Raw genomic sequence first — 72,089 nt, forward strand, 5'->3', positions numbered from 1 at the left:
GTGCCTCATTTACCTCATTGCCTCCTTCACATATACTTACTTAATTTTTATTTCTTGTGTGTTTCAATTACATTGGTACACTTGTAATATTCCATATTTTGTATATTTATAAACATTTATACACATTTAGCAGAAATGTATAGCTTAACAAATTAATCCATGTAGGGCAAAAATCTGTTTTTATGGTAAGTTAATCTGTGTAAAATAAACTTTAAGCTTAAGTGTAACCCTATTTCAAATAATAATAATAATATGAGATGGACCTAAAGAAAATCGGTAAGGATGCAAAAGAGTTAAATTGATCTTGCCCAGGACAGGTGGAAGGGATGGCTTGTGTTGCTGCAGCCATAAACCTTCGGGTTTAGCTGGAGAGTTAGTTAGAATGAATTAAAATTTTTGAATGTTTCGGCATGTATGGCTATTTTGCACTCTTCAAAATATAGGAGGAAATAATCTTATATAAACCCTGGTTTGATGTTAAAAAAGGTGTTGAAAGTTTAAAAATGCAAGGTTTAAAGAGACCTGCACAGGATTAACAAACACATTAAAAAGGTAAGGAGAGACTAAAACGTCCTCAGAAACAGTCTAAGATTGACTGATTGATTGAAATTAAAATTGTGGGTGCGTCAACACTTAGGCTGCATTGCACCCGTCACATTATACGGGGTCCAGTCCCTTAAATGTCGTAGGACTAAAATATTCTTACTTGGGTTAAAAGCTGAGACTGTAGAACACACGTAAGGCTCAACAAAACCCTACAGAGAGGATTATACTAGCCGTAGCTCCAGACGCCAGAGCCTCGCTAGTCTGCAGTCTGCAAAATTCAGTCCAGGGTGTATGTGGAAGTGATATTGACATTTGGGCGTACTATGTGGAATAGTCACGCCTTACACCCCAAACAGTGTAAGAGACGCGCTCTTCTCACAAAGCTAACATCATTTGTTAAGAGAGTATCAACGTCTCCTAGCATGAATGATAAACAGGTGGGAAGTTTAAAAGTGTTAGAAGCAAATAAATACTCTTAAGAGCAGGGCAAAACAAGATCTGAATTCAGGAACCTTTGAGCGGAAGATGTCTGTCTGTCATCATATCGTTGCGAACTGTTACCTGTTCAGCTACTAGGAGCGCTGAGGTTGTTTGCTTAATATGGCGTCCATTATAGAGCCCTTTGGGCTGATTCTTTCTGTTCTAAACATTCTGTGACCAGTGAACGGAGATTGTGTTTCCACTCAAGACAATATGGTCGTGTCCGAATTCCTAAACTCACCATTTAAATTGTTTCCTATATGCTTGAACCGACTCAACAAAGTCTTCTTTGTCTCTTCCGCCATCTTAAGCGAAAAGTACTTACAGTGCTACAAGCAGTGATGTGCCGTAGACTATACGTTTACGTCTACATGCGTTGTCTACACGTAATCTACTCGTAGATTACATTGAGTTGTAGTTTACATAAACTACGTAGACAATCTAAAGTGCATTAAAATTAATTTTCAAAGGTTTCATGAAAGGAAAGTGACATTTTCAACTATATTGGTTCTTAACGAAATGAAAAGAATCCTATTTATAACAAATTTCTCTACTCCTCTATTATCAACTATGGAAGAAGATAAATAGTATGCAGAAAACTACAACAGATGGCAGTCATGAGGCAAAAGTGGTCTTTTCCCATAAAACACTAGAATATTTCCTATATTAGGTTTCTTCCTAGGTGAGAAATTGTTAGAATTTGGAAGGAAGAGTATGAACAGTTCTCCTCACACATCAGCAACTGATACGTAGTATAATTTTCTTCTAATTCCACGCCGCCCATTGCTAATTTATCACCTTTCGGCATGTTGTTTACATAGATTACGTAATCTACGCGTATAAAATAGTCTACTTGTAGAATATATACTATCGTTGTTTACGCGTAGACGCACATCACTGACTACAAGTCACGAAAGCTTGAAACTGAAATACACCTGCAGAGAAACTTCACGGTACTCAATGGAACCATCTGAGCAGTGGTAGAGATTAGGGGGGGCAACTGCCCGCACTCCCAACTTTTTGCGACTTTTGCCCCCGCACTCTGCTAAACCTTATCTGCCATGGGAAAGTAAACTGTCCTTCCACCTCCTCCTACAGTTGGCATCTTGTTTTGGAACCCAATCATCCCCACTTTCAACTGCGGAATGAAATCTTCAAAAATTAAATCAAACTCTGATGAATGGTAATTAATTGCAGATATATTGTATGTGCCTCCACCTTATCACAAGAATGCTGCAGCTGGGAACAATTCACAATCAGTCACCTGATACTAAAGTGATGTATTCCTGAAGGAACAAGAAACCTTCCATAAATCTGAAATAACTTTCTTGCTTCTTCTACGTCCGTAAGGTTCCGCTAATGTTCAGACGAGTGTAGTCTTTTCAGCGAGTTTAAAGAATGTTCCCCATGTCTTTTCTCACAGAATGTTCGCTCCTTAGGAAAATTGCACGTTTTTAGCCCAGCTTTATTGCACTTTTGCATGCGGGCAATTCGACGTTTGTCAGCTGGTGAAGGGAGGGGAGGACCGGAACTTAGTCACGCAATGTCGCTTCCACAAATCGTTAAATAAACATGGGACGAATCATTTTCTGCTGACCGAATTTCTAGCTGGGTTCTTCACGATTGCTTTTCTCTATCTTGATTGTTGCGTAATGTATGTATACCATTAGGTTAACCACGCCCACAGGGACAGTCAAGGATTTTCTTATATTCTTTCTCTTTTTTCTAGAATTTCGCCTTCCTTCCTATGTCATGCAATTGATTTCTTCTTTCTTCCTCCTTCTCTCGTTGTATTCCTCTTTGATTACTTCTCTCTCCTTTTTATCTTCCGTGTTCTCCTATCTTGCCATTTCTTCTCACCTTATCTTCTCCCTTTCTCTCTCTCAAATTTTTGTTTCATTACTTTGTCTCCTCTGTTTTATGTACCTTTTTCTTATTGCCCCTCCTTCATTTTCTACCTTCTTTTATTTCATCCATTCTTCCCTTATGTCTCTCTCTCTTACTCTTATTTATTTTTTCTCTCTATGTCACTCGCTTTTATTCCCGTTAATTTTTCTCATTCCAATTCTCTCTCTCTCTCTCTACGTCTCTTAAAGCATTTCTATTCCCGGCCAACCTCCATGACGAAGTGGTTAGCACAGCGCCAGGGGTCCCTGGCTTGAATCCCCGCCTGAACATGGTGTTCTATGATAGTGTCCCTTCATTATTTTCATCATACCATCACTCATCCTTAACGTCGCGGTTAGCCAAAAGTAGCAGTCAAATAATCCAATCAATCAAAGACTTCTATTTTAGTTAACGCGCATTACACATGTCCCATACAGTATATCCAACATGTTCTAACTTTGCCACCTCCCCTACTTTTCACTTCTAAAACTTTTCTGCGAAAGCCTTGCGTGACAATGATGAAATGTTCCACAGCTGGAAGCAAATTGTGATATTTTACATCAACACTGAAATAGCTACTTCCTACATTATCCATCGTCCAGTTAGTAAACAAACTTTGTCTTGTGGGTGGTGTAGGACAAAATAAAGACTATTCATTACTGATAACGTAGTGAATATTTAAATTCTCAGAGGACGTAATGGAATTATATTTTTTGCCATTTAGCTATGAGTCGTAATCTGTGTTAACACACATTATATGTAATTAGTCATCACGTGCACGTATTCGTAAACAGGGTGTTCTAAGTGACCCCATTAAAGGTCTTTGTTGTTTTGTTCTCGACACTGTGCATCTAAACATTGATTACAATAATATATTTAATAATATATTAATATAATTACGTTCAGGTAGTGAATTACTGTAATATATGGGAGAGTTTGATGAATACAAATTAATAAAGTCAGTTCTGTTATGTTTTCGTTCGTCCTTTTCTGTGGCTTTCGTTTGTATATGGAATTTACTAACTCAGCTCAATTAGCGAGGATCAGTATTACATTTACTGATTGTTGCTCCAACGTTAAGCACCTGTTATAAATAGATATCTGTTTATTGAGATTTGCCTTTCAGTTTCTGATGGGTAAATGCAAGGCTAGGACTGCATTGGTAGCAAATGACGTCATTTGAGGTGTATACAACTCAGGGGAATAAATATTGCAATGTGTCCATGCTAATGAAATGCCCACAGTGTCATAGGGCATCATGAAATTTGTAGGATGTATTTCGAACTGGAGTTTATTTCCATATCTCCATGATACTAATGGTATCTATCTTTCGTACACAATGAATTCATTATGAGGGGATCTCTCCTCTGTCAATCGTCATGATATTTAATGAGCTTCGTCATATCTGCAAACAGGCTATGGCGGAATTTTGTTGGAAATAATTGTAGCTCGGAATATCATGTAGCATTAGCAGAATTGGTACTTGTGTATTGATCATGTTTCACATTGGTGTACAACTGTTTTTTTTTATGTTTTGTTACTTGTGAATGTTTTCATAGGGGTGGTGAACGTACTTGTTTCTCTGAAGGGTTTGTTTTGTCGAAGCTCTTTTATCGTATTTGTAAAACTTATTCTCCCTGCGTTATTCCTATTTCCCTTACTTTCTTCTTCTTTGTTTTCCGTTTATGTTTCTTCGTCCTCTTCTTCTTGAGGCGCTACAACTTCATGAAGGTTTTGAACTTTTCAACAACATACCTCCATTTTTTCCTGCCCTCGATTCTCTTCATCCAATTCCTTACTTTCATGTTTTTTCAAATATTTAATAATTTCATATTCCCATCGTTACTCTAGGCTGCCTAATACTTGTGTTGGACGTGGTTTCTATTTATACGAGTATATTTCTTTTAGTAATCTTTTATCAGACATTATATTATAATCATACATTATAAGATGCCCAAACCATCTTATTCTCGTGTATTCATATTTACAAAATCTGTTCTTACTTTTTGGCATTTCTACACTCCATCTAATCTCTCGCTAAAGCCTTCATTTTTCTGTAGCCTTGGCAATTCACGTCTCTAGTGATTTGTTTGATGTACTCCATCCTGAGCCTGCCAATGTGTTTTTTTCCACATATTGTACCCTCAATTTCATTTCATTTCATTTCTTTATTAGTCCACCACAGGACCAAAGTCTCATTTATGCTGATCATAATGTACACAAATTACTATTACCATTTTCACCACTTCTTCATGTTTCAGTATATGCAGTGCCATGATTAGTCTTCTCTGGACGATCGATTTCCATAGGCTTCTCCTGCTTTGTACAGTCAGTGGCAATAAAAATGAGACACCAAGATCCTGAAATACTGATATCTCTGCAGTGCGTTAAGTGTGTTGCCTAATTCTAAGGCAATGAACCGACTTCAATGTAAAATTTCATTAGTGCGTTCTGCTACCGGCGTAGATTTTGATAACACACACTACTTATTGCAGTATTTGAGGATCTAGCTGTCCCATTTTTATTGCCGTAACTGTATGTGTCTCATGGCATCTACCTTTGTTGTTTGTTTGTTTCAGTTGGTGTTTTAAGTCCACTTTATGCACACCAAGGCTAATCGGGACTGGACCTACAGTTTAATGTGGGATCCGAACCACTATGTGCCTCCACCGGGTATCGAACCCGCGACCCCTTGATTACAAGGCGACAATGCGACGACTGCGCCACTGGGGAAGCTTAGGTTTGTTGTTTCTCTCCATTTCATCTTCAACATTGTCCAGTCTTACCGTTAAGCTTATGAAGCTCATGGAGTTTTGTTTCCAGACGTATATTTTTTGTATTTCGTTTTTACTTCGCTTTTCTGCCTCATTATGATGTTTAACAAACATGTATCATACATGGTAAACAATGCATTTAGATAATTAGGTTTTCTTATAAGAAATGCGAGGAATCTAACTAATGTTGACAGCATTTCTCTCTTGTATAACGCATTAGTTAGAAGTAAGCTTGAATATGGTTCTAATGTTTGGTTTACATATTATAAATTCCAGGAGATGGTAATGGAAATAATTCAAAAACGATTTTTAAGATATTTGTATTACAAAATGTATAATGTACGGTACCATCATATTATAATAACTTATCATACAATGACCTACTTAATAAGTTCAATTATGAAAGTCTTATTAATAGAAGGGAAATAACACAACAAATATTTCTGTACGAAACAATGACTGGCATCATAGATAACCCTACTTTTCTCCAAAAGATATGTTTCAAAGCAAAAAAATGTGGCTTAAGGCTGCGACAATTTATGTCTTATGATATTCCTAAAACAGAAAAATTAAACAATTCACCATTATTTAGAATGTCCTTTGCGTACAACAAAATATCTATATTGCAATCTAATCTTGATTTTAGTATCTCAATCAATGAATACTAATGAATATTAAGACAAGTGGTTACAACATAAATTATCAGATTTAGTGTTATTCTTAGCAATATATCACTGCATATGAATAAAAATGACATTTTTTTGCCTTGTTTTGTATTGTTTTGGGCGAAGCACTTGTAAATTGCTAATTGGGTATAATATTATTCTATAGTATAACTTAGTGATTTATATTACATTATATTTGTGTATGTGTTCTACCTGTGTTATGTCTCACTTTATGGTATTATGTGTTTCTCTTGTTTTTGGTTAACCTTCTGTAAAAGGAGATAATTTATCTGTAGAAGGAAAATATAAATTTGGTAATGGTGAAGATGAAGATGGATGATGGTATGATTTAACACAAATAACATCCATACCCAGGACGGGATTCGAACAAGGGACAACTGGGGTCTTATCTAGCTGCGATAATTATTCCGCCATGTAGGTCGACAGGATGAATGATTTTAAGAACATGTACGCCACTGGTTCATCTTTGCATATGACAGTTACGTAAATCATGGGGATGAAAATGTGAATCATCGGTGAAGGATGAAACTCGGTGCATTTAGAGGTTCCTGTTATTGCGCTCTTTGTGATCGTTCATCAGGCAGGGTACACATACTAAGAGAACTAAATGCATCATATCGATTGATGCACCAGGATTAATCGATTGATGCACTAAAGTGTGCTTTATGGCTTCTTCAAAGAATCAGATTCACATTCGATGCATTTGGGTGCATTTTTCTGTCGTGAAAGAAACACAAAATTGCATCATTTGTTTCAAGTGTGGATTTATTTTAGTCGAGATGCACTTCTATGTATCAGTTGATGCGTTTTGATGCACCAGAATGCATCTTCTTTGATGATGCACTTAAACGTTTCGTTTGAGCTACATAAACTTTGTAGCTCAGACCAAACGTTCGAGTGCATGCAGGAAGGTGCATCAAGGAACATCAACTGATGCATTGAAGTGCATCTCGACTGAAATAAATCATCACTTGAATCAAATGATGTACGTTGGTGTTTCTTTCACAACATACAAAAATGCACCGAAATGCATCAAATGTGAATCTGATTCTTTGAAGAAGCCATAAAACACACTTTAGTGCATCAATCGTTGTATTCTGGTGCATCAATCGATATGATGCATTTAGTTTTCTGTGTGCACTGGGAAATAACTCTAGATTTTACTCAAGGGAAACGGATGAGCGAATTGGAACAAAGTCTAGCTTAAGTATACAGATCCAACGTAGAATAAAGTTTCGTGCAATGCTTTCTCCAGATTCCCTAAACTCTATATAATGGCACTTTTCAGCAATATTCCTGGAAACTTTTGCGAGTGTAGCAAACAGAGAAGTTAAAAAAAGGAAATTTATGTATTTTAGAAGGAGTCCATTGTCTGCTTCTTCCTACGGTGAATGTGGCTGAGGATATTCTTCTCCCTTTGGTTTATGGATGGATTTTTCAGATGTTTGTCTTTCGAAGGCCGGTGCCAAGTTTTACTCCGTGGCTGGAGCCTGTAGAAGGATCTGGTCGATATGTTACCAGCTAGGAAGGAGGCAGTGTTGCCAACGCTAAATTAATGCCTCCAATGTTGGACACCGAAGTTGAAGTGTGGTATTTGATACTCACTTGATCAAATTAGGCTAAAGTGTAAAATCGGATCTGACCCACTAGAATTTATCTTATTCTGTAATCGGTTAGTATATTCTGCGACTAACGGAAGCGAATTTCAATACTCATAACACAATCGAGCACACATGTGTGAGGTTTTGATCTGTCTGGCAAAGCTTTTGGGAACCTACTTGTGATCTTATAGTACAATAGAAAAGTAAACATTTTACACTAATGATGTAACACCTTTTAATTTTGAACAAAATATTGTCATAGAAGAGTGATAACTTTCAATCCGTGTAATGGGAGATATTGTTTAAAAAATACTTCATAATTCTAAACATAATTATGTGCACATTATAACATATCATGAAGGCATATGAAAGAATTTGAAGGCCTTGCCTACACATAAATGTGATCAGCACCAGGCTCCGGTGGCATTTGTCTGAAAGACACATTTGTCAGTCACACATTTGTTAGAAGCTGGTTGTTATGTAGTCGCTTTTCTGCCACTCTTGGCTAATCGCGACGACTAGGATGAGTCATGATTAAGGATATTTGATGACTAAACACTCATAAAGATAACCTTTACCTTGGCTGTGACTCGATCCCTAGAACGTCGTTGGCGAGATAGATAGCAGATCACTTAAAACGTTCAGCAATTGAGTCGGCTCGTGCCTTTAGATGTTCATTTACCGCATATAGTGAGTGAGTTGTTTTATGTTGGTAATATCCGATACACTCTAGTTATTATAATGAATAAAAAAGCACTTGAGCATTATAAATTTCCGAAGCTTACGATAATATAAATCATAAGCGCTATCACTTATTAGAGTTTCGGCTGAATTTTGCTCATTCCTTATTATTGATTGATTGAGGCCAACTTTCCTCACAAATATGTCCCACACATTTAATGAAAATTTCAAAAAGGAATTTAGTGCTATTCATCTTGTCAAGTACTTTTCACTCTGTTCTTACAAAACTACTCCATGTACCGAACACTCGTGATTAATATACAGGGTGATTTCTTTAAAACTCATGGTTTTCTTTGTTGTGTAAAATTTGTAAATGAAGTATTATTTCCATGCGGTTTGTGGCAAATGAATAAGGAAGGATGGGAGATTTATTGGAGTATGTTTACCGGTTTATATGCATCCCGGGTAATATCGCCCACGCCTCAACAAAAACAGCAAATATTCACCAGTGTACCTTTCGCGTCTATATGGTCTCAGGGTTTGGATGCAGTGCGGAGGTTTAAGTTTCCTCCTGTAGATAGCACCGTTGTCATTGTCAACAATAACCAGGAAACTGAGCTGTTATATTGTTGTGCTGGAAAGTTGTGTGCTTTTGCATAATTGTTGCATCACGTAGCTATAGTGGGTCCAATCTTCTTCAATGAAACAGTAAACACAGAGCATTACAGGGCAATATTCATGGAATTTGTTGAAAGTTTGGACGACATTGAACTCACACAGGGTTATTTTCAACAGGATGGTGCTACATGCCATACATCGCATGACAGTATGGCACTGATTGAACGTTTCTTTGCGAATAGGGTTATTTCAAAGGGATTGTGGCCTCCGAGGTCTCCAGACTTAACTTCACTTGACTTCTTTCTGTGGAGCATCCTAAAGGGACGCGTGTACACAAACAACCCTACATGCCTGGAAATGTTGAAGCAGAACATTATCCCTGAAATTGCGAACATTAGCGCAGAAACACTATGTCAGACAGCCCTTAACATGGAACGGCGTGTTCGACTTTGTTTACAGGAAGGAGGTCGACACTTTCAGAACCTTCTTTAAAGGTGAGATGTTATGTCATATGTCTGTGCCATAATTTTTATGTTTTATTTATGTTTGAGTGAATACAAAAAAAAAGAACTCATTTTCATTTTCATTAATTCAGTTTAGCAAAAATCCAATACTTCAATGTTATTGTAGGGTACACTGGTGAATATTTGCTGTTTTTGTTGAGGCGTGGGCGATATTACCCGGGATGCATATAAACCGGTAAACATACTCCAATAAATATCCCATCCTTCCTTATTCATTTGCCACAAACCGCATGGAAATAATACTTCATTTACAAATTTTACACAACAAAGAAAACCATGAGTTTTAAAAAAATCACCCAATATCCATCCAAAAGAAATTCAATAAAAGCTTCACCTCATGTTTCTTACTAGTACTAAAGCATATATATTGTATCGTGCCTTGTTCAAATATGCCGATATTAGTTAATAAATTGTTGATACTTGAAACGAAATACAAATAATTCAATGGGTAATTGTAAAATTACATGTAAGAAGTCTATAATTTATGTTAGGACTTGACAATTTTTTGCTTTTATTAGGAACAATATACTTTGTAGAGATGCGCGACATCTACTGGTAATTAAATTCATTGCAATCTCAGAGAGATTGAGAGAGAGAGAGAGAGAGTCGATTTGTCAAATATTTATTTAAGACTATATTTTATATTTTATGAAAATTTAAGGAAAGGTGTTGAGCAGATCCAATTTTTGGAAAAAATTGATATCAGCAATTACATACTGCACAATGCTGCAAATCCAGTAAAAGCGGAAGTACCTTAAATATAAATAAACTCGTTAGTAACACAGAAAACTGGGAACCAAGTCCTATCCCTGTCATACAATCCAGCAATTTTGAGTTAAATTTCTAACTGATTTCTTTTCTTCACCACTAGAGATTTTGCGCTTGTTTTAAGTACACTTTAAGCACAGAAATGTTAAAAGAGACTGGTTCTACAGTTTACAGCGTGATCCGAACCACCATGCGCCTCCACCGAGTATGAAACATGGGATATCTGTGTTACAAGGTGACGTGTTCCAGGGGTTGCAGGAGATTATATTCCCCCATCGATCTAGTTTATTTAAAAAGAAAAGGTAAGGTAAGAGTACTGCCGATTAGAAACGTTTACGGTCGTATACCCACCTTACAAAATTTCTGTGCACACCACTTCTGATAACCGTTCTAATTCCCTCGTGTCAACTTATTTATTAAGTATTTTCCTAGCACTGGTCGGGTATCATTGGAACGATAATGTGTCAACCATTGAAGTAACTAATGTAAAAAGTATAGTCAAGTGCTCCCTTATGCTTTGCACCATGAAGGCGTATAGGAAGTGTGGAATTAGGGCCCTACACTTTCTTTATCAGAGCCGAAGGTGAGGGTGATGTGATCAGCACAACACTCCTGGTCGCCTTTACCCCCACAGGTTCCTTGACGGAGCCGCTTGATCGATGTCGTCCTAATTGCGAACACTTGCTGCCTGAACAGGAATAACACTATATTACCTTTAAAAGATGTGTCCTAATTGCGAATACGTTTCTTCTGCATTTGTTGAGATTATTCATTGTCTTTCCGGCTTCAGTTGGAACATAGAAAATTCGACATGAATAAAGTCGTTGCCGAAGTATATATATTGAATTGAATTGAATTGAAAAGTCTTTTTATTTACTACAGAGCGAGATTCAGCCTTGGGTTGCTCTACCACCTAACTCTGGTGAATAAAAGTTACAATACATACATTTATAATACTGAATAATACTGAAATCAAATAACATAACATGAATGAATATGACATAAATGAAAAATAATAAAATTATAAGAGAATACAATGACAGATACATTAACACACACACACACACACGTGTACATACGCAATTTCCAGATCGATACTAAAATAGCATGCACACAGGTTGAAATATTCTTTGTGTCAGATAAGTGTTTGCAAAATACATGGTTTTACTTTACTTGATTCCTGTTGCTTAGCCGTACGAGCTAATGCTCAATTTTTGTCTTTGCAATAAAAATAATACGACTTGTTCTTTGAAGTTTTTGGGTGTTGTAGCAAAATAAACATAATCGGGGAGAGCATTCCAAACCTTTGCAGACCAGAGGGAGAAGGAGCCTTCGAAACTGACAGCAGAGTGGCGGGGAATGTCGATTTTTCGCCGACCTCTAGTATTGTATGGATGTATGGAATTTCTAAATGCCAGTTTCTCGTGGAGATAGCTAGGTGTTTGCAATTTTAATACTTTATATATTGTAGAACACTGATGCAGGAGGCGTCGCCTAGACATGTTAAGGATTTTGTATGTATTGAGCAAGGGTTGGATGTTCTGATTTCTCCTGATCGAGAGAACGTAACGAATGCAAGAATTCTGTATTTTTTGTATTCTGTTCGATATTTTACGTTGTAAATTCGTGCCGTACACCACATCACAGTAATCGAAAATAGGATATATTAGAGTTTCGATGAGATATAATTTAGTTTCTCTAGTGAAAAAGTCTCTCCTCCTGTAGAGTGATCTCATTATTGTTAGTGCTTTTGTGCATTGCGCTGAGATATGCCCTGCCCAGGAAAATTTGGGATCAAAAGTAAGGCCTAGATTTTTAACGGTTGGTGCATAAATTATGTTTTGGTTTTTAATTTTGATGTTAATCGTATCATAATTTACTTTTTCAAGATAATAGCTAGAGCCTAAAATTGTGTATACGCATTTATTCTGGTTAATTGCGAGCCCATTTGCAGTGAGTCAATTGTTAAGGGCATGTAAATCATTGTTTAGATTATCTATCTTGTTTAACAAATCCGATGGTGATGACGATATCATCAACTGCGTGTCATCCGCGTAACAATGTATATTACAATGGCTGATGGTCTTTGATATATCAGCGACGTATAGGGTGTATAAAAGGGGGGCCAGAATGGAACCTTGCGGGACTCCTCCATTTAATGTTATCGGTGATGATCCGGTGTCGGCAGGGTAAAAAACCCTTTGTCTTCTTTCGTGTAGATATGATTGGAACCAGTTTATTACAGGCTTCGAAAAACTGTAGTATTTCATTTTTGCTAGGAGAAGGTTATGATTGACAAGATCGAAAGCTTTAGAAAGGTCTAATAATACTAGTATAGTTAGTTTTTTATCGTTAATCGAACGTAAAATATTGTCCGTGACAGATAATAATGCCGTGGTTGTACTATGAGAAGTACGGAAACCTGATTGAGAATCAGGTAAGATTTTATATTTTGCAATGTACTCTTTTAATTGTACAGATACTATCTTTTCTGTGACTTTTGAAAATATTGATAGAATGCTGATTGGTCTTAAATCGCTTAGAGAGGTTAACGTCTGCTTTTTGGGGAGCGGAATAACTCGAGCTTCTTTCCATGCATTTGGAAATTGGCTGGTTTTCAGAGAAAAATTTATGGTATGCGTGAGTGCCGTAAGTATGAAGGGAAGGGCCAGTTTAAGCATTTTGCACGTAATGTTGTCCACTCCTGCAGCATTTGATCGAATGCTGTACACTGCCTTTTCGACCTCAGAATCTTGAACCTGGCGAAAGGATAATTCTTTTGCATTGTTTTGAAAGCAGTTATCTAAGAAATACTTGCACTCCTTTGCAATAATGGCGTTGTCTCGAAGAACACTGTCGTAGACATTTGCAAAATGTTTATTAATTTCAGAGGGACTGCTCAGGTGAGGCGGAAGTTCTCCCGCGTTCCGTTTGCTACCGATACCAATTGTTTTTAGGCTATTCCACATATTCTTTGAATTTCTCTTATTGTTATTTACAATAAAAGAAAAATAAGCTTTTTTCTCTTGCCTCATAACAGAAGTGGTAAAATTTCTTAATCTTTTATATTCGTCCCAATGTAAAATTAATTTGCTTCGCTTGTATTTACGCAGCGCACCATCCCTCAGTTTCATGAGCAGCTTAAGATTATCCGTTAGCCACGGCGCTGGCTCTTTCGTCACCCTAACCGTTCGTAATGGGGCGTGAGCGTTAAACAAGGCGACGAGATTTTTCTCAAGAAATTCTATTTTAGAATCGATGTTTCCAAGTTTAAACGTTTCATTCCAATTGATGTTTACAGCATCTAGACAAAAATTTTCATATTCAAATTTCTTAAAATCTCGGTACGTAACGTACTTGGCTTTATCCCTGGGTTTTGCGCAATGCAGTGACACGCTCGTCAAGCAGTGGTCCGAAGTTCCGATTGGACTCGCGATTTCGAAAGAAGATACAATGTTGGGGTTGTCAACAATTATTAAATCTAACAATGTTTCGGAAGATTCTGTTATTCTAGTGGGTTTATCAATCAATTGTGTTAAACTATACGATTTTATAATATCTTTAAGAAACAGGGTCTCCGTTTTTTGTGTGCTGAGCATGTCGCAATTAAAATCGCCTAGCATAAGGAAAGCGTCTACACTGGCATAGTTATCTGAAATAATTTCTTCCATGATGGCGAGATTTGTATAGGGTACATTCGGTGGACGGTAAAACTCGCAAATGCCAAGTTTTAGGTCACTTACACTAACTATCATGCTAATATATTCAATATCATTGACTTCGGATGGTCGGAAGTCTACGAATTTTACTGCCAGCGCCGAGCGGATAAATATGGCAATGCCCCCGCCCTCTTTCTTGTTTCTGTCGTTACGGAAAACCGAGTAACCGGGGATGTTGATTTCGTTCGTCCCGTCTGCGCTACAGAGCCACGTTTCCGTTATTATTACGATATCGTAAGCACGTTGGCCTACCACGAACCTCAGTTCGTCTATTTTCGGGATTAGAGAACGAACGTTTGCGTGTGCTATGCTGAGGTCGGATAAATTTGGCAACCTCTGCTTCCGAACCAGGGTGTCGTGGGTCTTTGACCGAGTAACGGAGGTTGAGACTGTTTGATGGTCAGGCGGGTAGGGGTCGCTCTCTCTCATGACGTTTTCACCCATTCTTGAAAGAAAAAGGCGCTACTGTTTCTCCTTCCCTTCCCTCTCTCTGCGGCCGATCGGAATACGTAGCTGTGGGGACATTCTTTTATCGAAAAAGCGAACGATATATCAAGGCAAGCACTTACCTGACTTACACGAAAATTTCTAAGACACAAATCCAGGTTATTTCTTCTCTTCATCGGCTGGAAACGAGTACACAAACAACGACACACAATCACACACACATTTACACACACTATTGCTTGAGACGAAGACACAAACACATAATATTTTAACGGCAAAATAGAATTAAACCTATTTAGATTATTAGTTTTCATGGCTCTTGTAGAATACACTTCCTACGAGCGACATAGGAGGCACTTGTTGCTATCCCAGAGTTTTTTCTTGTTTCTTTTATTTTATCGCGTATTACGGCTAGATTGTTTTATAGGTTTGATAGTTGTCTACATGATGTGACATTGTGTTTTGTGTTACCTTTCCTGATCACTATTTTCCCATCTTTCGTGTACACCTGTTTGAGACCGAACTTCTCGATGGCCTTCCTGAGAAGCTGCAGCCGTGCACTTCAGAGATCTTCTCTTATGGAGATTCCAGAGTTTTTTAGTTTTCTTTTGTTCCTGAAAACTAGGGACCTTGCCCTGTAATTAGTAAATTTCACGATGATGCCTCTGTGCGACCCGGGAGACTTCGGACCTACCCTGTGGGTGCGGCACAAATCACCGTTGCTTACGTGAACCCCTAAATGCTCCTCAAAAAGAGACAGGGCGATGTTGTCGGTACTTTCCCCTTCGGTCTCTGGAATTCCGAAGATACGTATGCTATTTCTTCTTTGGTATTGTTCCAGATCCTCTGTTTTTTCTTGCAAATTTCGGATATTTTCGTCTCTGTCCGCCAGTTCCGCGCGAAGGGAGTTGACTTCTTCCGAATTGAACTTCATCGTTTCTGTCAAACGATCCACCACAGCTTTTGTGATCGATTCAATTATGGAATCTGTGATCAGTTTTAGCACTTCTGGGGTTTGCACCGCTGATTTCACTTGCTCGCAGGCCGCTGTGTCCTGCAGGGGTGACTGACCTCCAGCTGCTGCTGATGCTCCGCGTTTTGTAGGCGCCATGGCTGCTGGCTGCTTTGTTCGCGTTCACAAGCGAGAGAAACTATTCAATATTTCGATAGAGTGACTGGGGTGGGAAAGTATCTCTATACAGAAATCGTTCACACTATCACTTACGAAACAGTTTCTATGAAACAACACCGCTTATCCTCTTTACACCTGCCTTTGTATAACGAAATTCTGGGAGCGCAACTTACACACGTTCACTCGGCCATGCAACAACACACTAATAAGTATATATGGAGTTATAATCCCTCCACTGCATTATTTGTCATGTTGAATTAGTTCCACGCCTTTTTTGACACTAAAGTGCTTTCAAGACATAAACACACGAATAAAAGGATTTACAAAATAGAAGATCACAATAAGTAAATCAGATTGGCTATTGTTGCTAGGCAACCAACTCTCTCTCTCTGGGTCACTACCCTTATTTGTTTCTGAAAGCACGTTTTTCAGTTCTGTGTGTTCGCAATTAAGACATGAAATTACTTTTCATTTTATGTGTTCGCAATTAGGACTATTTAGGATTTGTTCGCAATTAGGACACAAGCGCTTGAACATGCGGAAAAGAAACCGGTTCTCCGCAATAATTAGCGGTATGAAATTTACGTTTCCGAAGATAAATAAGGTCTTTGCAACTCCTTTGGTCAATTTTGCTTTAGATATAAAACATTAGTTATAGCTTTGATCCATGCGTTTGTGTGTGTACATGTGTGAACTTCATAGTGGCTTTTTCCAATGGGTGACGCGTTGTCAATGCTTCGAGTCCTGCCATCGCAATTTCTAGGCTTGAGAGACTGGGTCTTGGTGCTTCCTCTTTACAAGTACGTCCATAATTGTCCTCACCACGGGTCAATATAGAAATATTAGGAACTCCCACAGAGAATTACATAAATACTTACTGCGTCATAACTTACAATTGAAATGATGTACCATATATTGCTTTTAAATTAACCGAACGAGTAAAATGATATCGTATTATATAAACCAGGGCAAGGAAATGTTCATGATTTTCATAAAGATACATTCCGTTGTTTACAGTCTTCAAACGAAAAGGCGCGGAAATAATGTCGAGTGCAGACTCCTCATACTCGTAGAATACTGGAACATTCAATTCTCTCGTATCCTTTGAATTAGGCAACCCAAATTGCAATACCGTAAATTAGGTTGCAGATCAGTAAGGATACAAAGGAATAAAACACTGGTTGATTTTGTAGAACAATGTATAGTGGAACCACGAGCAAAACAACCTGCGCAGAGCCGCGACTCCTGTGCACCGTACACCCGCGAGTAGGGGAGGGGGAGAGTCTACCATGCTTCCTTATGGCCCGAGGTGGAGGGAAGAAGGGAAAGCGGCGCGGGGCTTTTCGTCCCAAGGTTTTTTTCCTTGTGGTCGATCTATAACATCGAGTATATCTTAGATAAAATATTTTTGCAAGATATCAACCAGGTGAGTCGTGGTCTTACTCTTCAAGATGTTATTCCATTCCAGAAGATGAGAAACTAACATTAGTTCTCTATTACTGAAGAAGATAATGATGCTAGTTATTTATCCTCAAGATATACGAAAATGCTATCAGTTCTAGACACTCGAAGATGGGAATGGTGTAGCTCTGGATCCCTGAGAAGAATGAAGTTAGCTCCCTATCCTATCCCTGAAGAAAATATTTAGCTCCCCATAATTGACTAAAAGAAGGAGACGTCAGCTCTCTAAACCTGTAAAAGGTGGTGTATGTTCAGATTCCATGAAGATTGCAATGGAGTTAATTTTCAATACATGAAGAACAGTGGCGTCTGTCCTATTCCTGAAAAAGAGTGAATTTGATTCTATTCCTGAAAAAGGACATTAGCTCATCAAACCTGAAGATGAGAATACATCAGATCTCGAATCTTAAAATCCAGTTGAATGGATGAGGCCCAGAATTGGCTGAATTGAAATAACGCAAAAATGCCTTTATTTTTCGTCGCCAAGAATGGCTTCTAGTCGCACCTTAGTAATTGTGAAACTCTGGAAGCCACAAAATTATTATTATTAGCAACAAAATCCAAATCAAATAGAAGCATTTGTATTAAGCATCGTATGAAAAGTAGTAATATTCTTTATAAAAATTTAGTACATGTGTCTTTCTTTAATATATTAACAATATGAATATAAATAAAGACCCAATCCTCATTCCTGAGTCGCTTGTGATTTAAAAAGAAATTGTGGGTTCGATATTAGTAAAGGGGTGCTTTTTTCTTTCTATTAGAGCCGGCACCTGTGGTTCGAATCCTGGCCTGGGCATTGATATTTGTGAGTGTCCATTCATCAATTTCATCATATCATCACTCATCCCCATCTTCGCAAATTAGCCAAAAGTGTCACAAAAAGCGAAGTAAAATAAATCAAATCCAAATCAATCCTTCTATTAGTTCTGAAGCTTTTGATATTGTATATACTGCATGTTCATAATTAGACCGTGTTAAAAGTTATGGATGTTCAATTGTTTGCTTTTACATGTTTGATACATTCGTTACAAGTGTTTGTATTTATTGAGAAAAAAACAACAATTTTCTACTTTCGTATTTATATTAATAGTTTTCGATACACAGAAATCAAGTTATCTAAGTACAGGATGAGACAAAAAGATCTGATAGTTTGTAAATAAAAATAACGAACGTATTGCACAACATTTGTACATGGTTATGTATTCAACAGATTGGGGTACATGTGCCATTTAACAGGCAGTAAGAAATATTTACAACAAAGGCTTTGGTTTTGAAAATGACGTCTTCGAAGTGGTGTCCAGTTCTCGCCATGCACTCTTCAAGTCTCTTGCCGAAACTGTCAAAAACACGCCCCAACATTTGATTTGGTACGGCAGCTGATCAAGCCATGCCCCTTCCTCCAACGCACCAATGAAAACTGACAGATCGTTTTATTGCATGCACGTCGAGAACTAGACACCAATTGGATGACGTCATAGTCAAAACCTAAGCCTTTGTTGTAAATATTGTTTACTGTCTGTTAAATGGCACTTGTACCTCAATCTGTTGAATACATAAACATGTACAAATGTTGTGTAATACGTTCGTTATTTTTACTTACAAATCATCAGATATTTTTTGCCGCACCCTGTATAAGTGCATATCAAATGTATTCAGAAAGAGCCTTCAATCTTGTATTCCTTTTTAATAAATAGTCATTTTCTGACCTTATAGATTGGCAACACTGCAGAGATAGGATTCAGTTGAAACTTGTGGGGAGAAGAAGAATTGCGGAACGAAGAGTGGAGCAGAAATGTAGTTGAAGAGAAAGTCGAGACAAAGTTTGGAAGCTAGTCTTAAAAACGATAAAGAAGAGAGGTATATCGGAGTGGCTATAAAGACCTGTAATAGCTATTCTTCTGTCTCAACTCATATTTTGTTTTTGGGCTCACAAGATCCACTACGTGAATGGAGGGAAGGATAAAACGACCGAGAGCGGCGAAGGGTGGAGAGGCCATGATTGTGCAATGTTCCTTGCAGAACTCCCATGAAAATCTCGAATTTTATCATCTTTTTCCATTAGGCTGTTCCTGCGAACAGTTCATAAACGCTGTACGTTATGATTTCGCGATTGCCTCAAGCAAAGAAATATATTCCGCCAGATAACCAAGATGGAGGAGTTAGCTCAGTGCTGAGGGAAATCCGTAGTTTTATGTTAGAGTTTCGCATAAGCCTCTTACCTAACAGATTTAAAAAGCCATTGTGTTTGTGCGTTACATATTAATCTTTTGCATATATTAGATCCGCAATGGTTCAGCTCGTAGGGTGTCTGTGTTGTAAGGGGTGACCCTTCCATGAAGTACACCCAATTGTCAAACGCACTTCCACGTAGTACACCCAAATGTCAACCTCGCTTCCACATATAACACCCAAATGTCAACCACACTTCCATTTTGTACACCCAAAATGTCAACCTCACTTCCATTTAGTACACCCAAAATGTCAATCTCACTTCCACATAGTACACCCAAATGTCAACCAAACTTCCATGTAGTTCACCCAAAATGTCAACCTCACTTCATGTAGTACACCCAAAATATCACCCTCACTTCCACGTAGTACACCGAAATGTCAACCTCATTTTCATGTAGTACACCCAAAATGTCAACCTCACTTCCACGTAGTACACCCAAATGTCAACCAAACTTCCATGTAGTACACCCAAAATGTGAACCTCACTTCATATAGTACACCCAAAATGTCCCCCTCACTTCCACGTAGTACACCGAAATGTCAACCTCACTTCCATATAGTACACCCAAATGTCAACCTCACTTCAACGTAGTACACCCAAAATGTCAACCTCACTTCCACGTAGAACACCTAAATGTCAATCTCATTTCAATGTAGTACACCCAAAACGTCAACATCACTTCCATGTAGTACACCTAAATGTCAATCTCACATTCATATAGTACACCCAAAATGTGAACCTCACTTCCATATAGTACACCCAAAATGTCAACCTCACTTCCATGTAGAGAAACCTGGACTGCATTTTGAAGACTAACGAGGCTCTAGCGTCTAGATCTACGGCCATCTTCATCTGTAGGGCTGTGTGTGTGTGAGTGTGTGCTGTCGTGTGTTTTGTCCTTATGTGTACTGAGTGCCCCTTCACAGCCTGACCTTTTAAATCAAGTAAGAATATTTTAGTTCTCCGACATTACAGTTTTATTAGTTATGTTTCAGTTATGGTAAGGAGCTGGATCCCGTGTAATGTGACGGGTGCAAAATGGACTCAGTGCTGACACAACAAATATCACAATTTCAATCAATTCAATGCTAGGGCGTCTGACTGTCATGCGGGAGGCCTGGGTTCGATTCTCAGGGTGGCATATTAAATGTGGGAAATTTTCCAACAACGCCCCTAGAGGGGTCTGCGGTTCACCTAGCCTCTAATGAGGAGAGTTCCTGGAGCAAATCTTGGGAGTATAACAGTCGGAGCGTGGTGTTAATAATGTCACTTCCAAAAATGGCCGAGAATGTGAATGTGCATGGTTCTATCCCCACAACCCTCCTTATGCCTTTGCTGCCTGTTTCAAGTTTCAACCTGGAGAGTTAGCTTTATCTTGTACTGTATGTGTGGCCGACCCCCGTGATAGAGTGGTTAGCACATCGCGCTACGACGCCAGCGGTCCCGGGTTCGAATCCTGGCCTGAGCATGGATGTTTGTGAGTGTCCATTCATCATATCATCACGTATCCCCATCTTCGCAAATTAGTTAAAAGTACCAGAAGAAGGGAAGTAAAATAATGCAAAACAATCAATTATACTGTATGTGTGTGCGTGTTACACAACCTTAGGGTAATATGTTGAAACAAACAAGTTCTGGAAAAATGGATGGTGGAGTTAAATCAAGAATAAAACTCACAATAATATAGTTTTATTACAGAAAAACATATTATAATAATTGTATTATATAGTACGTATATCTGTGTTTATATAGTTCCAGGTAAAAACATTTTACAATATCAATTTCGACTTCTTTGCACACGAGCGAGGCACTTTCTTGCAATAGAACCTATGTGATTAATCCAAGGAAATATTGCATACTCAGGAACGGGTTACAGTTCATACCCCAATGGAATAAACCACCCCATATTACATGCACATAGATATACAGGGTGTTTTCCTGAACTTGAATCCAATTTGCAGGGTGGATGGAGAGTGACCCTATAACAGTGGAATAACACAAATGAAAGATGCACCTTGTAGATGTAATACGGACATTCGGGTGCATTACATGGCAGTAACGGCTGACAATTGGGTGCTGAGTCGAGGGTCACTACTTGCAAGAATCCTTGATGCCTGTGATGCCATCAGAACGACTCCAGGTATGTTAGAGCAGTTTCGACCGAGCTTCTTCCGACGCTCTCGCGCCTGCATCGACGCTGGGGGCCGCCATTTTGAACAACTACTGCAACGTTTCTGTGGTTAAGTGCTTCGTTACACTATAGTATTATTCATATTAAAATGTAGTGGCCGCATCTTTCAGTTGTCTTGTCAAATACAGTTCCAAATAGTTTTGGCTTATAACTTTCTAATGGAACGTTTTTGGACTGGGATTCCTCCTCTCATATTGGTACTTGGTTCAGTGTCTATCCATCCTGCCGGTGTGATTCAATGTCACGGAAACATCCTGTGTTTCTTCAGATGGCGCCTTTGGAGAGCACAACCAGCCTCCAACCAATGTGCATTTGGTAGCAACACAAAGGACGCTGTATAAGTTCTCAATAAGCTTACAATTTCAATACGTGGGGATATGTGTGATCTTGAACAGATTGTTCTCTCGCAAGATTCCTTGCGTAAGGCTCTACGAAGCCAGAGCTAGGTTCGAACCTTGATTACGCATGTATGTATCACTTTCTATACTCTGTCACCAATTGCGTTTGCTGGGTATCATACCGGTTCTGAAACATAGTGGTTCCTATCGCACTTTAAACTGTAAGTCAATTCCCGATTAGCCTATCTGTGCATAAAGTGTACTTAAAACAGAAGCTCAAACCAATTCAGCATTCATCCTCATTGTCACTATTAACCCAAGAGGTAGAAAATTGAGGCAAGATTACAAAACATGTGTTCTCTTGTTCCTAATTCTCGCAAACCTTTCTGATAGAATTAAAACAAATGCGCACCTAATGCGAAAGTGTATCTCCTTTATATGCTCAAGAGCAAGTTTCACACTTGGAGAACATTTGGTTTGTTGAAGATGAGAAGTCTTCAGGCGCTTTCCAAAATATGACGATTCCGATCTCTGTAGCTTGTAAGTTTGGGTGTGAATCGAACCGAGGATTCTCACCTTACAATTATTTCCGAGGGTTCTTCATGTAATTTTCCCTTCTCCTCCAAGGGGAATTCTATATCGGCGCTCATCGGGACGGAAATTTGAGAATAAGAGCAGTCGTGGAAACGAACTTCCCTTTGGAAATTCCATAATGAAGAGACACTCACCCCCTCTTCCCAGAAGCTCTCCTCTTCGCACCTGTTCCTCCTCCGGGGCTCCTCGCAGCATCCAGAGGAACAACCGCTGACCCGGAAGGCGGCGTGGTTTATAACTCGCAGACTGTGATTTTCGAGAGAGTTCAAAAGCTTTCCGTGTGCAGTTAATCGGAATGGAGTTTGAAAGCGCGAAAGGATCTCCGCCTTTGTTCGATGCACAAAGCGCCGATGCTCAGAGCTAATTCCCGCTACTCATCTCCTCGCTGCCTCTTTCCCGTTTGCTGGAGAACCCCCTCCTGGCGCGTGACTTCAAAAGAGTGCAGTTGTCTCAGACGTTTCTCCAAATCGGAAGCTACGGGCGAGTGCTAATGCTTCGAGAAGTGAACTACTGTGCTAGGTAATTAGCTATTCACACAACATACTTCCACAACTCCTTCGAGTACCAAGTTCGGATTAAAGAAATTTTGAGCAACTGCAGCTTACTTTCCGACAACCATTATCCAACATGGCAGCCCAGCCTTTTAACAGCGGTTAGAATTCATTAATTAATCCTACGATTTTCAACAATTTAAACATCTGTCCTCAACAGAAAAGGAAAGACATTATTTCTATAGTATCTTCCTTCCACTTGTACAGACCAGAGAACGCTCCGTTAAGTGCAAGCTTTCCGCCTGCACACCACACCTCAAGTCCATAAACCCGAAGCAGAAAGGGGGAAAGGCACACTTTACGGAACCACCTTGATCTTCTGACACACAGCATTGTCACTCCAGAATCAGAGGATGAGAGTGACACGTTCTTTGGTCAAAAGAACATGATTTAACTAAAAGAGCAAATAACACTGTTCTGCAAAATTAAACTTTTTGTCGCTCCCATGAACCAAAATAGGTGATTCTTATAGATTTCGAGCTCCTGAGTTCGAATCCGCAACCAGTTTTTCTCCAGGACGTACCAGTTTTGAGGGAGGGGGCGGGTTTCAATGACCACGCATAGGTGCTATTCTCCCCCCACATAAGTTTGCATGCTATCATCAGAATTTCAATATAAAACAAGCAAATACAACTACATAATGAGTAAAAGTTCAACACTTACATGTCAATTGCTGTTCCTACTCCTCTTGTAATTTGTACAGGGTGTCTCGCGTGTCGCATCTTCCATCAGAAGTCTGCCAACATATTCACACTCCATTTCCCACTATAGCGCCTCTCCATGGTAGCTATTTGTTGATGAAACCTTTCACCGTGTTCATCGGAGACCTCACGCAAGCTGTACTGTTGAGGGAAGAAGTACAAGTGACAATGCAGGAAATGTAACTTGAGGGACATATTACACCCCATGGTACGAAATGAAGTAATTAACCAGCCCACAATGTCTTTGTAATTAGGTGACTTACGATTCCCGAGAAAATTACTGCACACGTCTCGAAAGCCTCACGTTCCACATCACTCAGCTTAGAAGGAAATGTAGGATCCTTCAAAACGTCTCTGATTTGAGACCCTGTTAAAACACCTTCTTTCACCTTGGCCTCGTTAAGTCTTGGGAACAGTTTTCTGAGATGAGTAAATGCTTCACCATCCCGCTTCAGGGCCTTGACAAATACCTTCATTAGACCTAATTTTATATGGAGAGGTGGTAAGAATACTTTCTCCGGATCCACAAGAGGTTCATTAGCCACGTTCATCTCTCCTGGGACCAGTTGGTTCCTTGGTGGCCATTTTGTGATGGTGTACTGCTCTTTGGCTCGACTGTCCCAATGACACATCAAACAGCAGTGTTCGGTGTAACCTCCTTGTAAACCGGTGAGAATTTCAATAACCTTAAGGTCAGCACATACACACCACTTAAACTGTTCGTAATTTAATTTCTGTAGTAGGTTCCGCATATTTTCGTATGTTTCTTTCATATGCACAGCATGAGCAACAGGGATGGTAGGATATTGATTGCCATTGGGTAGTAGCACTGCCTTCAGGCTATTCCGCGACGAATCTACGAACAGTCTATATTCTTCAGTGCTGTAGTCAAATGTCAGTTGTTCCATAAGCAACGGAATGTCACTGCAATTCACCAAATCACCATCCTTAGCAAAATTAGGAACTAGGCTCACCTCTCTTTTTCTGTACATCGATATATTCACATCTCGGTCAAGTAGATTCATTCCATTGTTGAAGTTGTAATGCAAGCAACAGGGCTTTGGTCTTCGGAAGGTTTAAGTCTCTGATCAGATCATTCAGTTCTTCCTGACTTATCACATGTGGTTCCTTAGTGTCAGACACTGGGGCGTAATTGGGATCTGAATGCGTACTCGAAGATTGTGCAACATCGTGCCAAGTCGCAGGTTCTTCGTCGGATGAAACACTGCTCAGTGTGTATGAGTCTGGTGGTACGGGTACAAGCAGAACAACATCATGTGGGAAAGGTTTCCTCGCGGAATCCAAGTCAGGATACTGTATTTTATGCTTCGTGCCTTTTGAGAAACCTGTAATATTGGTCAGGCAGAAGCAACAGTCTGCAACATGATCCCGGGGCTCGCGCCAAACCATAGGTACAGCAAACGGCATCGATTTATGTGTACCTTTCAACCATCCTTTTAGAGTACGTGCACATGAGTTACAACTTTGTTTAAGAGCCCAGTTGCGATCCTGGTCGCCGACTTTACACCAAAAGTACAGGTGGTACGCTGTCTTTAGGAACGATAACAATGGCCTACTTTGTTCCTTGAAGACCACTTCCCCACATATGTAGCAGAATGAATCTACAGAGTTTTGCAAGTTCGTGGCATGTTGGTTTAACACAAATGTCGATATTTCAAGCAGAAATATTTATCCTTAACAGTATACACAGATACAGAGTAACATGACTCTCTTACACCACGATCACCTCGGAAGTAAAATATCTGCTTCACGGGACAACGAGGTGGATGTCTTGGTGCCTTTTTCCAGCCACATCCGGTTTGTCGTCTAGACAAGAGGGTGCCTATGAATGACCGCAAGTTGATTACGAATCCCTTTACCTTGAAGGAAGCCGAGGTGACAGTGTAGGAAGAGTGTAACGAATATAAAACGTTGAACTCCAGTGTACACAAATCAGCCTGTCACACATAGTAAAACACTGTAAGATACCATTCATTTCAGAGCCAGTGACATCGTGAAAATATTTCTTCCAGCAGTAATGTTAAAATGCAATATTATTCACATTTTTGTTTTGACATTTATTTAGAATTATCAAAACAAACGTGTGTTGTGGGCGAATTCACTTTTTTTGGGGTGGGTGATATTTGGTACTTTTTCCTATTTCGGGCGGGGGGTTGTAGGGGCAGGAGAAGGAATGTTCCTAGATTATAGTAACAATTCTTGGATTGAGGTAAAAATACACAATTATGTATTCCAAGCATAAAAAACACATATTTCTTTTTAAAAAAATACAATTTTTCGGTAAATTTTTATGGAAAATGCCCCCTAAAAAAACCTTACGTGCCGGAATTTTTTCAATGCGATATTCGTAATGAGCGACCCGAAATCTATAAGGTACACCCTTTCATCCTCGTGGGAGGATTTTCATGCCAATCAGTGATAATCAGTTCACATGAAAGACTCGAAATCATTCGCGTGATGCCTCTGAGGGTATGGGGTAATATCTCCCTGTTGGTTCGTCAAATAAAAAGTCAAAGTTAAGTTTGCACTAAGAAAAAGGAAGTCTATTTTACTTCTTTTCAAACTAAATACTTATATGCCTAACATATAATCCACATCACTCAAGGAAATACAACTTGATCACTCTATTTCAAAAACCGAGCCCGAACTTCCAAATCAAGACAAAAGACACTCGTAATTGCCATGGTAACAGCCCTTACAAGATAAGTATATGCAGGTTAGTCACTATCCTGACAATATCAGTGATAGGTAAATTACAGAAATTATGATTAAAGAACAATAAACATTTGTACAAGAGAAGAGAGCTGCGGTGGCTCAGTTGGGTCGACCTCTGTGGCGGAGTGGTTAGCAGAGCTCGCTACAACGCCAGGGGTTCCGGGTTCGAGTCCCGGGTAAGGCATGGGTATTTGTGATTGTCCAGATGATAAGAAACTGAGAAACTGTAACATTTGAAAAGTTAAAAAGTGTGAATGTTGGGGATACCTCCGTGTAGGGGGTATTTCCTTTATAAAAAAAAGGCGGTAACGCGTCTGACTACCATGCTCAAGGTCCCGGGTTTGATCCCCGGACGGTTCAAATCCGGGAATTTTTCTTACGTTGGAAGCGGCCCCGGCGCCCACCCACCGTCGAATGACATGGGTAGCCGGGGGAAACTTTGGGAGGTAAAGGCGGTCAGGGGCCTGATGCTGATCACATCACCTCCACTCATGACCGGATCAAGAAAGTGTGGGGCGTTACCCCCACACCCCCTATGCGCCTTCATGGCTTGGTGATATGCACAGGGGAGCACTTTACTTTTTTTACAAGAGAAAAGATAATTAATAAATATTAACAATAAATATCAGTGGAATGGGAAAGGACGTCTCAAGAGGTTTGGCACTGCACACGAACGTGACCGACGAAGCCTTCTGCCTCGCTTGCTCCCTCTTACAAGGCTCCAGTACCACTTATCACTTTGCACGTGCATACGATAGCGCTCTTACATAAATGGGGCTGGTGGACAAGGACTGACGTAGACAATGAAACCTGCCAATCCAAGGCTCGTCCTCGTAAGGTTATGTGTTATTCGTCATGTATATTGACCAATTTTAATTACAATAGCACGGTAGATATGATAGGTATAACACTTTAACCCAAGAAATCTGAGGCGACGCGTTAACACAAAAATATATCCTTCACCCTTTCTTGCCACATGATGCGCTTGGAATCCTCTGTAGCTTCAATTGGCCTTGACCTGTGGAAGCAGTGACCTGTCTGAATTGAATTGCTGTCCAATTGAGAAATTATTTCATATTATTTTTTCTGCGTAGTTGTTCAGACGTCGAAGCGTTAGATTTAACGTAAGCAAATTTGCCTCGTCTATGTTTTGTTAATGCAAGGAACAGATCAATACAAAACTTTAAAATGTTGTTTTGCTGCTTTAGAAATCTCATGGCATAGCATCCATCTATAAAACTTCCGAATAACCTTTGATAACGATCAAAGAAGAGAAGGATGACAAAGATGATTTGCAGCCAAAAGCAAAATGTGGAGAATACCAAACAAATTGCTGTTTTAAATGTAACTATGGACTTTAAATCACGTCAAACGTTTTTGTTTGTTATTGGTACTACAAAAAACAATTGTATGTTATTTGTTAAATTTAATTGCCAATAAAACTCTTCCTATAAAGAAAAAAGTTAGGTCGCCAAAATTACTACGCCTTAGCTTTAACGTTCCAAATTTTTTACGTTAGCTCTCTAAGGTCAAGAAAAATAATGTACAGACAAGTTTATAATTTAAATTAGTATATAATTAAATTGTTATACACCACATCACAGATTTCCTAGTGTTAGTAGAAAGATTCAAAAAGCATTGATTCATCTTCAAAATTGAAAAATACCATATTTTGGAATTGAAGTGGACAGCATTATTTAGAGCAGTCCTTCCTCTAGGCACATGTGCATGGTTCGGACGACGATCATTCTCTTTCTCGTCCAACACGTACTTTTGATTTCCCTCGTAATCTGCAACCTTTTCAGAGTATGATAAAAGTGCATTATCTGGCAAGATTTTTCAAACTTCTGGAAATTTATGCAAGCTAAAAGACAATATATTATAAAGTTTCAATCCATTTCTGTGTAAAACAGATATTAGAATCAAACCAATAATGAGAATGGAAAACCTAACACGTAGAAACACATAATCCATCAATACGTCTACAGATAATGCAAACCCAACCTCAGAGTAACACATAGTATATCACAGGTTGAACTGAGCCTTATTCCAAATGAAAATTGTGCAATACAATTGTACAATGTACATGCTACAAAAGGTGTTTCATGCAGCGGTGCGTCGCTGGGAGTTTTGTGTGGACGTGCAGGGTGCTCATTTGGAATAAGGCTCAGTGCAACCTGTGATTGAGGTTGGATTTACATTATCTGTAGAACTGTTCATAGATTATGTGTTACTAACAAGGGAGATTATCTAAGGGTCCCCCTGCGATTTCCATGAAACTTGGCCGGTGTATAGAGGGGCCCAATGGAAGAATGTGTTTCAGCTAAAAAACTGTTTTAGGGGGCAACCCCCCCCCCCACACACACACCTCAAATGTCAAGATGAGGAGAAATTGAACTGGGGATCTGACCCCGAAACTACGTAATTATGGCATAGGGCCCCTCTATACATCTGCCAAATTTCATCGAAATCGGAGGGGGACACATGGGTCAGATCCCCACGTCAATTTGTCCTCATTTTGACATTTGAGGGAGGGAGTTTGCTCCCTAAAACAGTTTTTTAGCCGAAACAAAAAACACGTGTAATACTTCCTTTGGGCCCCTTTATACACCTGCCAAGTTTCATGGAAATCGGAGAGGGACACAGGGGTCAGATCCTCACTCTATTTTGTCCTCATCTTGACATTCGAGGGGGGTTTGCCCCATAAAACAGTTTCTTTAGCTGAAACAAAAAAACACGTATTTCTTCCTTTGGGTCCCTCCATTCACCTGCCAAGTTTCATGGAAATCGGAGGCGGACACTTAGACAACCTCCCTTGTAAGTGTTAGGTTTCCATTCTCATTATTGGTTTGATTCTAATATCTGTTTTCACAGAAATTGATATAAACTTTATAATCACCCTGTATATATACGTATATTATAAATATATATATATATATATATATATATATATATATATATATATATATATATATACACACATTGAATTGAATTGTTGTTTTAAGTCCACTTTATGCACAGTAAGGCTAATCGGGACTGGACCTACAGTTTGAATTGGGATCCGAACAACTGTGCAATGTGCCTCCACCAAGTGTCGAACCCGGGACCCCTTGATTACAAGGCAACAACGCTACCACTGCGCCATCGGGGAGGCCCATACACACACACACACATACACATACATACATATACGTATATTGAATTTACTCTATTGCCTTTTAGCTTGTATAAAATGTCAGAATTTTGAAAAATCTTGGCAGATAATGCACTTTTATTATACTGTATGGAGCTGATGTATAGTGCGACTTTAAGCGGAACTTTCAACAGTGACTTGCACTAACCTTCCTTGAAGCAAGAAATTTGACGTGTTTGTATTATTTATATATATTTGCATCGCTTTTCTCCCACGATACGAGTGATGGTCAGACAAAATTGATAAAGGGAGACTCAGAAAGATCATCCATGACCAGGACCGAACGCGGAACTTCGAGCCGATATCCGTGGCGGAGTGATTATCACAACGCTCTACAATGCAAGTGGTTCCGGGTTCGAATCCTGGCCTGGACATGGGTGTTCTTTGTGAGTGTCCTTTCATCCATTTCTTCATATATCACCACTCATCTTCATAATCACGATCAGCCAAGATCGGCAGAAAAGCGACGCTAATTAACAAAAATCAATTAATCGAACCATGGAACTTCAGTGACGAGATCGAAGTCGAACAACTAACGCTCTCGGCCACCCAATAGGCTTTAGGAATTCAACTGAGCTGAGAATGTGCCGGCTGACAACCATGTGGAATCGATGGGACGAGATTTGCAAGGAGTTGCGAAAGGTCACAACGTTTCCAGCCACCCCTAGAGCAGTGTTTGCACCTTGTCCTTTGCTCCAGGGGGCAAACTTCAGTGTCCATTAGTGCTCTCATCTCTATTGACAAAGCTAATCTAGCATCTGTTTCAGCAATATAACATGCGAGTCGCTCTCAGCGGATCACCGCGTGTAAAGTAATTCATTAAATATATTCAGTTGTAACCACGGCAAGTCTGAAGCCAGTTAACACAAAAATGTTTCACAAACACACACGCACGAAGTTCAGAATTGCAACACTGAGAGTAAAGCTATCCGTACACGATCAAATTATACACGAACAACACATTGAATTCCATGCTCAAAGTAAGTTACGTCAGAGCACACGTCATCGTTCTCGTGGCTACCGTTCAAGACTTTCAATTTAGGAACGGTTCTAAATATAACATTTCCTGACCGATTGTCGGCCAATCAGAGCATATGCTGCTGAAATCGATTATCGAAAAAAGCATCGATATACAGAAAGGTGTTTATTTCTATTCTGTTGTGAACAGAACGCGGAAAGTGTAAATACGTGTTTGTGACTTGCGAGAAAGAAACGGGAGAACTGTGTGAATATTACACTAGGGAACAAATGAAATATTTTTTTTTGCCTCCAGTGCGAAATAAGTTGCCTCTTAGGGAAACAAGTGTGCTGAATTCAACAATAACAAAAATAATGCTCTAACACGCAACATTTTATTTTTACAGGTAGATTTCAGTATACATGAAAATATGCGTAACAAATGTACAGAGCCATGAATTGCACATCATGTAAGTACATGTAAATAATATAAAGAATCATTTTATAAGGAAATTAGTAATCAACCACTAGTCAAAAGTAATTAGCTTGCTACAGATAAGGAAATTTGAACAATACAAAAACATACGTTTACTTGAGAATAGGTACAAAATGTCTACCTTTCAATGAACGTCTCTTATATTCAGTGCTACTTTCTCGTTTCTTATTCCAACAGTAATCCCCTAACATGGCTGGGTCCCATCGTCCTTGGTAACGACGTTCCATGTCAGAAATGTCCTGATGGAACCTTTCCCCCTGTTTATCACTTACATCACCTAAATTCTGTGGAAAATATTCAAGATATTCAAGAGGAGAATGTAGAAGATGAATTTTTAAAGACATTCGGCAACCCATTTCTTTGTAACACCTCAGTAGCTCTGAAACTAGAAATTCATAGTTCTCTTCTTTTTTGTTTCCCAGGAAACCATTCACCACAGCTTTGAAGAAAGGCCACGCTGCCAGCTCGACGTCTTGGAGCTTTGATTTAAAAATTTTGTCTTTCAGGAGTTTTCTAATTTGTGGTCCCACAAAAACACTTTCCTTCAATTTTGCTTGTTGTCTAGTTCGAGAAAAGGTCTGCCATCTTTATTCAAGGGTTTCACGAAGTTCTTCATCAATCCTAATTTAATATGTAGTGGTGGGAATATTCTTTGGATCAACAAGCGCCACATATTTCACATTTTTTCTCCAATTTAGCACTCATCCCTCATTCCCCAATCTTTAACTACAAAATGACGACTTGTGTCGCGACTGTCCCACAGGCACAAAAAGCAGCAATGTTTCGTAAAACTCCCTGTAATCCTGTTAGCAAGGCAATAACCTTGAGATTAGCACAGGTTTCCCATTCATATTTATTATAATTTACAGCTGCTAAGCAGACATTGTTTCGTATGATCCATCGTATTTAGAGCATGGAATAAGGGAATTGAAGGTAAAACATTGCCATTATGCAGCAATACAGCTTTCATACTTAATTTTGAGGAGTCTATGAACAGTCTCCAATCGGGTACTGAATGACGAACACCGAACTAATTCATTAAGGAAACGATATCTACACGGAAGCACATATTTTCTTTCATTGTGAAATACTTGGAAAACTGTTCGTGACGGTTTCGATAAATGGAAATTTTTGTGTCTTTTGCAAGGAGTTTCCAGTGCTGAAGCCTAGAACCAAGAATCTCTGCTTCTTTTTTTCCCAAATTTAAATCGCGTAGCTCATCACGCATAATGAGGTGCACACCATCATCTTGTTCGTCACAATGGTATTCTACGTCGATTGATGTTGACGGCTCGTCTGCGGGGGTTTTGGAACTGGTAGTTCCTCGCTGTGGTGTACCGGTCTCTTATATATAAATTTACATAACAACTTTTCGAATGAAGTAATTCTTTCCCTTTCTTTTCCAGGTAAACATCTAGCCTTATTTTCCAATTTTCGTATACCTTATACCTTAAATTTTATTTTATTAAAAATTGTAAAAATTGACATTATGAAAATTTTTTACGTGTAGGAGAATTTTGAGGATTAGTTTCGCTTACTACACTACAAAACACATTAGAAACAGCCATTACTTTCACGGGAGCAAAAATCATGTTCCCTAGTGTTATTATCTGTATTTATTTCATCGCAATTATACAGTACAGAATAATGCCTTGAGTGATGTGATAACAAGAACGGTACAATATAAATTTGCCTTGATCTTAAATTGCAATGTAGTTGTAAAGGGTGTTTTTTTTAAGAGTGATAGAACTTTCGATAGGGATAGCTGTCATTTGTTTTGTTTTGATGACATGTTGTTTTGTCATTTCATATCAGTGAGCATTTACAAATGATCATGGAAAGACTGACGCCGCAACAACGTTTACAAATTGTGGAAATATATTTCCAAAATCAATGTTCTGTTCGCCAAACGTATAGAGCACTTCGGAAATATCGGTGCTGTCAGTGAATTGGCTTCACAAGATCATGGGACCTAACGCCACTGGATTATTTTCTTGGATATCTAAAGTCAATTGACGCTTTGGAAGCCAACATAACTCGTGTTATTAACGACATACGTCCCCAATTACATGAAAAAGTGGTTCAAAATTGGACTGATCGAATCCGGTTCATCACAGCTAGTCGTGGTGGACATATGCCGGAAATTATTTTCAAAAAGTAAATGTCAGAAAGTTATCTTTCACATGAAAACACAATTAGCTTCAAACTTATTTTTTTATGTGTTTTATTTCAATTCAAAGTTCTATCACTCCAAAAAAAAACACCCTTTTGATATAAGGACTAACAAAACAATTACTTACATATCTGTGTAAATGAGATTTTTTGAAGATAGTTTATATCATTATTGTCACATAGTTTCTCTGGTATCTCAGATAATATTTAGACTGTAATACCGAGACAATATATAGAATTTTGTTTTCGAGTTCCTGTTAGTCTGTGCATATTTCTCTGAAACAAAAAATATATATTTATTGCAGCTAATTACTGGTCTAGTTGTTCCTCTACTTGCCATACACACTGCCATCTTTCGATAAAATATGAAATTGTCAAATATTTCTTTGATCTTGTACGTGATCTCAAACTTTTCAAGCTTATCCATAAGAACGTTGTTCAACGACTTTGAATTGTTAATTTTCGGATCATTGGTGCTATGTTGCAAAGACAATTGCATTGCGTTGTGGCAAGGCAAGATGCAGAATGTGTGAGCTTGAGTTACATGAAAGATCCACTAGGAAAAAAATCCAGCACAGGGGTTGCAGCAGAACTGTTGAATTTTTATAGCCAGTGGCAGTTATGAAGCGTACAATTGCGAGGTCCTGGAAAAAGTATATTTCTGAATGGCTTGTGGAGTGTAATCCAGATAGTGTGCTGGATATGGTTCAAATGTCTCTGAGTAGCTACACTGCGCTTGTTTTTTGGCGCTGATGGCGTATTATGAGTGGAAATAGTCTTAAGCTGTGGAGTGCTTACGTCCAGGTTGAGATTGAAACTAGTTGGAGCTGAGATTACGGATGACTTTTTTGTCTGCCTCTTGCTAGGTTGTTTGAAGGTCTTGTTGCTAACATCGCCTGCCATGAACCTAATTAGCAGATTCGAGAGAAATGTGCTGGTACCGCATATCGGAAAGCCAAGTGAACGAGGTCCAAGAATATTGCTTCCTGTACACAATGTGACGGCTACAGCCGGATTGCGCACACTTTTCCGGTTTTATCAGTGGTATCTGATAAGCTGTTGACAAGCTGTCACAATGTACAGGATTGTTTACAAAAAAAATGAGGCGATGTTGTCAGATGTAAAATGTTCTCAAGCCGTTCTCACTTCTGTTATGTTTGTGTGTGTGTGTGTGGACTTACACGTGTTTTTGCTGGAAGGGTAGCATTATATAGGCATAGAGGATGAGCCTGATTGGTGGACTAGAATGTAGTGGTCGGTGTATCTCCGTATTTATACCGAAGGTCACGAGCTTCGATTGACAGAAGTGTTTGTTGTGCAGTCATTACCCTAACCTAATGTAACTTTTGCGTTTGAGTAAATTGGTATGAAAATTGTGAAAACATTAATAGTGACTTACTGTATTATGCAAATTGGTATGAGAATTGTATATTGACTTGCTACATTTACTGGTCAAATTATATTTTTTATTTAATCCTGAAGAGATTTACTATTTTATTTCTAATTTCTCTCTCTCTTCTTGTCTAAAGACAAAAACAGACTTTAAAGCTATGAAAGTGGCAACGTTCGATCAAAATCTGTGCGCAAAACAGGTCAGTGAGATTTGTGCATAATCCTGGATCTAAAGTGTGCGCAATTCGGTTGCGGCGCAGTGTGACAACATATTTAATGCAGTGTTGCAAGTGTAAGCGTCAACAGTCCCTCCCAAGGGAAAACAAGTGAGAGGCAAGAATTGGTGTTTCCTACAACGTGGCAACGCCCACTATGCAGTGTTGCCTAGTCTAAGTATCAGTATTCTCTGCAAAGGGAAAACGAGTTGTTACGTACCCAATAGGACCAAGTAATGTAAATGCAATATCTGTTCAAAGACAGAAATTTGTATCAGTGCTTTGACTTCCTTAATTTTCATTTTAACTTACATATGATCACTGATTTGATTTATAAGATGTATATATTAATTTATTTATTTTATATTTATTCTTTGTCTTCTTATAATATATTCTATTGTTTTTCATCTTTCCAATTTGCTTTGTTCTTATTTATAAAGTTATTCACGTATATTATGCCAATTCTTAACCTTGCACGCCTGGTGCTGCCATCTCTATTCCGCTTTGGCAAACTATTTACATTACTTGGTCTTATTGGGTACATAACAGAGTGGGGGACAGAAACTGCTGGTTCCTATACTCGTACACGATGTGACAACGTCTACTATCCACTGTTGCCTAGACTAAGCGTCAACGTTCTCTCCCAAGGGAAAGCAAGCGAGACTCCAAGATCACTGCAGCGTTGCCCAGAAATAACAGAATTCCATTCATAGGGGAAACAAGAGAGGAACAATAATTGCTGGTTCATATGCAGTTTTTGCAAGCTTGTGTGGAGTTTCCTTGATTTGGTGTTTGATAGTATGCTACTTTCCGTGTGTATGCTGTGCCTTTTGAGTAGGGATGTGACGATGTCGATTACAGATGTATGTAAATCGGCAGAAATTGACATATCGGCACCGGCAAAAATTCGATTTTTAAACCGGTACAGATTATACTAGAGTTTTACCTTGTAACAAGTTTTATATTCTACTTTTGTAAGATTTATTGAAAATTTGGTTATGATTCGTCATTATTGTAGAGTTTTTGTAACAAAATTATTGCAAACTCTCATTCAGAGGATCAACCTAACTATAAATCGGAAATAAAAGAGTACATTGCTGAACCAGGATCTGCTGTTCTATTGGAAATTCAAAAATGAGTATTCAAATCTAACGCAAGTGTTGAAGAAATACTTTGGCACACCTGCTGCATCAGTATTCAGTGATTGAGTGTTCAGTGTTGCTGAACAGATTTGCGATAAGAGAAGAAATAGGTTACTTCCTGAAGTGCTTTCAAATCTCGTATTTCTGAAGTTGAATCTGGCAGAACAGGAATTAATTTTGCATTTCAAAGAACTGCTTGTGTACTGATGTTAAATCTCTAGGTTCACATAACCTTTTGTAGATGCAAATGTACATTCGCATCTCTTGAGAATATATATGTATATACGTACATATGATATGCAATAGAAATGTACACCGCAAATTTATTTTTGTCATGCAGAAAGTAACAGCCCATTTCTGTTTAATAATCTTATGTATCGGAATCGGTTAAATATCGGCATGGGTATTGGTTCCAAAATTTATCGGTGAGTACATCGGCATCGGTAAATTTTCAGCTTCGTCACATCCCTGCTTTTGAGTCAGTCCTTTTCTCGCGCTGCCTGTGTTCTTGGTTGTGTATAATGTTCAATTAACATTGCATGCTAATGTTAAATCATTAACATTGAGAGAACTAATGGATACGACAGCTAGAGAAAAGCACAGTGGATTGAAATGCTTTGGGGGATGGTATGGAAACATGACATGTATTTTTTCTTTGCCAACAATATCACTTCCACCGTCAAAGGCCTTGTTAGTATGGATGCTGGGTTGGAGTTACGCGACTGTTGGTGGTGAGCAAGTGACGTGGATAGTAGTTCCAGCCTTGGATTTACTATCGAACCCCTACATATTTCCTCCCAGCGTACCTTTCACGGGCCTCTTCCTCCGGCGCCAATTTCGTAATGGGAGCCATTCTGACGCCCGTCCCCCTCGCCCCCACCCGGGACCCCTTTCGAACCCATCCGAGCCTCTCCTCGGACCGAACCGGGAGCAAATCTAATCATAATTCATTCAGGTGGCCTGGCCACGTGAAGGATAACGCCGTGGCGGGGAATAATTCTGCGAAGTCGCCTCCTCTGTCCCTGAGGTCATGAAATATGAAAGCGCCTGCGGTTACGGAAAGAGAAAAGAGAATTATGTCAGTGAAAACATTTATTTTTTCCTGTGTGTCTCTTTCGTTCTCCCTCCCTCTCCTGTTTCTCTCCCTCCCTTTTTGTCTCTCTGCCTTTCTCTCTTCCTCCAACTCCTCTTTCTTTCCCTCCCATTTTGTCTCTCCTATTTTTCTCTCTTCCTTTAATATATATCTCTCCTTCCCATTTTGTCTCTCCCCCTTTTATCTCTCTTAATTTCATTCTCTCCCTCCCTTTTTGTATCTTTCCCTTTCTCTCTCTCTCCCTTTCTCTCTCCTCTTTCCCTCCCTCTCCTCTTTCGCTCCCTTCCTTTTTGTCTCTCTCCATTTTCTCTCTCTTCCGTCTTCTCCTGTTTCTCTCCCTACCTTTTTGTCTCTCTCCCTTTCTCTCTCTCCCTCCCTTTCATCTTTCTATCCCTCCCCTTTTGTCTCTCTCTCCTTTTCTCTCTTTCTCTCTCTCCCATTTCTCTCTCTTTCTTTCTCTCTCAATCTCTTTCTTTATATAGTTTCTCCATATCGTTCTATCTTTCCGTTTCACTCACTCTTTATCTCATTATCTTTCTCTATCTACCCTCTTCTCACACTTCTCTCAATCTCTATCAGCATCTCTATATATTTATCTCTTTATCTATCTATCTTCATCCGTCTCTTCCTCTCTGGTATTGATCTCTCTCCCTCAGTCTCTTTTCCTTCTCTTTCTCTTTCCTTCCCCCTGCCCCCCTCTTCTCTCTATCTCTCTCTGCAACCGCCGGGCTGTGAGTAAATATATCACTTTTGGGATTGCTGAATACATGTTCTTGGGTCAATTCCCATCCAACAATCCCTGTCAAATAAGCAACAAAAACAACAATTATATAAATTTAGACCGACCTTTATTGTGTAGTGGTTAACACAACGCTCTGGAGCAAGCGAATGAAAACAAGTTTTGTGCCCAATTAGGAGTTCAGAGGGCTCGACCAATGAATGCATGAGAGAAGCAGAAGTGGCTGCAGTTACCAGCCTTTGGAGCAGCGACTCTGCTTTGCTCCGCCCACTCGCATTCTCCCATTCTCTATCGTTAAGCGCAGCATTGCTCGGCAGATTCCAGATACACAGTGCATGTGTGTGTTAAGAATTTGTTTTATTAAAGTCAAGCAAGTGCAAGTAAAACGAAGTTCAATAGTTGGACGTCATAATGCAACATCCCAAATTTCCAAGATACATCAATGCCTTTTATCCTGTTAAGAGAATTACTCAATAGTGCAACGCTGCGTCAGGGAACAGAAATACATAGAACATTCGGTGCGGATGAAAAAGGCTGACAAAGAAGAAGCACAGTGTACACTCCCGGAAGAAAAACACTAACGTCTTTACAGCTGACTACATCACGTGTCAATTAGAATAATGCACTGCTTCCTGCTGTTCGCATCACTCCCTGTCTAAAACTACTACCTCGGGCAGGCCTTGTCCCCCGACACAATGCATCAGAAGTCGGTTGCCATGGTGATGCCGCAAACCGCAACTGACCCCATGCAGGCGGAAGACAAGTGGAAACATACTCACATATGTGGGGGGGGAGGTGCGTCAGCTAATAATATATGGATGATTGATGCCTTGCACGAGAAGCTTGTAGTATTACGCACATCATTAACTGACAACAGTCCACTTATCTGCTCGAGGATATTATATTATTTTGATTAGATGGCCTATTGATTCTCTGCGCCTACAGTTCGTTAGTATCGACTGAACTTATATTCTGTCCCGGGTATATTTGTAGCAAGCCTTTCATAGCGGCAGAGAAGGGAGAATTGAGTGTGCAGAGCGAAGCACTATATGCTTCTGCGATGGCTGGTAACTGCAGTCTCTTTCTCCCTCCTTGCAATCCCATTCCCTCTCACGTTTTCATCGGTGTAGCCGTCTCGCGTCACTACTTTTTTCATTTTGCATGCTCAAGAGATAACCAAGACAGAGTATAGGTCGTGTTTGAAACGTGCAACACACCGTACTTGAAGCGAAAACTTGATTTGGTTTATTTTACTTCGCTTTTCTGCCAGCATGGGCTAAACGCGACGACGAGGATGAATGATGATGTGGTGACATTGGTGAAGGGTCATTTACAAAGAACACACATACACAGGCCCGGATTCGAATCCGCGACTCTTGGCGTGGTAGCGCGCTGTTCTAACCACTCCGCCACGGCGCAAAAACCCTTCGAGAATGGTCTCCTGGTTCAGTCTTGAAGCCTTGGTCTGGAAGCAAAAATCTTGCACTTCGACTGCAGCGCCTGATACGGTCAGCAGATAAAACTAAGAACACGTTGTTTTTCTCGCGTTAGAAGCACTTATTTTTTACCAAAGAAATCACAGAGAATTTTAAAAAATTCTTACACCTACATTTTCACACAATAGAGTTAGGGTTTATGTTTTAAGTCCGCCTTATGCCGTATCATTCTGTCAGGAATGGGGATCTTGTAAGGGTAATGTAGTTCAATTCGTCATTCATCCCCGATGATGTAGAGCACTCGGCCCTAGCTGATGGATTGATGGTAAGGAGCGAGATGATAATTATAGACACACTTAGAAATGGCAAAACTAAATCCGGATCAACATGGTTGAAATAGGATACCTGTCTATCACTGATGATGAAGATCCTTGCAGAAAGCTCTTAGAGTAAGCCAGTACTCGATCGCTCAAGCTCTCCTGTTCCTTCCCGCTCTAACACCAAAGACAAGAGACCCCTCACCACCCATTGCTCTCTAACTTATTCCTCCTTCCCACTCCCCTGTCATTGCCCTGCAACACCTGTTGATCACCGCCTTAACTGCCAATAATCCAGGAAGATTTGTTAACTACTGACATGACATTTTTTGAATGCCTGAGAGAGCAACGGCTGGTGATTGAGTCTATGAATTCTGGCTTGATACAATTCTCTATTTAGAGGAGATTGACACGATACATTGATAGGTTAATTAGGACTGGACCTACAGTTTAAAGCGAAATTCAAAATACTTAGTGCCACCACCGGATATCGAACATGCGACCGTACGAACTTCCACCTGGAAGTCTGGGTTCGAATCCTGTCTGGGCGTAGGAGTTCTTTCTGAGTGTCTGATCATCAATTTCAGTATATTGTCACTCATCCTCATCTTCGCGATTAGCCAAAAGTGACGGAAAAGCGACGTAAAATGAACCAACTCAATCAAGAAATCTTAGCTGCCTTCACAGTACTATCATTTTCATATTCCAATTATTCCTAAGCAGAAGCACCTTCTGGTGGTCTGGTGCTTATGCTCTGCCTCAGGTATCTCTAGACTAAGGCCGCGGATAGCGAGAGAGAAGGGGGGAAATCGAGTGAGCAGAGCGAAGCAGTACACGCTGCTGCGAAAGCTGGTAACGGCAGTCGCTTTCCTCCATCCACGCAATCCCATTCCCTCTCACGCGTTCATTTGTGGGGCCGTCTCCCCTCACTACTTGCGCAGAGACTTGCTTTCGTTCACCTCCTCCAGAGATATCTTGGACAGAGAATAGTAACACGATTACTCCTTTGATGATCCTGATTTCGATTCTCGAAGTTGTTCCGTTGTGTTCGTCACTTTATCAGTTCCATCTCTTCATCCTTCATCTTTATCAGTGAGATAAAGAGGTAGAAATGCTCCGTAAAATGAGAAAAATTTGGAAGTGCAGTGGACTGTAGAGTTCCGTCTCAACGATATGGGGAAGCTCGTTGAAGTAACATGCGCACTGAGAGATAACCAAAGCTCTTAGCTAAGTTCCCTCAAATGCTCCAATTACGAATAAGGACTTCCTCTCCACTGATTAGGCCGATGGCCCTCCAGTCCTCTAGAAACTCCTAAGCGAGAGGCGATCGGACGATTTTAGTAAAACTTTCGTATTCGTTTGGAAACATTTGGCAGTTATTCAACTACGAATCGTCTGGTCGTTATGGACCAATAGTATCATAGAGCCGCAGACTATAGTGTATTTTCCTATAGAGGTCTCTGCTATTGAAGCTACCTTAGTAAGAAATTTTGTAGCATCTTAAGTTTTAAATGCGTCTAGAATTTCTAGTAAAAAAAACATTCTATAAAACTTATGAAGCCTTATCATTTAAACTATGGTTTGTGGAGGAAAGCTATATATTTCATCGCGTAAATACGTAATATGCGCAAAGAGTATTTCAAGAATTAACAATTTCATAGAATCAAACGAAGTGAAGAAGAATTTGAAGTTTACGATGTTTTCACCTTCACTTAACGTCTGTATTTTTGCCGCACTTCTCCAATCGCAACGCTGATGATTGAAAATGAGTCATCGCAAGAAATGGGACTCAAACCTGAAATTTGTGGGTCAACTAGTCAACGCGCTTACACAGCTAGGAGAATAAAATAACGTTAAGGGTATCTAACTGTTTTTTCAAAATATATTTGCATGGTTTGGAAGTTTTATTATTAACTAGCTGAATACCCGGCGTTCCCCGGGCATTTGTTTATCCCAATCTTCTATTAGACAGGAAAATAATGAATTCTAACTATAGTGTAAAATGTAACTAAAAAGTATAAGTGTTGAGTTTCGGGTTCTTTCAGTTGTTCGATGATCCAGGAAATGGAGTTAAGAATAAGACAGAAGTTCCAACACAAACAAAAGTGTATAATTCAGGAACACAATAACAGAATTAGCACAACAACTTACATAATTGTATGAAAACAAGAAGTCTCATCACGCAGGACGGCTATGACTTTGAGGCATACATGACGGAAGCTAATCACAGACTGATGACAAACAACACTTAATAACCAGGTCTGGCGTTCTCTGCTGATGCAGATCAACTCCGGCGTATAAGTTCAATCGGTATACGACAATAAGTTCAGTATAAAAAAGTAAAAGAAGTAAAGTACTCCCCTGTGCTTACCACCACACCATGAAGGCGTATGGGGGGTGTGGGGGTCGTGAGTGGGGCTGATGTGATCAGCATCACGCCCCTGACCGCCTTTAACCCCCAGGGTTTCCCACAGGTACCCTTGTCATTCGACGCTTATAAGTTCAGTATACAAATTGTAAACTAAAGTATTTTACAAATTCACTATAATATTAATTTAAATCAAAACTTGATTATAAACAACATTTTTAGTATCACCTCCATGAGCAAGAATAAATAAATTGAACCTCATTGTGAGTGTCACTATTCAACTTAGCGACCCCGAAAACTATGGATTCCACATTAATATCGGTCGTTTTCGATTATTTTTACATGTCACCCCTTCCCACTAGGGATGGCCAGATCCGGATCCTAGCGGATCCGAAATCCGGATGAGGTTGTTTCCGGATCCTAAAATTTTTCAGATCCGGTACAGGATCGAAACGGATCCGTTTTTTTCGGATCCAGAACCGTTTGGCCAATCCCACATGAGCGCTTCTTTGGAAAGTAAGAATGTGTTTATAACAATTTTTTACCTGTTAATATATATATATATATATATATATATATATATATATATATATACACATACATACATACATACACATATATATACATATATATACAGGGTGTCGCAAAACTCTTTCAACAACGCTTGGGTGCGGGTAGATATCATAAAAACAAGTAACTTTTCCCTATAAAGTTTACCTCGAAAGTGCTTAGTTTCTGCGCTATAAGCGCTTAAAATCTATCCCGTATGTATGCAACCCAACACAGCAAACGCTTGCTCTGACATAACTACCAGGGGCGCGTGGCAGGGTTGCCACTAGCGTTCCTCGTTAAGAGAGACGACTTGAAAATAACAACTTGGGAGTCTTGCCTGAGCAAAATCCAAAACATTAACGATACTTGCGATGTTGTAAGAAGCATTGACAGTATTTATAAACTGACCAAGACAAATAATGGGCAGACTGAAATTCAAGATTGATTTGGTTTATTTTAATTTGCTTTTCTGCCACCTTTGGCTAATCGCGAAAATGAGGATGATAGCTATGATGAAATAACAAATGATACCATTGTCTAGGCCAGGATTTAAACCCGAGACACCTGGCGCCTTAGCGATCTTTGCTAACAACATCACCACGGAGTGTTTCGTGTATCATGCAATATCAACAATACACACATACATCATTTTTTTTATATATAGAAGATATTAATGTCAACATTCTCTTTCATATTATCTTTACTGCTAAAGAAATATTTCCTACCCAATATACCATATCTATGATCGGACTAATAAGGTTCGGTTGGACCTTCGAGCCACGCTAAGGAAGTTGTTTCAGAATTTTCCCCTCCTTTCAAAAAAACGATATGATATTCCAAAATCTGAAAAAATGCATATTCATAGAATTCCATCTAGAGCATACACGTGAATTTTCATGTGACTTATTTTCCCTGTTATCTACGGGGTGATGCAAAAGTCCGGCAGCACCCTTCTTAAATTGAATACGACTTGGCGGAGGGCGATGAAACTTCTGATATGGGTAATTGGGGTGGGGCACACCAGATGGGGCTAGTGTGTATCTTGGCGGCCATCTTCAAAGCCGCCATATTGGAATTATATCCAGATTTTCAAATGGGAAGGGGTCATGTAGCGTCATTTTACATATGCGTTTTCTCAGAAATAATAATATGCAGTTATTTGTTCCCTATAGTTTTGTGGCTACGTAAGCTTATTGATAATATCTAGAAGGCAGCGAAATCTAACCGCACAAATATGTACCTGAATGCTCTAAAAGGTGTTCTATGCGAATGCAATTTTTCAGATTTTGAAATATCATAGCGGTTTTACGAAAGGAGGGGAAGTCCTGCCAAAACTGAAAATCAGATAACTGATAACCGATTTGCTATAGATAATGACGTGATGAAAGTTGTGGAGCTCTATTTTTCCATGCAAGACCGGACAATGTATCCAAAAGAAAGACAATTTTAATGATGGGCAAGTGGTTTACGGTATCAAGGATTATACCTAGGTACACATATCGTACACCAATGCCTTTTGTTTTGGCCGCACGCAACGGTACAACGTACCGGCAACTTTTTATTTTAACGTAAGAAGTGTGTCTGTGTTTAACTACACGACTACCCGATCATTTATAAATATGCCAGATTACTTTGAGCAGCTCTTGCGATGAACACAAAATAACAAATGGAATAACAATAACCGACCAACATGAAGAATACCGCAAAGTTTCTACTCAAAAGAAAGCACTATATATATTCCTACGTCATAGTCAGGCTCAACACTTTGCAGGGCAGTGGTAGCGTCGTAGGCTTGTTCTATTCCCGGTGGAAACATAAAGTGGTTCGGATCCCAGTTTAAACTGTAGGTCCAGTGCCGATTAGCCCTACTGTGCATGAAGTGAACTTTATACACCAACTCAACACCTTTCAGTGATTCCCTGGCAATGTATTAGTAATACAGTAAAACCTCGTTAGTCCGAACTAATGGGAGGGATAAGTTGACCGGTTTAACGATAGTCCGGATTAACTGAAATAACCTAAAATAACAGTAGAAAATGCAATAAAGCTCCGTTTATAGCAACAAGACACGTTTATTATGGTGTATTTACGTATTGTTAAAGTGACGTGAAAAATTAGTTGGATTTTCTAATGATCAGTTTTCATGTTCCATAAGAAAGATCTAGTGGATGTTACTTCAAAATGAACAAACTGTGATTCCAGTGATGCTTGTTCCTCTTTAAAACTCTGCTTATCGGCCATAAGGTAAGGCAAAAACGACGAAAATTATTAATCACGTACATTCAAGAAGTAAATCTCAGCATGTAGATCCTTAATTACAGTTGATATTGATATGACCATTCATTGAACTATACAGTACAGTACAAAGTCTGCGGGAAACAGAATTTCATCAGTGGTTGCCTGCCTTTTCTTTGGGAAGTTCTGTTGTTGACTTCTAGCCACGTTTAAAACCTTGCATTCTGCTTTCTTTCCCTTTTGCCTGTACAGATTAAGCGAAGTCCGGCTTATCGGGGTCAAAATTAACGAGGTTTTACTGTACTATGAATAATTATGATGAAAAAACCATTCAGTTGTCTAGTTTGTTTATTTTCTTGAGAGTAAGAGGGTTTGTCGAATGGGTGACGCTCATTCTGTTCCCCTTCTAGCTTTCTCAAGGTTTAAGTAATCTTGTCTTTAATTTTCTTTAGAGACGTTCCATCTATTTATTTTATTTCGGCAGATGCGCGCCAAGACTTTCCTCTCTCATTAAGCTCTGGGTGCAAATAGCCCAGGTGTCCCCATACCTACATGAGTAAACAATAGCAGGTGCTGCCAAAATATATGCGATGCGCTTAATCTAATTCTGGCTTCAAGTCGCCTTGGCTACTTAACTCAGCTCTGAGTTGAACGTCCTAAGCTGTATGGGGCGCAAAATAGTTGCAGACATGCAAAATTGCCTTCGTCGTCGACTTGATGCATTCATAAAAAGCTGAAGAGTAGTACATGGTCGGTCTGCATCTGGTCTCCACTCACCTGACGCAACAATGCACTCTGGTTAAGATCTCCTAATTGTGATGATGCTCCAAATGGTCATTGTTCTCTGCCGGGTGTCTAACGCGAGGCTGCATGAGGAAAACGGAGCATGGCGACGTACATAAAGCTGCCTCGTTCCAAATGTGGACGAAGTGAGTCACGCCAGACATCGTCGTTTCTTGTACATCCGCTGCAGAAAGTGTAATTTACAGCCTGCATTGACGGTAGGTTAAAATATGGTGGTATTTTCAAAACTCTGTGTTGGAGTTTAGAGAATGAAACAGGGTTGTTTAAGGTCCGGGAATATTAAATAAATTCAATTCCGATCCAGGAGAGAAAATCAGCAAGCGCAAATGGTTTCTGGACCGTAAGGAACCTTTTTATCTATAAAGTATTTCAATTCGGTCCAGGGACCTTTTTACCAGATCATTTTAAATACGGTCAAAGAACCTTTTTTCCAGGCTGAATTTAAATACGGTTAAGGAATATTTTTTTCTCAATCTATTTAAATACGGTCCAGAAACAGTTTTTTTACGGAAGAATTTAAATTCGGTCCAAGAACCTTTTTTCCAGCTCAATTTAAATACGGTCCGGGAACTTTTTTTTCTGGATCAATTTAAATACAGTTTAGGAATATTTCTTTCAATTAAACAATACGCAATTTTGACCGAATTTAAATTGTGCGAGAACAAATGTTCCTGTCCTGCAGCAGAACCCAAAAGAACCCATTACAATTTATGGATTCCTGGATCTTTATCAACCCTGCATGAAACTCGGAGAAGTGTTAGAGCATCACTTCTCCTTAGTGAGAAACTTATCACCAACACTTATATATCTATGTGAACAACTGAAACATTGCCCCCATCTCGTATTTCACAAGGACGTCTTCATAATAGTTGATTTTTCCTTTCATAAAAACACTAGGAATGCTTGTTAATCAATAAATGTTTGTTCGTTTGTTTGAGATTGTCTCTAAGTCATCTTTATGCACAGTAAGGCTAATCGAGACTGGACCTACAGTTTATAATGGGACCCGAATCAGTATGTGCCTCTACCGGGTATGGAACCTGAGACATCTTTATTACAAGGCCATGATAAAAGTGTATTGAGCCTTCTGAAGGCGTAGTGGTAACGTCGTCGCCTTGTAATCAAGAAGTCCCTGGTTCGATACCTGGCGCAGGCACATAGTGATTCGGATCCCACTTTAAACTATAGGTCCGGTCCCGATTAACCTTACTGTGCATGAAGTTGACTTAAAACACCAACCCAATCATCAATGAATAAAAAAGGAAATATAGTGTGAAAATCACGAAATGACAGAATTTAAAGAAAGTATAAATATGGTTCCGAAAATGGACCACTTGCGAGATAATTGGGAATGTGCATGAATGCTTTGTTCTTATCCATCACTGACATGTGTGTTGATCGTGTGCTGTTATCCTTGTACACTTGTCCACTAGGTGTACACTAGTTTCTGTGGTCATACCACTAGTACTATTGCAGTACCAAATACCAAAAGCAAAACATACGCCATTGGAGTGTTGGTTGGGACAATTCAAAAGGTAAAATTGCACACCTCGTTAAGTACGATGTTTATAAGGCTGTAACAATACGATTCCAGCCCTAATCATACAACATAGGTAGGGACATTGAATTTTCGCAATGCGCGAAATCGCGAAAAGTGAAATAAAGATGCAATTTTGAACATTCTGGACGTAACTACAACCCCAATGATGAAATATGCATGAGTTTTATTCGCGAAGTAATGCGAAATGTGTGCTTTTCCACGAAATGAACGCTTTTTCGCGAAATAACCGTGAAATATCATCAAATTAAGTAGAAAACACGCAAAAACCGGCAATCGAGGTTGTGTGCGCAAACTGTCGATTTGTAACGAAACGTTTGCCTAAAGTTTCCTACCACTTGCAGCTGAAGAACGTTTTATCTTCGATCACATCAGGAAGACGCTGCAAATTGGGATTTCCCATGTACATAATCTCAGTTCGAAAACTTCGCTCACTGTCAAGCTGCATTCCATTCTTCCCCCGAATGTCTACTCAACTTCCAGTTTCATTGAACGTGCTAGCTGTAGCAGCGATAAGATTAGTCTGTTTTTTTTTTCACCGCTGGTATATACAGCTGATCTAACATTTTATTTACCGCTCTCCTCAGTTTTTATTTGCCATAAATGTGTCTCCCTATACATAGGATATGGGCTGGAATGGTAAAAGTGGATAATACGAGCTGCTTTCTATAGGGCATAGACAAAGGTAAAGTTTCCCGTGCATATAGCACGGGGATCTGAGGGTCGGGCTTCAAATATTCTCGAACTCTGACGTTTTGGTAGATGTAATCAGCACCATGCTCCGGCGGCTTTTAACACCCAGGGATGCCCCCAAGTACCCATTGATTTGATGCTCGGTGAGGCCCGTAGATGCTTTATGCGTTGACAAGGCTTGAAATATTCCGAACTTGGATCACCCAGCCCTGGATTCGAACCCCGTGGCAAGAGCTCAGGTGGCGGGCGGGATTCACAAAAAATAGTTCGTAACTTTGGAGCATTTTACTATATTATAATTGTACTAGCAGACAAAAATGGTAATAAGGCAGGTTGCAATTATCACTTTGATTATTCCAGTGTTTTTTTCTGCTTTCATTTCAAAACTTTGACTTTCTCAAAACTTTAGGAGGGGCTGTAGCCCCTGTGAGTACGCAAGTGAACCGCAAAACAGATCCAGCAGGAAAAAAAATGTAAAGAAACGAGTGTAGCGCCTCATTAGATAGTAATCCAACGACGACCAATGAAATACAAACACTGGTACACCCATAAAAGTATTTGGTGCGTTGGAAAGAATACCGCGCTGTAAATTTTCCGCTCTGCTTGTCTTAAATCTCCAAACGCAAAACCAAATGTGCAACGTACCTGCAGCTATCTTAAGGCAAGGTTGGGGGGAGGGGGGGATATAACACAACCACCTCCGACTCCCATATGCTGGATTTATGATCCGCAGCCTGGATAACCGAGCGTACGAAACGGGGTCTCTCGCATTTTTGGATCAGGGAATCCGGAGCTGTAAAACCTGGAATAACGGGTTTTGTCTCGCAGACGTTTGATTGCGATATTTTTATTACTGTTCCGCAGGCACGTGCAACGTGAAATAAATTCCGCTGGATGGTCGCATGGAATTCTGGGTACCGACAAAAAAAAGAGGAAATCGGGGGAAAATGACCCAGGAGAACTAGGTTTAATCCAGTAACAGTCGCTGGTTTAGGGCGTTGCAATATGGTTGATATATTCGCGTTTCCTTTTGCCGAGGTTCGAATCCAAATCCCACTGAGTCATTGAAGGACGCTTTATGTGAACCAGTTTGTGGGGAGAGGCGGCTGTAACCTTTGTGATTTGGCATCGGCGTGTTTCCAAGTTGGGCTGTGAAAGTCGTGTTCTTAGGTCCCTGTGGGGGTTGATAAAAAATGGTTCAGAGCGTTCTTTTTAACAATTGCCAGAGTGGAAGAATATTTTAGTTCAGTATATCATGTGCAGAACCTCCACGGCGGCCATTTTGAATTTCGGACGTCATGTATGCTTTCTGACACATTGTAATACATGATTGCATGCCTCCAAATGAAAGCATCCTCCATACAAATGTCTTCCCTTCGTGTAAAAACCCAACAAACTTACAAATGGTCAGAATTACTCCTCAAAGAGTTAAGGAGATATGGTTGTTTCTGTTTGTTAATGTCTGGAGAGACAGCCATCTTGGATGTATGATGTCACACAGGAAATACGCTACAATAGTAGGCATCAACAAAATATCAACAAAATGTCAAGTAAAGTGTAAAATATACACAAAATCCTTGCAGAAATGGGCACGAAATAGTTTCACTGGATATATCTCCATAGCAGTGCAAGATATGAAAAAAATAAACTGTAGGAATAATTTTTTTGTTTCTTTTTCAACTCTAAAGAAAGCATGTATCGATAAAATAATTACCAAAACCGCTATTAAAGGAGTTATGATGGATTTCCTTAGTACATGAAGCGGTAGCCATCTTGGATTTATGACGTCACACATGCCTTCTGCCACAATTGCGGATAAAACACCTGGTAGTACATGATTGTGTACCACACTAGCAACGTCTTTCCGCTATATTCCATTCATTCAAAAACCCACGGGATTACAAATGCCCCTGGACTAATACTCGACATCAATCTATCAGGGTTATTCATAATTAGTTACCTTGTACTGGGTTCGAATCCTTAATATATTCGTGGTATCCTCTGTGTTTATTTTCTATTCTATTAATTTACTTCGTTTTTCTACCACTTTGACTAATCACGAAGATGAAGATGATATGATGAAATTGATGAAGGGATACACATACTCACAATTAACACATTTACCCAGAACTGGAATCGAACTCGAAAATCCTAACGTTAGAAGACACTGTATTAACCACTCCTCCACGCAGATCTGTATTTTCCCTTTAGAACTTAAAATATTTATTTGTGCATATACATTTCCCTGCTTATTCCTTTCGAACTTAATTCATTCGTAGTTAATTTTGGCACATTTTGGCTCATTGGGACTTGACCTATAGTTTGGAGTGAGATCCTAACCTCCAGAGGTTATCGAACCCGGATCATCTTAATTACAAAGCCACTATGTTACCACATGACGGAGGAAGCCCATTTTCTTATCGTGGTTATTTGAACTTAATCTATTTCAACTTAAACCTTTCTCAGTGAATATTCGAAGTAAATGTAGTTGAAGATATTTATTTCACGGTTATTCAGGGAAATGCTTTGGCACCTTATCCTAATGCAGTAGCCGTTTAGCTTTTGGATCCCGGGTTCGATACCCGGTGGAGGCACATAGTGGTTCGTATCCCACTTTATACTGTACGTCCAGTCCAGATTAGCCTTACTGTGCATAAATTGGACTTAAAACACCAAATCAAACAACTATTTAGCTTTTGCAGTTAATCGTGGTTGAAATTTGCTCTCACAGTCAATATTGCTTGCAGTTGCTTCGTTAATAATTTTTATAGTTTTTGTAACTTAATTCTGTACGGTTAATCATTTTAGTTTTGTGCCACTTCTTCAATTTGGTTTTGCACTAGATCGGCATTTATTCCCATTCCGCTTATTCCCGTTGGCGCTTTGTCTTTTTCCAGTCAACTTGTGAATGCGGGTTCACTTCTTGCTCTCTGATTGGCTGTTGGAAAGTTACGGTGCTTTGCTTGTGAGAATATCTTATTTGCGCTGTACGTTAGGTTTGGTTAGGTTAGATTAGATTAGAAAGCAGCAAATTTGCGCTGAGAATAGGAAATAAGATATTCTCACAATCAGAGCACCGTAACTTTCCAACAGCCAATCAGAAAGCAAGAAATGAACCCGCATTTACAAGTTGACTGGAAAAAAAATCGCTTCCCGTTATTCTATTTCGAGGTTATTTTGTTTCTAGGTTATTCCTTTTGGACTTGTTCTGCAAGCTTTCGGATTCGATGGATCTCCCCCCACCTTCGGCGAGCGATAAAAGTTATGCAACACGCGTTGCAAGTCATCATGAGAGTTTTCATCCGTCGTTCATCCTGCGTGGCTTTTGACAATGTGCCGAAGCGTATTCTTCTCATCTCCCGTACAAACTCCCATCTGTGGCGCTGATGGCATCTCGGCGTTACTCTTTTGTTCTGGAGCCACGTTGTTCATTTCCGACACGTCAAATGCCGAAACGCTCACCTGACACTCTCCTATCTTGCACTCCCGGAAAATATAACCCCCGGGCATTAACAATACGAAACACAGCAGTACATGGCATTGAAGAGTGCACAGAAGTAGACTGATCGTTGGGCAATCTCTTTCTCTGCAAGTGTTTCCAAACTACAGAGACTGTTATTTCCATTGTCGTTGTGATTAACCATAGGCTACAAAGCAACCAAAGTCCTTAATAAATTTAATGAATTTTCTAAAAATGACTAAACTCAATGGCACAACCACCCTATGAGGATAAGGGTATATAAAGCCACTCCTCATTGGGTGGTGAGTAGGTAGCTCATTGAGTCCCATCACCGCTGTTTTCTGGTTTTCAAGACCGAAGCTCGCTACTTCATCTTCCCAATTAGTTTCACAAATGTCCTCACGATGCTGAATCAACATCGAAATTTTAGTCTCATTCCAGGAATCGAACCCGGGACCGCTCGCTCCAAAGGTGAGAGAGGCGATCATTTGGCTATGCAACAGCAAATGAATTTTCGATTAAAAACAATTTAAACATGTAAATTGTTACAACGTATACACACTGGGTAGCACTGTTAAGCATTGTTTTTCCATGTTAATAATTCGTCTGAAGAAGAACCTGTTAGAGGGTGGAAACGTTACGTTTTTATGTATAAATTTTTATACTGTAAAAGTTTGCCTTGGTTAGCATTTTGATGTTTTATTAACACTGGGTAGGAATTATTTGATAAAAAAAACTTACTTGGGCTAGCGAAGCATGATACTGATCTCATGGTCACCGATCTTAAGTTAACGTTATTAGGCCAGCCAGGTGCTAGATGAGCGAGAAATTTTACGTTTTTTTCCCGCCCTGTTTTGGAAGTGTGAAACTCACGGAACACTTTATGTGTTCTGTAGCTGCTTAATTTCTTCCGTTCATTCTTTCCACCAAGTACTGTGAACATACGTAGCTGTGTATTCTAATCTTGACGGCCATGGGTGTGGAGGAGGCAAGGGGAAGCTCCAACCTTGACTGGACAGTTTTCGTGACGAGAGCTATAGCCGTTCCTCAGCGCTGTAACTGTGTCCGCTCACATCAGCCATGGCGCAACAACTAACAGACGAATTCGATCGAGCGTTCATGTGACCTTCAGAGCAGGGATACCAACCACGAAATCGAAACCATTCCCAACCAACCGAACACCGGCCAATTTTCAACACGGTCGGAACATGATACATGCATACAGAATCTCAATGATTTATCCTGTTATGAAATCAACAAATTTGATGTCCTTCATGTAACTTCAAGTAAAGAGAAACTCCATTATAACATAGTAAACCATTAGGGGAGAGTCGTGCAGTACCGGCCACCTTAATCTTATTGATTATAACTGATAAAGGATTAGGAGAAACTCAGATTGAACATAGTAATATGATACATCAATGCATATTTTAAGGAACACGGGTTTAATTTCTCTGAAATGTTTTCAGAACTACAAGATACATACAAACAACGAAAAGCTGAATTTTCAATGACTGAAAGAATTGTCGTCCAGTATCGGCCAGTCAATATTGTAATTTTAGGTGGTGGTAACTATTGATAAATGTTTCATTTTTATGAACAAATGTGGAAATAAAGTCCGTTAAAGCGGAGTTGAAATCACATTTTTACAAAAGTCACAAAAAATGGTCTACGCATTCAACATGTGCCAAACTCCACATTCGGTACACTGAACCCAATCTTCCTCAAAGGACTCTAGACAAATTATGTATTGTGCAGTTTTTACAGCTGTCTTCTTATTTACTAAGGAGCATAAATTTATTGTCCAAGTTTTTCATATAGGAAAGTAAATGTTTTTCCATTTCGTCATCAAACGTCTTCTTAAATCTGCCCATCTGATGTGTCAAATCCACATCCATACCTCGTTGAATTGCTCTCAATCTATCTCCTAACGTGCTTCTTGGTAAACAATATATACTAGCTGCTTGTCTTGCTGTCATTTTGTTTCTCATTACCTCATTTACCGCCTCTTTCATGGCCTCTTCAGTCCATTTAGCTCTTTTGTTGCCCTCCTCGTCTGCCATCTTCCTCTGAAAACAAGAGCAAGCAGGACTGTAACAGGCGCGTACGAAATTATGTGTGGCCGATACTGGACGACACTTCGCTGGCCGATACTGTACGATCCTTAGGTGGTAGCAAAAGTTCCGATTACACTTTGTTTATAATCAATTTTCTAAACTATTTACAGGTTTTCGTATCCTTATAGGATATCGATAAACTGAATCTGACAATAAAATCAAGCACTCACCTCGAACATGAATACAAGTGCCCCAGAAATAACTTCTCTCACGCAGCCACTTGACTCTTCACAGTAACACAGGCACAGCTCTCACAATACTCCGTGAAAGCAGATTATCGCGAACTATAACGCACACGAATACATACCCTTCCCTCCTACCCCCGTGAACTATTGCTATGTAGTCAAATATCCGAACTAGCAATTGGTCGATACTGTAGTACGGCCGGTACTGTACGACTCTCCCCTATAACTAAGTAAAAGGTATACACTTGTGGTAGACGGACGACAGTCATAAAGTTTCGATCAGAATTTAATAAGAGACCTGTGACAATATTTCTGCGCTCTCAACAGCTCTCAGGTTTATGATTTGTTAACGAACGACCAGGGTAAAATTGTTACTGGAAAAAATCGATAAACGGAGATGAATTTATCGAAATAACCGTCCCTCGCAATTGGCTGGGCACTGGAGCGCCTCTTCAATGGCAATTTTCGGCACCACCACTCGTCATGGATGAGGAACCCGTTTGCCGAAAGGGGGCAGAGTTTTAATTCTCTGTGAAGGGGGCTCGAGGAGGTAGCTCCAACCGGTGCCCCTACGCTCGGACAAACAATTTCCTCTCTCCGCCTGGTGGCGCTCCCATCAGTTTCCAATAAGATTTTTCACAGCGCACTCCAACTAAGAGAGTACGTTTAAATTCCCTTTGAATTCATTTTTCCACGCTTTTCTTTTGTTTGTTTTTCGTTACTTTTGACCCATCTGTTGTGATATGGAGGAAATTGGCTGAGAGATGGGACGGTATATTGAATCATGTCCATGCAAACTGTAGATATACTCGCTGTTAAAATTGAGGAATATGTTTGGTGATTAACGTCGGAGCCAGTCAATTAAATATTACGAAAAAATAAACCAAGATATTGATGTTCTATTGCGGTAGAAAATTAAACAAGATCATTGCCACCTACGAAACAAAGTTATATTTATAAAAACGAATAAGTGTACGTTTTTGGCATATTTCAGTGTATGATTTCTTTTGTTTTAAATCCACTTTATTCACAGATGGGCTCGTTGGGACTGAACCTACAGTTTAAATTTGGATCCGAACTACTATGTGCTTCCAGCGGGTATCGATCCCGAGGCCCCTTGATTGCAAAGCGACTGCAAATTTGCTGCAATGTTGCATCTTAATATTAAAAAACATCAAAATTGTAAAAATGGCTATAAATAAGTTTGAGGAATATACAAGAACTGAGATCATTAACTTTTCATATTTAGTCCATTATTACTCTACTGAACTAATGAAATAATTATGAAATGTACTACGCTCCAAATAAAGTATAACTACCCTTATACAGGGGTTGTTGGGATCGAACTTAGGCTGTGCCAGCCTAAAGCTACTCGCTTATGTGAGAGGTACCTTGTATATGTAAGGGGAAGCACCCCTGTGAAATATGGAGAACACGAACATTTACTATTGAACGCTTCTATTGACTGGACAGGGCGGGGTCATGATAACGATAGAAAGGATGTTCGTTTACCTGTAGTTCTGGAGGTGCAGATCGTCTCCGTCGGTTCTGATGTTCAGGCACAGTCCCTGAAATGAAACTTCGATAGCGCACCACTCCTCGCAGTAACTCCTGTCGTTAAGTTTGCTTTATGCATAAGGCTGACGTTACGTTATTTCAACTGATTTCCTGTGGATTGCCGTGTCAGATTATTTTTTTAAAAATCCAGTGAAGGTCGCCGGTGCAATAAGCTTGTAACAAGTTACTTCCAGCGCTTCAGCCGGACCACTTGGTGAAGTGATTAGTCTATTGTGCTATGACGCCAGGGGTCCTGGGTTCGAGTAACGCCTTTGGAGTGATACGATACTTCACACAGCTATTCTTCTAAAAATTGTGAAATGTGATTTAAAAGCACATTCGTTACTAAAGTTAAGTGGACAGTACAGCGTTTCAAATACGTACCACAGAACCCAAACTTTGATCGCTCATAACATTAAAACCGGAAGAAATATTTACCCAGAGATTTCAGCTGTATGAAATCTCATACGTAGCAAATTTGTTACAATATTTTGTTTCCGGTTCAGTTTTTAAAGGGAATTCTAGAACTTAATGAATGGTCCAAGTCAGGGTATATTTCTTTCACCATTTTACTTAATTTGATGGACAATAAAGAATACGAAGTAGGAATAAGAAATGTTCATATCATCGTAGTTGGAAGTTTTGTGACTAATTTTATAATGTTCATTTGCGGTACTTAATATATTTTGGAAATTACATGGGAGAAAGGGAGAGATAATATTTCAGTCAGTTATTTCGCCATAAGAACATAAATATTTGCAAGAAAATCAAAATACATTATATACACAGAGAAAGCAACGTATTTCAGTTATTCGTCTTTCATTAGTTTACATGTGGTGCCCTCCAGTGGCAATAGTGTGAACCCGTTGTATTTGAATATTATTTACTTGTGCGTTTACGTTAGTTATATCACATGTTAGTACAGTAAAACCTATCTATCCAGGAACATTATGGTACCGAGCAAAATTGTCCATCTTAACAGTTTTCCATCTTATACAGGGTTGACTTTAAATACAGTAAAGAGCGCTGCAGGAAATAATGGAAAGACAGATTTACATTTCGCATTACTTATAATGTACAGTACTAATGCATGTACGTACATGAATAAAAATGCGATACAGTCGCAATAAGCATAGCAGAGATTACAATTATGTAACTACACAACATGTTGGCACGCTTTTTACAGTATTGTGAGAACGTACAGTACGTACTTATGTATCTTTTCTAACCCAGGACCCCTGACGTCGTAGCGCGATTTTGCATAGAGAGAAAGAGAAAGATTGAAAGATGGAATAAGAGAGGTGAAGAAAGATTGAGATAAAAGTGGAAAAAAGAAACAAAGAGAGATAACAAGATTAATAGAAAGATGACAAAATAACAAAGGAGAAATAGACAAAGAAAGGTGGAGAAAGAGGGTAAGAGATGAAAGAAAGAAACGGAATCGTAACAGCTATGAGCATTCTTTCATATCGACAATGTTACCGATAAGCGAGTGGCAACAGAGGCGTGTTCCACTTACAGTATTGCATTGTTTTCTTGCGAGCGAAAAAATAAAGGAAGAAATTTACTTAGAATAAAAGCATGTCGTTGGTCTTTAAATGGTGTTCCGTTTCCGCGTTAAGGAGGTTTCCGCCTTAAGCAGGTCATTTTTAGGGTATAAAATCGGTCCGTTCTGTGGACTTTATTCCGTTTTTACAGTTTTGCTTCTTATAGATGTTCCGGTATATGCAGTTTTTACTGTATCAATCTTATTCCACACGATAACAATAAACGTTTTACAACAGCGCTACAATACATTTTTAATTATTTGATGAGACTAAGAAAAGCAAGAATTGCGAGTCAAGCGATCAAGTAAATTTTACGAAACGAATTTTTATTTTTATAAAATTTGAAATCGAGGGAGGCAAATGCCCGTCTGTGCCACCCTGCATGAGCTCTTAGCCGTCTGGAAGAAAAATGGAAGAAATATATGAAAACTAATTCCATCTCGAGTATCATTTTGTCCTGCTACTCTTGGATTCTGCTAGGCTTGCGTTTCTTTACTTCAGTGTTTGCGCCCACCCCCACAATTGGCTTTCGTCCCCTACCCCTTTGTGGTTGCGCCACTGAAGTGAAATACCCAACTGAAATACACCCATCCCAGCAGTAACTTCTGGATCCGCCACTGGGGTCACGACTATTGAAACACTCTGTAGACAGAATGCGTCAAATAAACTTTGTGTTCTCTCTCCCCTTCCAGTGACTATCAATGTTCACCAGTTCCGTCTAATTCCTCCCTTCAGAATTTCTTACTTCTGGTAAAAACTCCCTCGTGGGAACCACTGCACTGCGAGGGCGCCAAGTTGCTTCCAAAGACTAGCAATCACCCCTGCGAAGGCGCCACCATCGCTCCGCACACGTCACTTCCGTTCTGAGCAAGTGTCGCTCTGCCTGCTATCCGGTCTTGCCTGTTACATCTTTTGCGGCTTCCTTCCCGACGTCTGCAACGCGCGGGTGCCCGACGCACTTGGAAGAACAGCAGTTTGTCTGCCTCCCTTCCTCTTGGTCTGTTTGTTCTCTGCAAGTGGGAGGACAATTTCTCACTGTACCGCAGCTTTCTTCTTACCTTCGCAGCGCCCATATTTCATCCACAAACTTTTGGTGTTCCAAACCAAAAGTCGACGGTCTCATGGTACGAGAAAGAGGTATTTACCATTGGCACTATGCTACAAGATTATTCGTTATACTCGCAGTCTTTTAGTAGGTTATTAGTAAAATGTAATTTCTTTGAGCGGACCTCCTCGATGGCGTAGTGGTAACGTCGTCCCTTTGTAATCAAGACGTCCCAAAACTTGATTGATTGATTGGTTGAGTTGCTGTTTAAGTCCACTTTATGCACTGTAAGGCTAATCGGAACTGGACATAGAGTTTAAAGTGGGATCCGAACCACTATGTGACTCCACCGGGTATCCCACTTTAAACTGTAGGTCCAGTCCCGATTCGCCTATCTGTGGACTTAAAACAAAAACTAAAAGAACATATTTGAATGAAACTTTAATATTTGATTTGCTACACGTGATGGCTGACCGACTGAATGACTGACAAGCAATACTGATTTGATTTGATTTTTGTTACTTAGCATCACTTTTCTACCACTTTTGGTTAATCGCGACGATGAGTGATGCTATGATGTAATTGATGAAGGACACTCATAAATAACACTCATACCCAAACCAGAATTCTAACCCAGAATCCCTTGCGTCGCGCACTAACCACTCATGACGAAGGTCGGCTTAACAATATTATTATTATTAATAATTTATTAGTTGGTGATAAATGGAAAGCTAACCTACGTGGCAGAGTGGTTAGCAGAACGCGCTACTACACCAGGCGTCCCGGGTTCGAATTCTGGGCTGCGCATGGATATTATTTGTGAGTGTCCTTCATCACTCCTCCTCCATCGTCGTGATTAGTCGAAACTGGGAAGAAAACGACACTAAATAACCAAGATCAAATCAAATTAAGTTACATAGAAACACCATATACAGAAATCATGGAGTAGTATTGATAACTTCTCAAATGGTTAAAATGTCCATGTAATTTGAATTAATATAAACATTGGTACACATGTTTAATTAGACAACACACAAACTGTAAGAGCCTTGAAATCAAGGTGTCTTGGGAGTCACATAGTGGTTCGGATCCCACTTTAAACTGTAGGTCCAGTCCCAATTAGCCTTACTGTGTATAAAGTGGACTTAAAACACCAATTGAAACAAACTGAAAGAAGAAGTATATATTATACTTACATAGGTAAATACACTATCACTACTCTGGCCGTCGTGATGAAGTGGTTACCAAACCCACTACGATGCAAGAGGTCCAGGGTTCGAATCCCGGCCTGGGCATGAATATTTGTGAGTGTCCATTCATCAATTTCATCATATCATCACTCATCCCCATCTTTGCAAATTTGCCAAAAGTGGCACAAAAGGCGATGTAATAAAGCAAATCCATCCCCCAATTAAACACTATTACTACATACTATTGGTAAATACCCTTTGTTTTGTTATGATGGAAGCAAATACTTGTGCTTTTACTCAAATTTAGATTTAGAGTGCCATTCCTTTCGATTCTTATTATCGCCAGTCCACTCAATCCCACTCTTGTCATTAATTTTCTCAAATAATTGTTATTCAATTCAATTAAGTTTGGGGGGGTAAGGGATGCCCCTGGATTTTGCAGACTAACGAAGCTCTGGAGTCTGGACCTACGGCCAGTGTAATCTTAATAGGACTTTGTGTGTGTTGTCCTGTGTTTTTCCTTGTTTGTGCTGAGTGCCTCTTTACAGCCTCGGCTTTGAACTGCAATCAGAATACTTTAGTTTCCGACATTACAGTTACGAGATTAGTTCCTATTTTAGATAAGGTAAGGCGTAGCGTTGCATCATGAGCGCGGTGATCTTAATTAAGGGATTAACTTGCCCCTCCCAATTACTACTATTGATGATAGAGACAGCCCTGAAGGAGCCAGGTACGAACATCTAGCTTAACATTAATACAAACTCATGTTTAGGTTTTACACTGAACTGAGCAATGCGAATGACAGGAAAGGGTGAAGGATAGCTTACCCTGTTCGGTTTAGAAATAAGACCAGTAGCACCTGCTTCTCCGATGATTCCAGATTAAAAGACCTCGTGTCGCTCTCATGCGCACCTATTTAAACCCTCGCTTGGCCTCTCGTCGCCTCTAGCCAAAGGCTAGTGTTCTTACCATTTCCTGTGAAAGGCTTACCCTACACATTTCTGAGCAGGATTTGGCAAGGTTTTCCAGGGTCAATATTTCTTAACCGAGCGAATATGCTACGAAGGAACTGGATCCCGTATCATATGATGGGTGGAAAGGCCCAACATTTTGAATTCAATCTATCAATAATTTAATTTGGAAAACGACATCTCAGTAATTGAAAATGTCACAGGTAATTTTATATGCAGTACATAAGCAGTGCAAGCACCAGCAATGCTACTAGCGAGCATATTGTTTTCTGTGAATAGGAGTGTACAGCGATAAATGATCTATGTTCTTGTTGTAAAATCTTAATCAAGCATTATTGATTGTGATACCAGGAAAAATTAATTTAGAAAGAAGCAACAAAACTGAGTCTCGACCTCTACGTTCCACCCCCACCAGAGGTTGGGGGTGTTATTTACGCCCCTGGAATTGATATTCCCGAGGGTAAAAAGGTAAAGGTAAAGTGTTCCCCTGTGCATAGCACCACGCCATGAAGGCGTATAGGGGGTGTGAGGGTAACGCCCCACACTTTCTTGATCCGGTCGTGAGTGGGGGTGATGTGATCAGCATCACGCCCCTGACCGCCTTTACCCCCCAGGGTTTCCCCCAGGGACCCATGTTATTCGACGCTGGGTAGGCGCCGGGGCCGCTTCCACAGTTAGAAAAGTTCCCGGATTTGAACCGACCGGGGATCGAACCCGGGACCTTGAGCATGGTAGTCAGACGCGTTACCGACTGAGCCACCGAGGGTAACATATGAAAGTCTTCTGTTGCTGTAGCAACAAAACATTAGCTTTAGTAAAGTCATAGAGGTAGTTAAATTTTTAACCCCTGTAGCATCCCACAACATTAAAAAAAAACAAAAAAAAAAACGTTATGTTATGCACCAATGGGGTATACTGATCGAAGATGTGGGCTATCTCACTATGTCACATGGTCCTAGGCTATGAATAGAAATAAGTTTGCCATCTCAAAGGAAATCAGGTTGCCAACTCATAAGAAATCAAGTTGCCAACTCATACGAAATCAAGTTGCCAACTCATAGGAAAGACGGTTACGAACTCATACGAAATTAGGTTGCCAACTCATACGAAATCAAGTTGCCAACTCATAGGAAAGACGATTACTAACTCATACGAAATCGGTTGCCAACTCATACGAAATCAGGTTGCCAACTCATGGGAAATAAGGCTGCCAACCCATAGGAAATTAGGTTGCCAACTCATAGGAAATCAGGTTGCCAACTCACAAGAAATCAGGTTGCCAACTGCAGAATCATCATCATCATTTCACTGATATGAATAATTTTACGATGTTCCTCCTGTATTTTATTCTCTAGACTTCAGGCTTCGCAGATAGCTTAGCTAGCCTTGAATATACGCTCCTGTTATGCACAAATAGGCTAATTGGGACTGGACCTACACTTTGATTGGGTATATTTTACTTCGCTTTCTGCCATTTTTGCCTAATCTCGAGGATGAGCGATGATATGATGAAATTGATGATTGGGCATTTACAAAGAACAACCAGCCTCTGTAGCGGAGTGGTTAACACATTGCGCTAGAACGCCAGAGGACAAGGGTTCGAATCCCGGCCTAGGCATGAATGTTCTTTATGATTGTCCCTTCATCATATCATCACTCATGCTCATCTTAGCGATTAGCCAAAGTGGAAGAAATCACAAAGAACACCCATGCTAATGCCGAGATTCGAACTCGGGATCTCTGGTGGGCCACGAAGGTCGGCTAGGATCCAAGAGCACTATTTGCCTCCACCGGTTATCAAACTCGGGGTTCCTTAATTACAACGATAACATTACCACTGCACCATTGGGAAGGCCCTGTATACATTGAGATTTAATCTAGGAGAGTTTATCAGTCCTCCGGTATTGAATATGCTTTGCCATATTCTGTCCTTTCTGTGAGTATTCACCTTCCATATTCTGCTCCTACACAAAGCGAATGAACAGCACAACCTTCTGTGATACAGATATTCCAGGATGCTAAATGACGTGGAACATTTTCTCGAGCGTTACCTCAAGTGCCTACAGCACAGAGAGCGTAAAGGTTGATGCTTGTGGCTCCCCAATGTGTACTTGCATCTACATGAATGTACCTCGCGTTTGTAGCACAGGAAACTCAACTGACATAAACAGCTTTCATCATTGCCTTAGTCGCTCCCCACTGTGTGCGACGCACGAAGAATATCACATACTTAGTCACGTGTAACTTAAATACGAGGGAATGTCAATATGTAGGGTTCCTGAAACTAAGTGTAAGTTGAGTTTCTTAGAATAGATTATCAAACATCATTTTCTCTGTTTACAGAGCGTTGCATTCACATTGTATTCATTCTTGCGTCGTCTATCTGTTTTATTTGTGTTATTTCATAAGTTGCAACTACTCCAGAACCCGGCTGTCGCATAATACAGGGTGAGCCTAAAATAAGTAGACAGTTTCAAAGTTTTACAAAAACAAGAGATCTAGTAACATGGCTGAAATTCTTACATGGTTGGAAGCAGGAGCGTATATTCTTGGCTAGCTAGGCTATCTGCGAAGCCTGAAGTCTAGAGAATAAAATTCAGGATAAAAATCGATCAGAAATTGTAAATAAAATTATTCATATCAGTGAAATGATGATGGTGATTCTGGAGTTGGCAACCTGATTTCTTGTCAGTTGGTAACCTTATTTCGTATGAGTTGACAACCTGATTTCGTATGAGTTGACAACCTGATTTACTTAGAGTTTGCAAACTTATTTCTATTCATAGCTTATTCATGCATATCTATGAAATGTATACTTAAATGTAATAGCATGCTAAAGTATAGGAGTTCTCAATTTTTTTTTTTAAAAAAAGCAATTTCCAAAAAATGTTAAAATGATATATTATAAAATTGTGGTCCAAATATGGGCTACTAGTGGCAATATCACGAAAATGAATTAAGATTTTAAAAAACAGTCATTTATGGCTACAACATTATAAAAGTCATTTTTTTAATAATCTGTTGTTTTGAAAATCACGCGGAATGGGAAAATCGATATTAAGAAAAACATCCAAATATTTGTTGAAAATGTGATCTCAGCATTAGACCTGATGTCATAGTCCGTACTTAGACCATCACGCTTCTTTTCTTCTTCAATTTATTTTCGATCTCTGGGGTACATATTTCACAAACAAATCATGGCATTATAAAAGCCCACATTTGTTTTATATCATAACCTATACAAAGCAGATGAGAATTCAGAAAACGCTGAGTTAAAACATACGTACCTGCAACAGGTTTTCGGAGGTCGCACTTCTATAACAGCGTCCAAGGCCGAAACTAACCACCACTTTCTCTTGCGAATTGGCGCCGCAACCTTTGTCCTTGACAGATAACCAGTTCCAATAGCCTCAACCAGGCTGCAGCACCCGGGAGCGCTGATAACGCCAAAACCCATAGGTTTTGTGTTTGTGTAACATTGTCAGTAAGAGAAACACAGCTTTCCATGTGAAAAAAATCGCTTTGAATGAATTAAAAAGTACAAAAATGTCTATAATGACTAGCATTTTGTTTGTATTTTTCATATTTAGCGTCGCTTTTCTGCCACTGTTGGCTAATAGTGACGTTGAGGATGAGTGATCTTACATGAGATTGATAACGGGACAATCACAAAGAACACCCATTCATAGACCACGATTCGAACCCGAGACTAATATTATTATGTCTCTAGATCTAAACCTTCTTTTCATAAGAGTACAATTAATTTCTTTACTTTTCATGTACTGATAGTGAATTATTATAATAACAAAAAATATTCTTCACTACTTCTATGGACACCAGGAATTCTTCTTAGTGGTTGGGCTGTACCCCAATTGACGAAGAGGAAAGAAATCATAAGGACAAGACAAGGGTATCTACCTACGTTGTTATATCTGTAGGGATGTATGAATTTGCTAATAATATTCTGAAATCTTTGTTTTCGTCAGATTATGATGTTGTGGGGTATATATGCAAGTCAGGTGTATACAGGTTAGCCAACTAAAGGCTTTGAACGTTGATTGGTTGATGCAATGAAGTAACTTTGTAGGTACGTGATAAATGAACAAACAGAAACAGAATTATTCTTTTAACTGAGTACGCATTCTGTATTGTAAGTAAATGAGCATTATAGCACACTTTGATGCAAATTATGGACGCATTTTCCGAGTAGTTGTGTTGACACGGCTTCGGTGCTGTGCGTTGTTCGAAACACCCGTTTGGCGGCGCTAGTAACTTCCATATTAACAAACTGTCACATTCTTCATTATGTCCATTCAAATGTGACTTTTTGTGAATGGATAAATTGGCAATATTTTATAGGGTAATAAGAGAAAAGATATCATCTTTGTAATAAGCTTCATTCAATGTCATCTATAATCATATTTTTCCCACATTTGTTTATCTATCACAGAAGTAACTTAAAATTTGAATAATAGTGTATTTGTTATTCGTTTAAAAATATGTGTGTAAGACTGGTTTTATTTTATTTTCAGGTATGTTTCCTTCATCTTCATGGGATTAAGAACTTCGAACGGTGACGTAGATGTAGTATATATATATAGTCATGTCTATGTATTTGATTTGTTTTTTGTATCTAATGTAGTTAATAAGGTAAAGCAAACTTGCCTGTACAATCTGCATCATGCCATGAGATGATGTCGACGTAAGGCCCAATACATGCTCGATACAGGTAGCCATTTATTTGAGCCTGAGTAAATTCCCAGAGCCGCTTTTTGCAGTGACAGGGCCTCAAAACTCGGCCACATAGCAGTCAGACCACTGTTGTTCCTGCATTTACTATAGTACTGTACCGTATATATTCAAATTTACTAGAAATCAGGCATATTATTTTTCTTGTCACAAAGCGATAAATTCTCATGTAAAAAGTGTTACAGCTGTAATTTCGTCTGTAGTCTTAGATGGATGTGAAATGATTTACTTTACACCTAAAAAAACTAAAAAAGAAGTTTAAATACAGGGCTACTATAAATTATTCATTCGGTTTAAAACACTGTATATTCCAAAGTATTGCACATACAGATATGAATGAAACATAAAAATAACTAAACTCACCAAGTTATCCTCACATTCTATAAATTTTCTTTGCGGTAAGCGGTAGTCGAGTTTCACGTATACATACATTTTGTAGCAACCCCGTGTCAATGGTCATCAATACCAGTGTTCTCTTCTGCACTCTCTTCTGAATGCACGCTGCACTGCAATAACAGATGAACATCTCGCATATTCCAACACACAAAAACTCTTTTCTCGGCTTGTCGCCATTTTGAACAGTCACTGCACTAGTGCTGCCAACTGGTGTGACACGATGCAAACATGGTGAGTTTATAGTTATTTTCATGTACGAGGCTCGTCCAAAAAGTAAGTTTCCCTTGGGCCGTCTACAGAAAGAAACACAATTACAATGGAAATTTTTATTGGAACAGATACAGCAATTGTTCAGCTATTTTTCAACATACTCCCCACCGAAATTGAGACATTTGTCGTACCGTGTGGTCAACGTTTGTAACCCTGTGTCGTAGAAGTCTGCCGCCTGGGATCGGAACCAGTGTGTGACAGCCGTCTTCTCATTTCTGCAAACTGCCTGCACCAGCGACGCACCATCTACTTGCTCATGATGTCTGTCCCATAGACCTGACACAGCTGACGATGGATTTCGATCGGTTCTGTGCCTTGTGCGTTCAAAACTTTATCACCGACCGAACCTCACAGTCGGCGGGAGCTGAAATAAGAGATTTGTCATCTTTAACCGCTACTAAGGTGCTACTGTGCGTTGTCGGGGAGTGCTGCCTGTTGCATACGATTGCCACGTCAAGCATTACTCACGCATGCGCACTAACCTCTCGCAACGCATGGCCTGCTATCTGTTGGACATTCGGAAAACTTTCTTTCTGGGAAAACTCAATATGCTGACCAAGGCAGACATTTATTTTATTAAAAACATAAACTAAACGTAACGTTTCAACCTTCTAGCAAGGTCTTCTTCAGACTCTGCACCAAGTACAAATGAAACAAGGTACAAAACAGGACGATATATATACACACAAAAATACTCCCCTCCAGACTATTAGAAAGTTGTTCTGGAACATTCTAGCAGGGGGCTTTCCCTTGTCAACTGTACTTTCACCTGAAAGTGAATGTGGTTGGACTCTTTATGTCACGCTCTTTTTCCTTCATTCTTCTTCTCTCCTCTTTCTCTCTTGTCCTTTCCACGATTTCTAACACCTTCTTCCATTCTTTGTTTATCTTCAGTCACGCATTCCAGTTCATTGTGTCTTATTCACCTTCCTTCCCTATTTCCTTCGCCTCCTTCCATTTTCTCACTAGTATGCTCTTCTCCCTTTCTATTTGCTTATCCTCATCCAACTCTATGTCATGTCCTGTTTCTCTCGTGTGTTTAAGTATTGCATTTCTCTCTCTCTCTTAAGTCGTACATCATCCCTATGTTTTTTCAACCTGTCTTTCAGCCTCTTTTTCGTTTCACCTATGTACACACTCTGACATTCTTTACATTTCACTTCGTAGATAATCCCTTCCTCTTCCTCTTCTCTGTTTTCCTTTTTCTTGTTTGCATTCTTCGTTATTCTTGAGATGCTTCTCCCTCCCTTCCTGTAAGTTTTAATGCCCGCTTTCCTAAGCACTTTACATATCTTTTCTGTGGTCTTCCCCATACTCCTTATTCCAAACCTCCTCTCTTTTTCTTTCTCTTCCAATGGAAACAATGCCTAATGGTGTTACTTTCTGGATGCGCCTCGTATCATTAATATCTCTATGTGCAATACTTTGGAAAATACAGTGTTTTGAAATCGAATGAAGCATTTGTAGTAGCCCTGTATAGCCATGACAAAGTGTCCTACTTTTTAAACTTGTGCCCAATTCGAACGCAGACTTAGCCGAACTCCCATATCTGTATGGAACTCTCCGCGCTTTAACAGAAAGCTCTGGAACGTTTAACAGCAAGGCTAGAGATAAAAAAAAAGGCCGTTTCTCCCGACAACCCTCCAACGGCATATTGATGAAAGTACCTGGCATTTCGACAGTTACCACGAAGCAAGTTCTCTGCAATCGATGTCGTGGACATTCCGCTGCCCGCCGGGGGTAACGTGCAGTCGCCTGGGACCCAATAACAAGACCGCTGTGAGCCGTATCTCTTTCCGATAGAAGCCGGACTTCACCGGCATTGCTGTTGAGGGCTGGTCGCTACTGCAAGAATGTAGGGTTACGGACTCCAAGATCGATATATACACAAAGCATGGTAGCGGGGGATGTATTTTTGTTGTATAGCGTCGTCTTTCTTCTACATTTTGACCAATCGCGAGGATGATTATGGTTATTCTAAATTGATGTAGCGACAATCAATAAGATCACCCATACTCAGCCCGAGATTCGCCGGCCCCCGTGGCAGAGTGGTTAGCACATCGCGCTACGACACCAGGGGTCCCGGGTTCGAATCCCGGCCTGGGTATGGATGTTTGTGAGTGTCCATTCATCAATTTCATCTTGTCATCACCAGTGATGTGCCGTACACTATACGTTTACGTCTACATGCGTTGTCTACACGTAATCTACGCGTAGATTACATTGGGTTGTAGTTTACATAGACTACGTAGACAATCTAAAGTACATTAAAATTAATTTTGAAGGGTTCCATGAAAAGAAAGTGATATTTTCAGCTATATTGGTTCCTAACGAACTGAAAATAATTCTATTTACAACAAAATTTCTCTTCTCTTCTATTATCAACTATGGAAGAAGATAAATAGTATGCAAAAGAAGCAACAGATGGCAGTCGTGAGGCAAAATTAGTCTTTTCCCCATAAAACACTAGAATATTTCCTATCTTAGGTTTTTCCCTAGGTGAGAAATTGTTCGAATTTGGAAGAAAGAGTATGAAAAGTTCTCCTCACACATCAGCAACTGATACGCAGTATAATTTTCTTTTAATTCCACGGCGCCCTTTGCTAAGTTATCACCTTTCGCCATGTTGTTTACATAGATTACGTAATCTACGTGTATAAAATAGTCTACGTGTAGAATGTAGACTGTCGTTGTTTATTCGTAGACGCACATCACTGGTCATCACTCATCCCAATCTTCGCAAATTAGCCAGAAGTGGCACGAAAAGCGAAGTAAAATAAATCAAATCAATCAGCCCGAGGTTCGAACGATGAACCTCTGATGACGAGAAGTTAATGTTGTAGATGTTGTGTTGTATATTCGATACAGAATCTGTGATTTTAGTAGCAACGCATAGTTGCAGAGAAGAGGGGTGGAGTATACAGAGCGAATCTGTAGATGTTGCTGCAAAGGCTGATAACTGCAGTCGCATCTCACTCCCCTCCACGCAATCCCGTTCCCTCTCACGTGTTCATTGGTGGACTCGTGTCAGATCATTACTTACGGAGAGACTTGTTTTCGTTCGCTTTCTCCAAACATACCTTGGACCGTGTATATAGTTTCTTTGTAGGAGAGCCATGTGAACGTTTTAAAACTAAACTTCTAAAACTTCCTTATGAACATAAACATTAGCCTTGTAACTGTGAAGGACTTTTAATTCAATGGAAGCGTCACACTGTAAATTGTTCGCGACAACCATTCATAATGCACAGCTCTTCATGGATGTATCCGATTAAAATAATGTGCAATGGCATGCGAACGTCTCTTCATAGACGTCACTTTGATCTCGATGCATTACCGAAGCTCTAAACAAATTTTTAGGCATTTTTCTAACACCTCCAAAAGGAGCAAATTGGTACAATAATTCAGTCATAACTTTTTCCAGGTTAAAGATACGTCGAAAAAACCTTCACCATTGCATTTCTCGTGAAATTCTAGCCCATTTTTATATGTCGCACGACCCCCTTCCCATTTAAAATTCTGAAGTTGAATTCAAGATGGCGGACATCAAGATGGCCGCCGACCGTGTGGGTGGCGTCAATGTGGTTCCCCCTTGGCCAGATAACGATTGGTCATCGCCAATTTCAAATTCCATGCCGCAGTGGCCTTGTACTGAGGGTGTTAAGTGACTTATTGAGCCACCCTGTATATTTGTTAATTTTGCTATTTTACTCTGTAACATTTGATTATACGTGTATGCAATTTTCTGTCTATAATTCAACAAGTACTGTTCTAAATAATTAAACATTGTTTGCAGCAAAATTTATCATCCTTAAACTGAAAAATCATTGTAAGGCAAGTGGACAAGAGAAATCTCAAAATGTTCAAACAAAATTATGGTATTGTACGAAAAAATAAAGTTTATTCAGTAAGGAGGATTCAATGGCAGCATTTAACTGGGAAGAGAGCAAAATGTTATTTTTGTCATCTGCAAAATCTGCAACGTCAAAAGCAATATTGCAACCAGTATACCATCTCGTGGCAAAAAATACTAACAGCGATTCACAAATAAGGCCAGTCCAATATTTTAAAGGTCTTCACTCTAATACTTTAATAAGGACTAGGTTTGGTACATTTGAATCATGTCTGCGTGTCTCCCTGTATATTCAATACAATATGAGTCGTGTTTATAGCCAATAAATAATCGCTAGATTGTGGGACTATATTAATTTGTAGGAAGAACAGCGTTCGGCAGGGCAGAAGCAAAGATAATATAATACTATTGCATTCAAAATATCTTCTGCTGACTAGCGAGCCTAGTGGGCGTGTAGAGCGTCAGTAAGAAAGTTAACGATATGTGGAGGGTTGAGATTATGTCAGCGGCTCTCTCGTTGATTTGAAGATTCGGAAATTTTGACTCGCTTCCAACCTACACATCCAAAGGTGCGGTAAGAAATGTTACGAAAGTAATTTCACTCTACAAAAGGGTCAGAAAGAGAGGAAGTTGAAGAAAGTAAGCGTTGCGATGAGCCCCTATATTAAATTCATATTATTGTCAATTTACAACGGTGACGGAACTGATCTCCGTGGCGAAGTGGTTAACTCATCGCGCTACAACGGCAGAGGTTTTGGGTTCGAATCCTTACGCTTGGGCATGGGTGTTCTTTGTGAGTATCCCTTCATCAATTTCACATCACTACAACGCAAATCTGAGCAAGTAATAATTCGAAAGAGTTCGACCAATGACAGTGTGAGAGGGGAAATGAATTTAGCTACCAACGTTTTGCAGAAACACGTACTGATTTGCTCCACCCACTAGCTTCTCCCCTTCTCTACCGTTATGCACGTCTCTGCTCCACAGATTCCCTGGACAGAGTAAAATTCAATCAATCAATTCAACTAACGGCGACCAAGCTCGAAAATATTAGTGTTGTGAACCAGTGTGGGACGGGAATATTTTTTGGTGGCAGTTATATTTAATATACCCCTAAATACCATTAAATTTCATATCTGAGTTTCGATTAATTGATTGATTCATTTTTTTTATTTTACTTCGCCTTTTTGGGCCAACTTTGGCTACTTTGCGAAGATGGGGATGAGTGATGATATGATGAAATTGATGAATCAACACTCCCAAACACCCATTCCCAGGCCGGGATTCGAACCCGGGATCCCTGGCGTTGTAGCGCGTTGTGCTAACCACTCAACCACGGGGGTTGGCATATTTGAGCTAAAATAGCATTTATTTATGGGCGACGAACTCGTCGACCGGAATTTTTAGATTCGATTTCGCTAAAAAAAACAATCGATAAATTAAAATGTCTGCTTTTCACAAAAATAATCAAATGAAGTTATTGTGTGCAAAGAACAAATTTCGCATATGTTGAAACGATGCCCCAGACTGCCAGCCAGTTTGCATTTCTCCACGATGTATGTCCTCCCAGCGGCTCATTAAACATTGGCGGAGGACCACAAATCCTGCTCCGTTTGACAAGATAGCACTTCGGATAACAACGCTCGGCTGTTTCCGCCACCTAGATTGCGTGTCACGGAGTGCATGTTTATTACATGTACTTGAGAGTCTGTCCCCGGATGGAAAGGTTCCTGCGACTCAAATCTGCATCTGTCTGAATAGAAGAGAGTAAGAGGCGTTTGAGCTAGCAGGCGAAACGTCACGAAGGTACTAGTTAGCGGTTGATGGAAATGTTAATGATTAAGACGGGATTTTAGGGAGGATAAGTTGCGAGCATCTGAATACCGAAAATCCAAGCGAAAGGTCACTTGTTCCCACAGGTGGACGGGCAGATATTCTGAAACATTTATAGGAGAACAATAATTGATAATGGAAGATAGAAAGAGATTTAAATAATATGACAGAAATGAAGAGAGTGAGAATAGAGGAACAGTGTAAGAAAAAGTCAAACGATGGAAAAGAAGAACGAGATATATAAAATAGAGACAGAGAGACAAGAAGAAAGATAGACATAGAGAAACAGGGAAGTAAAAGTTATATATAGAAATAAATATAAATAGAATAAGATAAATAAAGATACTATGAAATAAAGTAGATAGAAAGACATATGGAAACATAGGAGATAAGCGAATATTATAAGGAATGAGAGACAGAGATAAAAAAGAAAGAGATAGAGAAGTAGAAGTATAAAAAAGGAAACAGCGATATAGATAAAGTAACAGAGAAAGAAATCAGGAAAAAGGTGGAGAGAGAGAGGGGGGAGAGGGACCTAGAGAAACACAGGAAGAAGAAAAAATAGATATTTTGAAACAGAATAAAAAAATAAAGAGAGGGAGAAAGAAATGTAGCAAGTGAAAATAGATAAGGAAAGAGATAAAAATGAAAAAGACAGAGTAACAGAAGAAGAGAGAACATGACAAAAAGATATAAAGAGAGGGGAAGTGGCACATGAGGTAGAAAAGGGAGAATTTTGGTAGCCACGAGAACCAAAACAAAGCTTACCTGAAAATATTTCTTCTCATCTTGAGCCCACCCGAACTAAATTCTTTGGAGATGCCACACGATCTTCAGATAAAATTAAAACTCTCACACCGGAGTGCTGCACACCTTGCTTGTC

Source organism: Lepisma saccharinum, chromosome 26, assembly GCF_977018435.1.
Source record: "Lepisma saccharinum chromosome 26, izLepSacc3.1, whole genome shotgun sequence".
Taxonomy (NCBI): Eukaryota; Metazoa; Arthropoda; class Insecta; order Zygentoma; family Lepismatidae; genus Lepisma; species Lepisma saccharinum.